We start from the raw sequence: 69,543 nt of genomic DNA, 5'->3' as shown, positions 1-69,543 counted from the left end.
TTAGTATGTATTAAGAATTTTGATGTCGAAAAATTTGGCAATATTTTTTCTAAATTCTTTTAAAATATTGTATTAGTATCTTTTTATGTTTCAAAATTAAATAGCATTTTTAATATTGGAATTTACAGTTGTAAGTTTAGCAGTAGTTGCATTGGTTTTCTTTTTCTTTTGTTTTATCGGCAGCTATAGTTACATTTACATAATATATTAATCGATGAAATAATTACAATTAGGTCTTTATAATAAACGTGAATAAAATAAGCTTGTCTTAGACACAAAACTTGAATTTACTTTTAAATTCCTTTATTTTATAACGAATAGACACATGTAATGTAGTAAATGATGTAGAAAGAAAAAAAAAATGTTGTATTCTCTAATATACTTTTGCCAATTTCTTCCTGCACCATATCAATTTTAACATGTACTCTATCATTTTTAAAAAATTTTAAAATTATTTTTATTTCAAATTTAAAAATCTAAAATAGTAAATATAATTAAAAAAAAATACATTCCAAACAAAAATATTCCGGACAAAAAAAATCTGTAATACAAAATTGAAAATACATTATTAATAAAAAATTTCAGAATTGAAAGAATATTTCTAGAGATAAAAGGTTTTGGAAATAATTTTTATTTAAACATTTTTTTATTTAAAGTTATTTTCATCAGAATATTTTTGTCATTTTTAATATCAGGTGATGATTTTTGAATTGATATGGTGTAGGAATAATTTGGCTCATACTTTTGGTGAGTCAGACATAGGTTTAGTTTAGGTGAATGGTGTATCACTTCACTACCAACGAAAACGATGCTCCCAAGTATAAAGAAGGCCTTCATTTACCATTTTACCCTTTACACACTCACATAGAATCGCGCAATATAAGGGCTCACGCGGTAATTGCCACCTCCCCTCACAAACCACACTCCCTTTGTTACCATCGCCCTTTCATTACCAACATTCACTCTCTGCGGAGCTCCCAAAGCAAGCACTAATCTAACAACCGCAACCGAATTCTGTTTTAAAAACTGCAACACACTTTCTTTCTCTCCTTCTCCACTATTCTCTCTCTGGCTTCTTCCATTTTTGCTTCTCGTTGCGTTTTCGGAACACTCATGGCTTCTATTGCCGGATCCAATTGCGTCGCTCTCCGAACCGCCAACTTCGCCGCCTCCGGTAACCGGAAAGTCTGTCAGATCAGGCAATGGTCTCCGGTTCTCACGAATCGCCGTTCCGTTTCCGGCCTTCGTCACCAATCGAGTGCTCCGTTTAGATCCTCTGGTACGGATTTGTTTTTTGCTTTTTGCGTTTTGCATTTCAATCGTTATTATGTCCGCGTGTTCAGTTTTGGTGATTATTTGATACGCGTAAGTGCAGGTGTGAGAGCGCAGGTTGCTACTCTGGAGGAAGCTGGAACCGGAGCAACTCAGAAAGTGGAAGCGCCGGTTGTAGTGGTTACCGGAGCTTCCAGAGGTATTGGCCGAGCGATTGCACTGACCTTAGGTAAAGCAGGTTGCAAGGTTCGTCTTCGCCAATGTTGAGCGTAATCTGATAATGAACGGTTCACTGTCGTAAAAAAATTAAAATTAGATTATCGATTTTTTGGTGAATTTCACATAGTGTATCTATGTATCTCGCTTTCAAATTGTTGTTTTAGAATTTGCGATTTAAGTTGCTTTAGTTTACCGGTGATTATGTGCAGTTTAAGTTAGTTGAACTTCTTTAGATTTTTAAATTAGGCACATAAAAAATATGCTTCTGGCGATAGTGACGCAATGTTGAAGATACATGTTTTGGATAAGCAGTTCTATTGTTAATACTTTTTGTTTTTGTTTTTCAATTTTTGTCACGATATAGAGTATTCCGTGGAACTTTCTTTACGAAATTAAAGTTGTCTACATTGCTGTAATACTGTCGTGATTTGCTTTGGGATCCTGTGTTTAGTAACTTGGCCTTGTGTTGCAGGTTCTGGTCAACTATGCAAGGTCATCCAAGGAAGCCGAGGAGGTTTCCAAAGAGGTAGAATTTTTCCTCCTGAAACTTGTGTGATTAGTTTTTTAGTGCGCATCTGTTGCTATTTATGTGATATAGTTTTCGTGAAATATCATATTCGGGCCATAATGTGGAGTTATTTACTAAGTCTGAACCAATGTGATTACTTTAATTGTTTTATTATACATTTTCTTCATTGGCAATATAATTGAGATTCGGATATCCTATAATATCAGCATATTTGTTATTTTAGCCGATAGCAATGTTGTTGTAAAAAATGCTTATTATGATTATAAGTTTCTTTTACCCAGGAGAAAATAGTGATTGTCTGAATTGCATTGATTTGTTTAGTTACACATTATTTATACGTTGTTTTAATATGTATTAATTTGTTTGAGGAATTTAGATTGAGGAATTTGGTGGGCAAGCTCTTACATTTGGTGGAGATGTTTCTAATGAGGCAGATGTGGAGGCTATGATTAAAACTGTGAGCAGATACTCTTGAATCCTTACATTTACCTTATTCTACCTTGGCTGCTTCATAACTTTTACATCTGCAGGCAGTTGATGCTTGGGGAACAGTTGATGTATTGATAAACAATGCAGGTAAGTTGGAAAGCTTCTGTGGTTGAGCTAGCCCCCTTCCTCCCCCTCTCTTTTTCTTCAGTCATTCTCAAATAAATATTGTTATGTCTTTCAGGAATAACTAAAGATGGTTTACTGATGAGAATGAAGAAATCTCAATGGCAGGATGTTATTGATCTAAATCTAACTGGTGTTTTTCTTTGCATACAGGTAAATATGTTTTCAATCAGAGTTTGTTTGAAATTCTTGTTTAGTTTGAGAAAACATTTTCTGTTTTATGATATAATTATAGAAATGTCACTTTTTGAAGGCCTTGTTTCTGCTTTTAAAGATTTGTGCATAAAGTTTTTTTTTAAAAACCCTGTTTAAATGTTGTGTATAAATCTTTGGAAACAATAATAAGCAAATTTAAAATAGGGTGGCATTCCTGTAATTATTTTTGAAATAAATAAATAAATCAAGAAAGCGTTCTCTCAAACCCAAAAAGCTTAGTTTTTCCTTTTTCATTTTCAATTGGATCTGAGCTAGTTTATTTCTGCAGGCTGCTGCTAAGGTTATGATGAAGAAAAAGAAGGTGAGATACCACTAAATTGTTCTTTTGTATTGAGAAATCCTTAATGAATTTTTTTTATGGACATCTCAAGTGGTTAATTAATTCAATGACTGGTTAGCCATTAGTCACAGTAATATCATTAATCTGTGAAGTGATTAATTATTCCTAAAGTGAAGATATTCTTACCAACGATTCCTTTTTGTAAATTTAGTGCTTTTAGCATCCATGCTTTGCTATCTCATTTTATGGTTTGCAAGCTGACAATGGTCACTAAGATCTATACTTTCATGTAAATTGTTTTTGCAGGGAAGGATAGTCAATATTGCATCAGTTGTCGGTTTAGTTGGTAATGTTGGACAAGCCAATTATAGTGCTGCAAAAGCAGGAGTAATTGGCCTGACAAAAACAGTTGCAAAGGAATATGCTAGCAGAAACATCACCGTAATTTACTAAGAATCTATGCATTTTCTTTCTGGCATCAAAGGTTTACAATATTAGCTGACGAATTAACTTAAACCTGGTTTCCTTTGCCAGGTTAATGCGGTTGCTCCGGGGTTTATTGCATCTGACATGACTGCAAAGTTAGGACAGGACATTGAGAAGAAGATATTAGAGACAATCCCACTAGGTGAACATTGGAAATACTATAATGGAGGTTTTAATTTGTTTAACTTTTTTATTAACTTGTCGTTTTTAACTTGGATTCAGGAAGATATGGCCAACCGGAGGAAGTTGCTGGACTGGTGGAATTCTTGGCTCTTAATCAAGCTTCTAGTTACATCACTGGACAGGTCATTTATTTATTCCCATGAATGAAAATAACCGACTTACCTAGTTAAACTACCTAACTACTTGTTGTAATCCATAAAATTATAGGTATTATGACTTAGTTTGAATAAATTTTTCCCCAAGGACTTGACAAATAGAGAAGTAAAATGAATCAAACTTCTTTTTACAAGTTAAAATCAAGTTATGCATTGGGGTTCTATAACTTATATTGTTTACATGTATTTCTTTCCCACTATCACCTAAAGCATTTATTTAGACTAGAATTGATTGGCGCAGGTTTTCACCATTGATGGAGGTATGGTGATGTAATCCAGCAATCTGTTTACTCTGGGAACCTGAGCTTTTGCACCTTTTCGACTCCTGCTGTACGGTGATAGTTTATTCTTTGCCTGAGTTTTATTTAAGCTTAGTTCTACCGTAGTAGAGTCTTAGTTGAACTTAATGGTGAAATTCAAGGTGTTCTGCATCTTTTGTACTGGTTTGGTATTTATCGTCATGTTAACGGAATAGGCATAATTCTTATAAGCAAATCTGTCGTTTTTGCCCTAGATTTTCTTGGGTGTTCATTGCGGGAATCCGCAATGTTTATTAACTTATTACCGGCCCATTGCTGAATTTCTATTTGCTATTTGTCGACGACTTATATATTAGGTTGCACAATTGTACCCTTCCTTGCATGCAACAAAATACTAATATTCCATCAATGTCCATATTCTCCTCTGTAATACAATCATTCCTAAATATATCTTTAGTTATTATAAAATACATGAAAACACAATCTTTTTGAATCGATATACGATAAATTTATGTATTGACATTAATTTTATTTTATTTTTTACTTAATTTTGGGGTATGTTTCGATTCGTTCATGAATACCAATATTTTATTTTAGAAAAATGTAATTTGAATGTAATTACGATGCGGCTTTATTTTTAATCATTAATTGTAAATATTTTATCACTTTAAATTTTTAAGTTTACTGATTTATTTTTTTAGTGTATATTTATAGAAGTAACTTTAATTTGGAGGAAAATAATTAGTTAGCTTTATTTTCTTTGATGGTATAAAATTAAGTTATTTTGGATTTCATTTAAGGTTAGAGAAATTTTCCCCCATACCAAATTTAAGAAAGTATTTGCTAATAACAATTATGACTTTCTCTTGTAACAAATTATTGTCTATTATGTTATTTCGACCAAATTATTAAAGTTAAATTAAGATCAGCATATAAAATGTTGCAATAGCTGATCATTTTAAAAGTAACCATCCTTGGAACTTAATAATCACTAACATTTATTTTCAAATTACAAAAAATGTGAACAAAAATGTCATTAAAATTTTCAAATATAACATACACGTTGATTTATTCATTGAATTTGATTTGGGTAAAACAGTTATAGACAATTTTATAACTTAGAAGTAGAAAAAGCATGTTCAAATCAAATTAAATTAGAATTTTTACTATTGGAATATATGGAATTTTATATGTCGAAAAAATTAACTTATGAAGTTATACACATTTGAACACTACCCATTCATTTATTCTCCAATTGAACTAAAAATGATTCACGTTCTAGGTTCTAGATTAACGCTGTTTTGTTTTAGAAGTTGCCAATCATTTTGTTGCTTGCATGGTGAATCATAAAAGTTTCCAAGCAAGAAAATTGAATCCTAAGACAGAATGAATAATTAATTCTATTAATCAAATGTATATTTTGAAATATTAAATTTCTGTAATTCTTCAGATATTAAATAATGAAAAATACTTAAATTACCCCAGAAAATATATATAACATTCATTTTTTATCATAACAATTTTCACATAAAATTATTTATAATATAACTTCTTTATCTTAAATATTTATTTTGTTCATCACATGAATCTAATTATGTAAAAATAAACATACCTAACATTTAAAATTTTATTGACAATTGAAATTTATGAATAGAGTCAATTATTGCTTAATTTTTATAATGAAAGTAAGTCAAATTATGTGTTCCTCGTTTTAAGATATTTATAATCTAAAAACAAACAGTTTTGAATCCCTACAGCAAAATTAATAATCTTACCATACATAAATGATGAAACTAGAAGTTAACAAAGTGCAAGTACATTCTCTAATTAAATTGTTAAAATTATAGTATAAAACCGAATATATCTTGCAAAGTGAGATGTGAAATATGATTAATGTGCATACAAAAAAATCAACATAATTTTCCCAAGTAATAAACTATGATTTATGTGTTCATTAATTAAACGGCTGGAGCTGCCGGTGTGGTTTCTAGAGGATACATTTGTACAGATTTGATTAAAAAAATAACAAACATGATGGAGGTTAAAGCTAAAACTAATTTAAGTGGTTACCTTAACAAAATGCATCTTCAACATCATATGCCAACAATTGAAGCGTTAATTTGGTCGGAACCCCCACCATAATGAAGCTCGACAAAAGTTCCCCCTCCTTCTCCCTTCGCTAGTCTACCCGGATTTACAGCTATGCATTTCGAGTTCGAGTTGTTTATGCCTTCACTTTCGCTGCTAAGCATCTGCAGGGAGAGTGTCTATTTCTAAACTTTCTATCATAAAATAGTATTCAAATACTACAAAAAAAATTATTAAATACTAATTAAATTTAAAGATAAAATAATTAATCGATATGTTAAGTAAATTATCCACTAATTCAAAAATTGTTTATATTTAAAATAGTTTCTATTATAAATAAAAATTTATAAATTTCTATTTAAATTAGTTATCTAAATTTTAACACTAATCTTTTAAATTTTAAATTAATTTCTAAAAGATTAATAAAGACTAATTTAAAATATAAAGTAGTAAGTAACTAAAACTTTGGTAATTAATAATTAAATATTAATTTAAAAATTATTATAAATTTTTAATAATAGAAAGTATTTTAAATATTAATAGTTTTTTTAATTTATAAAATGGTTTCTAATCTAATCAAATAGTAAATAATTATTTTGATCTTTAAAATTAATTTTTATTTAATGATTTTGTAAGTATTTGGAAGAAAATGAAGCATCTAAAAAGGTGAAGACTATTTTTTTACCTTGACAAAGTACTTGATGTCTGAAGGTAAGATAAGTATGTCGGGAACCAATGAAAGCTGAAGGGCTTCTGGAGCAAGCGAAAAGTCCAAGGGAACACTTTCTGCGGGTGGGTAAAGTGGATAGAAGCTGACTCAAAAATTGAACAACATTAGATGTTTCTGATACTTCCTGAACCCAACAATAAGCAAAATAAATCACATGATACAAGTATTACCTTTGTTGGTTGAGAATATGGTTTGCAAGTCTACTCATGCGATCAATGGGTTTTCCATCTGCTGCAGTTCGCGATATCTCCTCTCCACTGGTTTGCTTGATAACATCCACGGTGCAGCAACCAACCTTAACCTGAAAACCAATCCTTGATGAATTATTTGTTACTTGCTTCTCTCTACACAAAGCATCTGACTAAACCTTATGACTTAACTTTCTTCTTTAAGTTTAAAAGAAAATCAGCAAATGGCAAAAAAAAGCCTACAAGAACTTTCTTGAACATGGATGTAAAGGTTTCATTAAATAATATGCTTCTTGTGATTCAAATATTTTATTTATACAAAATCCAAGACGTATATTGCAGAACTTGAGAAAGTAACTAGGGTAAACCCCCAATACAATACCTCATTGGCCTCAAAGATTCCAGGATTAGCGAGACTGACTATCTGAAAAAAAAAAAATTATGTAAGCATCATAGCCAAACTGTGTCAATGCTGAATGAATTCTGCTAGTTTAAGGAAGAGTTCTGAAGATTAATTCTTAAATGCTTTAAAATCATTATACCAATTTTTTTTGTATCTAAAAAGATCATACCTGAGATTTGAAATCAGATAAATTGATTTCCAATGCAGGCTACAAAAACAAATTATTAAATCATATTTCGGATCTGGTTAAACAATACACTAACAGGAACAAAAATCTTGATATCCTAATTGATCCAATTAATCATTACCTGAGGAAACACAAAATCATGGTTAGCATCACGTATAGATGGAACAAGAAGAACACGTGTTCCAGAACCCACATGTTCTACATAATCTTCCAACTGGAAATGGCAAATAATCCCATGGGAGTAAGAAATATGAAAAAAAAATAGAATTTCCAAAAAGAATCCTTTCCTTTAAATACCTTCCTCAGGATTTCAAAATGAAATATTTCATCAAAAGTCCTGTCTACAGTTCCTTTCTTAAGATCTGGGTGCTCAGAGTCCACAAATGGTCCCAGCTGAGACAAAACCCAGTTGTCAACAACACCAAGTTTTCATGCTTAAAGGATCTAGCACATACTGTCAAAGGCATAATAAAAAAATTATGATAGAAATATGCAGATTGTAGTATATGAGGTATTTACCAATACAAGCAAATGTGGTGGTCTTCGTTTTGCATATTGCAGCAGTTCTGTAAGAGGCTCAAACAACAAATTGTCTGCTGTAGTAAAGGGACCAGCCGCAATAATCTGTTAAGCACGACAGGCAAGAGTAAAAGATAAAATACTGACAAAAATGCGAGATGTATAGAATTATACAAAAAGTATTTGAGAAAGAGACTGTAATTTCTTTGAAAATCTGAAATATCTCAACTTCCCTTATAGGAAATACAAGCTTACATGCACCACATGAATGTCTTATGAATTATGACATTCCTTTGCAATTTTTTCATTGTTAGAACTGTAAAAGCAAATTTTCCAAATGTTCTGACAATTTATCAAAATGAAATCTATAGCACAATATAGTTTCCATAACACATAAAGGAGATGCATTATACGAACCATTGATAACTCTCTCTGTTTACAAAGCGTATCAGTAGACTGATTCTCCTTATCAATAGCTTGCTTCTTCGGAGGATTCAAATTCTCATCAGCTACAGACGTAGGTATAGAATCCACCAATTTAGATGCAATGAAGCAATGCCCACTAGGATTATGTCCTCCAATACCAACTACCTATCAAGATAAAATCTTCATTTTATAACTCAGGTACTTACACATTTAAAACCAGTGTTTTAACTCATCATATTTACTTTACTAACCTGGCCAGGAAAAATTGAATAATGGTTTAAACGTTGCAAGTCAAGGCGAACACATTCCCCTCCAGAATGCTCAATACTGCCAAGTTAGAAGAAAACAGACCCATGTATGATAGATAAAATTGAGAAGACAAAAATATAGTGTAATATCACCCTTAAACACATTCAATGCCTTAAATGATTTAACCAACAATCTCCCATTAATTCCCTAAATAAATAATTGATCACAAATTATTAAGAATTGTATCACAGCATTCCACTCATTGGCAAAAGCTCCAGTCAAGTTGAATAGACTGACTTTGTTATTGTGAATGTTTGTTCCATGTTTATAAAAAAATCCAACACAGGCACACAGACACATCAGTCTGATACTCTGATGAGATAAAAGATACATGCATATTGATGGCACGTGGAGACTATTACCTGCTCTGCAGCATGACAGACTTCTCATTTAAACGGCCTTCTGCATCACAACAAATCATGCCAACAGCAAAAATGCTCCTCTGATAAATAATATAAATTCAAAATTATTAGACAATCTACACTCATCCAAAGATCATTCAATGCCGTCACAGATCAGATTAACAAATCTGATGCCCAAGTTAAAAATAAAACAGCGTAAGAATCTTGTTATCCAAGAGCCATAATTAAATTTTGGTGCTTCAGAATGTCCGTGTATATCTATGACAAAAAACATAATTTTGCCTTCAAATTTCAGTGTGTGCATGGGACAGAAAGGGAAGTAGTATATTTACCTGTGAAGCAGATGTGGGGTCTGTTGGTTCTTCATAGAGCCCAGAAGCTACAAATGCCCTTGTATGTTTCCTAATTCGGTTTTCTATTGCATTAAGCTAAATAAAAATAATCAGATTTCAACAAACAGATGTAAAAGGATAATGATTTACTTAGGAGTCATACTATACATCACATACCCTATCCTCTGTTCTATCATACATGAATCTACAACCTGGTTTGAGTCCTGATCCATGAATGACCAATGAACACCTTTCACGTTGTGGAACTCTTCTGACAACATCATCTTCATCATTCTCAGTATCCTCGTGATTAAGTTCTTGCTTCCCATTCTCTACACTAGGGAGAGTGTTGATACTAAATTTCACTGCAAATCTTTCTGTTCGCTTTGAAAAGGGTGTAATTAGTTTTGACTTTGATGCTTTCCCAGAAGATAAAACATTCTCATACATTAAAGATGTTGTGTCAGTTGGAGAAAAAGTATCATGATGATGATTTATTGGAGTTCCAGGAGTATTGTCCTTTGTATCATCATCATTATTTAAGAGCCTGCATGAAAGGATTTATGAACTAACATCAAACAGTTCTGCCTGCTTCGTCAACTATTACATAACCATACAGGATTCAGTGAAAAACAAACACCAATAACCAGAGTACATGGTATTATAACCCAATATGCATGTTCCTTTATATTAAAGAAAAATGGGTAGAGAAAAGATCAAACATAATTCCAAAAAAAAAAGGAAGCTGGTTGACAACAAATTGAAGTTTGAAAAGATGCAGTCAAGCGATCATTTGCTTTTGCAGTAAAATTATGATGTTATCAACAGGGAGGCATATTCAAACACCATTTATGGTATGCTTGCAAATAAGTTGGGAAGAACCAAAACCACATTCAAAGAGAATCAATCATAGATGTTTCACTTGTAAAAAGAAATCACAATTCGTGATTATGCCTTAAAAAGTAAATACAACAAAAGATAAGTGAATGTGACTTTTGTGTTTAGTTGAACATTTCACGCTGAATCTCACCACAGACTGCTTTTGAGACAATAGTTTCAAACATAAATCACTTATCTTGAAATTCAATAATAACCAAATTAAATTTAAAAAATTCAAAAGTCACCCAAAATCAAGCATGCAAGTGCCCTCCCAAATACATATTAATGGCGGTACATAATTATCTTTTTTATTTCTGTGCACTTTTTATTTTGCAGAAGGCTTCATTCACAGAGCGAGGAATTTCCTGTTAGGCAATAAAATTGCCCTTGATTCAATCGTCAAGACACTTAAGGCAGACTAATAGAAACAATTCAAGCACAAAGCATCAAAGAACCATGGACATAAATACAAGATCCTAGTAGAATATGCTCACATTTCTACATCTCCGATAGTGTACATATGCAAGCCAGATTCTTCCTTTTCCTTTATAATGTCCTCTTTCTTCTGATTTTGTAGATGCAACAGAAAGCCATCAATTTCGGCACTCTCTACTATTGGTTCATTCAGCTGTCTGTCAAAAACAACCAACTAAATTCAAACTACAAACTATCTACCAAACCACAACGCTTATCTTCCAGATCAAATCATTAAATCAACACATAATTATTAAAACATTGACAAACTCAAATTGAAAGAAAGAACAAAATCTGAGTTAGAGCACATGACGCAACACAGTTCTTTGAAATGTTTATCTCAAACTACAAAATATCTAACAAACCAGAACACCTATTTTCGAACCAAAACGTTAAATCAACCTTTCCTCTCATAAAAGGAAATGAACTAACTCCGATGTTTTTTTTTTTTTTGTTCTTTTCAATTATTACTTTTCTATTTTTCATTAAATGAACACAAGTGTTTCGTGCAATACACTTTTCTTTGAAGCGTTCATTTCATATCAAACAAACGACGGATTGTAAGTTTCCGGAGACTCGTTAGCAACGTAACGCGGATAACAGAGTACACATCCTTCTAGACTAAGGAATCCACAAACTACGAAGTAACAAATAACACTTAGTGAAAAATACTAAACGAAAACAGCAGAAGAAGACGCAAACCTATTGAGGTAATGAACTTCCCAGCTTGAGACGAGATCGGAAGGAGTGAGACTGTAATTGATGCAGAAAGTGACACCTACACATTCTCAGAAGTTTAACAGATAAACTATTGTGCATGAATAGAAGAAAAACCGAAGAATCGCTTACATTTGCTGAGAATTTCTTGTTCGTCTTCGATGTCGAAACCGCTTCTTTTGAATTCGGATTTGATTTCCTCGTCCATTGCTCTCTCTCGCTCTCTCTCTAGGGTTTCTCTCAGTGGAGATGCAGAAGAAAAATGGCGGGAATTTTGCCGGTTTAGTTTATATAGAGCATTGGCTTTATTTTATTCCGATTATGCCCTTTTACCGCGCGTATTAACAGACGCACGTAATAGCGATGCGTTGTCACCGTTTATAAAATGTCCATTCAGAAATAGCAAACTAATTTTCAGAATTAAAGTTTTTCATTAAAAAAGATAATAAATATTTTATAATTTTTCATTCTTACTAGAAATATTTTAGTTATTATACTTAAAATTAAGATTTGAATATCTCCTATGATACAGATAGTTTGAAAGAATACATTTTGTTGTGATTTCTTTAAATTAATATTTATCTCCAGTCAAACTCACTTAAGGAATTAGGATTTGTAATAAGGGTTTACATGTCGAGAGATTGGGAATAAACTAATTTAATTGAATTGAATGTCAATTGTGTGATTGGATAAAATTTTGGATAAAAAAATAAAAATTATATAGTTGATTGTGTATTGGTCGGATTCTTACTATTAATTAAGACTCAGCACCGATTAAGATTGATCGATATGATCAAAACTATTGTACTCAAAGTGAATTAACAAGACTAGTTATGATCAAATACTAGGTAGTACGTTCTTAATTACGATCCAAATCTTTAATCTGACTCAATAATAAATGGTTCATTATAATCATATAAATAAGCACAGATTGTAAGAATCAGGTGCGTCATCATTCATTACTAAGAGTACTGAGTACCGAACACCGAAATCTTACTTAAGCGTCATAGTGTGTTTTGCAAATATCATTTGAGTTCGAAGTTCATGAACGAGTAGCAGAGAAGCAAGAAAAATGCGAAGAGATCATTTGAATAAAAAGGAGGAAAGATAAATCGACTGAGAAGGAGGACAATCATTCTCTTAGTTCCAATCTTGTTTAAGAATAAATTAATTATCCAGAAGCCAAAAAATATTATTTATTATGATCACATTTAAACGTAAAAAAAATAATTATTTGTTACTTAATTAATCACTAATTTTAAATCACAACTCCTTTATTATATTTAGGAGTGATATGCAGGAGAAGTGTATCTCAGTCGTTGACTTAGGTTCTTTGTAGATAAATTTCACCACATTTGTTTTTAAGGAGAATAATAAAGTGGAATATAAATTAATTTTTTCCATTAAAATTAAAAATAATTTATACATATATACGAGGTTAGGGTACAGTAGATATAAATTCTATGTATAGTGCACGTGCGTAATGCTGTCTTCTCATTTAGTTTCATCCATAAGTGGTTGCATCAATAGTTTATGAGAAGAACTTGTAGTCTTTGGCTGACATGATGATATTTCTCATAGCAGCAATAGGAGATAGTATCATCAACAATACCCCAAGAAAAATGCAGATCTGAAATTCAATGGGTGGAGAAAAAATTTAGTTAAATCATGAGCAGTTATGAAAATAGAATAAGAAAAATGTTAATTTAACAATTACAAGTTGAAATGCAATTTGATTAATACAATTTTAAAATTATTACATTTTAAATTTTTTTTAATTATAATTTTATGATTATTAATATATCATTACTCATAGAATAAATGCAGTTAACATACCCAGTTGATTGTCCAAGACAAGCCATATCTCTTGGGCCTCATGAGCCTGAGCCATATGATACAGGGCAACTACAAGTAGGATAAAAATAGACACAATTAAACATGTATAATAATTGAATTTTAAAAAATAAATTTTAAGTTTAATTTAATCTAATAAAATTATATAAGATGAGGTCTTTATTAATATATATTATGAAAAGTTTTTATTTTATTAATATATTATAAAATACATTTATTTATAATTGATATAGGATTGTGAATAAACTCGTATATATAACTATATAATTTTAGGATAACTGGATATTTCAAACAAACTCATGATAATAAATTATAAATGATTTTTATAACATAAGATGTGAACTTTAAATCAAAGTCAATATATTATAAAATCGACGGGTTATAAAATAAGATTTATATTCATTTATATATTAATGAAAATTTATTATTTTTAGTTCACGTAATATTTTGTTGAAAAATAAAAAAAAAATTGTGATTTTTACTTACAAAATATGAAGTTGGGGCAGAGGCCAAGCCTCCAAGAAATCCAAGCAGAGAGCCAAAGAATGGTATACATATGGCAATTAGCATAGTGAGTGCTGAAAAAACAACATCAACAAGATAAATATCAAACAATTATCTAAGCAATGATCTAGCCACTACGAGTAATCACTCATCACATACCAACATATATGCTTCTAGTTGTCACTCGTAGAACAGTAGAAGGTGAAAAATTCAACTTGGTAACCATGTAGGTTTCGATCATATCAAACACTGGCATAGCAAACACCTGTTGCATGTTTGCGTAACAGTTACTTAGAAAATAATAATGCTCATAATGAGATCAACATTGGATAATAAAACATATTAAGAAGATATTATGGTTGGTGATTTATGTTTAACTTTTTTTTTAAGTTTGACTGTTGTTGTGTGTTTTGTGCAGGTTTTTTTTGTTTTTGTTTTTTCTGACAGGGTCGGTTTGAAGATATTGGTATTGAATTGGTAAAGGAAATATTAATTGATTTATCCTACTAGAATGTTTAGAACTTTTATGTTATATGAGATATTTGAAAGACTGATGTTTAATGATTATTGTTTAACGATTTGTCCAGATTTAGAAGACATGGTATGTTTTGTGCAAGTTTTTTGGCTTGTATATCCTCATCGCATGATGAGTTTGATGGGTTTGGCGTTTGTGTGTTTGGTTTACTTCTGTTTGGTGACAAAGAATGAGTTTAGTTGTTGGACTTTTGTGTCTTGTCCAGAGAATGTATTCCTTCGAAGGATTGATGTGTTCTTGTATCTTGCTATGATATGTTAAAGTGACTGATATGTTGTAATATCGATTGGATCTCCAGTTGGTTGGAGAATAAGAAGCTTATGTTAGGATTATTTGTATAAGAGGTTGGAATACCTGAAGTGTCTCATTTTATTTTACTTATTCTTTGTTAAAAAAAGAAAATGCAACAATGAATGAAATTGAAGCTCACTTGGTAGCCTCCAACAACATGGAGAAAGACAAAAAAAGTTAGCTGTGGCAATGAGCCAAGAGGGGCGTTGTAGTGTGATGAGAATGTTATCATCAACTGAGTTTCCAAAGATATAGTAGCCAATGAAAGCAACAGGTAAGTAGCAGAATGCAACTCCAATGTATGCCAAAATAACACCTCTCCACATGGGTTTCTTGGAAGGCATCTCTGGGGTTGAAGGCATGGTTGCTTGAATTTCCAAAACCACATTGTGGCCTGCATAGGCAAATGCTACATCTCCCAAGGCAGAGAGAAAGTTGAACACTGCATCAGTGGAATTGGTGGCTTTGAGCCCATAACTCACATCAGGTTCAGTGCCCTTGTTTATAGCAGCACACCAAGAGATGGTTGAGTACCTGTTTAAATTCAAGAACTCTGCATCAGCAGCATTATACTATGGACAAAATTTCAATACAATTTTAGTGTTATTCACCCATCATTCATAGCCTATGTCGATTTCAATGTAAATCTCCATTATGGTATCAAACATAAAAAATTATCATATCTAGTTCCTTTTCTGAATATGAATCCATAAATCCTTAGAGTTATATACCGTTCTTAATGTGGTGAATTTATAAATAAATATATAAATTCTTAGAGTTATATACTTTATAAATAAATATATATAATAAAATGTAAGTTTGAAATTAAATTATATGAAAAAATATTAAAATAATAGAATTAGAAGTTGTAATAGAATTGTATTAAAAATATAATTTGTTAATATATCATTATCCTTTATAAAAATAGACCTACCGGAGTTAGGGAACTGACTTGATATTGTATTAAAAGCTAAATTACCTAAAGGGATCATGTCAAAATCATTGTAAAGAAACTATACACTCGAATTCTGATTAAATAACATCTTAAAATACTAAAAAATTATTAAATAAAATTCAATTTTAGAGACAATAAAAAAATAATAGTTTTTATAGTGATTAAATTAGATAATCACTGATATTTAAATTAGTTTTTATTATTGATAAATAGTTTTTAAATTGGTATTTAATTAATTACTTAAGTTTTAGTTACTGACTATTTAGATTCTAAAGTTGTTATCTAAAACTTTTGTATCTAATTAGATACAAATTCATAAATTATTTATCAATAATATAAACTAATTTAGATACTAATAATTTTTTTAGTTCTAAAATAGTATCTAATTTTTTGTTAATATAACAACTAAGTAATTTTATCTTTAAAATTAGTTTCTATCTACTGATTTTCTTTTCTTCTCATATATGATAATTGGAGTATCTTGAATGTAAATCCTTATTATCATGCAGATGATTGAAGTGATACTCTAATCTTAACTAGAGAAAGGTAGAAAGTGATTAAAAAACTGAGTCTAGATTTAGTTGTAGGAGTAAATGGATGCAAAGAGAAAGGAAGAGTTGAATTACATGAGAGACATGGCAGCTGCACCAAAAGAGATAACAGAGATGGAGTTGAAGTTGGGGAATTGTGCAAGAACCAAGTTGACAGAAGCAAATATAACAATCCAATAAGAGGTTCTGATATCTTTGCAATCAGGGCAAATGGTATCATGAAATTTCTTCAATGACTTGCCCCCAGTCACTGTATACACGATGCATGTTCCAACTTCAACAATGACCTGTTGAGGAACCACAACCCACAGACCCAACTTCTCTCCAAAGGCATGCTGACCCAACTCATGGTACCTGTCGAATCTCTTCCCAGGCACCATTTCGTGCATCTCCACCATTTGCCACAGGGTGTAGAGGGTGATGATCCATGACAAGAACAGCACAGTAGCACCAGGACCCCTGTTGTTTCTCATACGACAGAAATTGTTATAAACACAAACATGTTCAGTTACAATCATAGAAGGTTAGGAGAAATTACTGCTACATCTGATCTCAATAAGTATTAAGCAATGCTGCATAATGACATTTTCTGGGGCTATTTATTTCTTGTGCTACAAACCCAAGTGTCTTATAAAAATTAAGAAATGTACTTTAAGGTTTACACCAGCGTTGTACAATATATTGATGGTTGATTCGATAACGGTCCCGATAGCGAGTAAACACTCATTAAGCTTTTAATGACTCTGATACTAAATTAAGAAGAGTGTTTCTTCCTGCACCCCATCATCTTCACAAAAGACCATTTTACCCCTTTTAAAAATGACTTATGGATTATATTTTTAGAATATTTCTGAAACATACTTTTCATAACACATTTTATGAAATCTAGATTTATCATTCAGAAAATTAAAAAAATGTATTCTAGAAAGAATATTTTGGAATGAGTTTTTACCTGGTAGGGGTGTAGGAAGAAATACCCTATTAAGAATTAAAAATTAAAAATTAAGAAATTAACTTCAAGTCTAACTTAATTTCATAAAATCAGTTTATGAGTTAAAGTTTGCATCCACTTATATACTATGAAATACTTTAATTTGTCGACATGTGCTCTTCACCATATCTTAAAAAATCCAAATATATATATATATATATATATATATATATTTAATGTAAAACTACCATTTTTTTTTTGTCTATTTGTTCTTTGCATGCTATTTATTATATGTCATGATTTGACATGGTTGGAGTATGGATGTATATTTACCAGCCCATATTTGACATGGCATAGGGAAGGGTGAGAACACCTGCACCAACCATGGCTGTGAGATTATGAAAAGTTGAATACCACCATTTCCCATTTCTTGAAGCAGTCACTGGAAGCCAATCATCAATTTTCTTCTGTCTAGCAGCAACAACATCAACATCAACACTGTTTTCTTCGGAATGGCTCATTTTTCCAACCTCTCTCACTTGGTTTTTTGATTTGTTTCTTTGCCAATCACATTGCATTAGGTTATATAGGCAATGGTACAGCGAAGACCGTTTTGTACAAACTGAAACAACACAACACAGCCATAGTTAGAAACAATGAGGTTGGAGTTTTACTAAACTCTTAGGTTATGTTACTTTGAAGTGCTGTTTCATTTTGCTGGTAATAAAGTTTGTTTAAGGCTACCAATGGTAAAAATAATCTCTCTATAACTTTTTTTAGAATAAAATAATAATGTATTTAAATATAAAGGAGTTTAATACGTGTATCATTGTTCAAGAACACAATAACTTCTAATTTTGGTGATTCCAAATAATACCAATAAAACTAATTCTCCAGATGGGTCGGTACATAATCCTATATTTACTTATGAATCATTAAATAATTGTTGTTATACAAAGTACTATGAAAAAAATATACAGCACACTGTTCACAAAATATAATTTTTTCATAAATTCCACAGTATCTTCCAATTTGAAACAACATTTTTCAGTAAATCAATAACAAATAAATGCATAATACATAATTTAAAACCTTGCTATTTTTTTATTTGTTAAATGATGTAAGGACTACCTGTGTTATCTATTCATTTGTATTTTATATTTCTTGTTAAATATTTTAAAATGATATTGAAATAAATCAAGATGGTATGTTTTACTATTGTAAAATATAAAATACTACTAAATTATAAAGCAACTTTTTCAAACATAATTTCCCTTGAACTATTCTGTTTGCTGCATGTGGAACTACTGTAAAAAAAAAACTATTGTTAAGTTTAAGTACCAGTAAGAAACTAAATACTCTGAAAAAACTATTATTATTTTCAAGTTTGAATTAACATAACTTACACTAAAAAAAGGACAAGTTAACATAATTTAATTAACACTGAGGCGTAAATCTAAGTTGTTAACTTTTGAATTTGTACATTCTCATTATTAGAGCATTATTGAATGAATCTTTGAGAATTAGCACTTTGGCAGATTAAGGAGGAAATTATAAGGATATTATTCATTTTTATACTTCTGTTTCATTGTCAATAGTGCAATCTGAACATGTTACACCTTGAAAAGAGTACAACGTAGATTGCGATAAATTTGCAGTAAAAATATATAACATGTGTCCAAAAAGAAGCAAAACAAGCTTCAAGCATTGCTGCTGGAATTTGAATGTGGTGGTTATTTTTCTACTGCAGGCTAAACACTGCAGATATCATCACCACCTGTGTGCATTTTGCAGTAATTTTTACAAACTTGTCATTAAAAAGATCAATAGTAACATTTTATTTTCATCTTCTGACCAAATTAATTGATCATAATGCTTAGGCAACTGTGGAACTCAAATGCTTGTAACTCCTGTTTGACTTTGCACAGCTATTGGAATTGTCAACAGCCAGGCCTTGTGCCCCAAAAGAAAAATACCTATTCATCAATTTTTTATTGAAGGAACAATGTTTGTAGTTCAACAGAAGTTCCTCATCATCTGATGGTGGATTAGAGCAAGAAGTACCCTTTTGTTTCTTGATGGAAGAAAGAGAAGCCACAGATAATTCTTGGAAAGGACTATGAGCAAAATGTGGCTTTACCTGCATTACACCTTGCATCAGGCCAGCACTGAATTTCACTTTGGAGAATGGATTTGGAAGAGAAGTCCTGATAGATTGTGTTCTTTTGTTGTTTGGAAGGGAGCATGGTTGTGATTGTGAGTATCTTTGCCGCAATGGAATTGAAAACTCTTCCAAGTTTCTACTTGAACTAAAAGGATCAAGAGAATCATCATTTTCTACTTCTGATGCAGCTGCTTTTGTCCCTTTTCTTTTAGGCCACCCCAGATGAAACTTTGAACGTTTTACAGCAGAATTGGCAGAATAATTAGACTTCTTGTTATCTGGGGAATCATCGGATTCAGAATTGCTTGGTTCGTTTGAGGAGGAATATGATTCCACACTTGCTTCATCATAATTGGCCTCTGATGAATTCTCATTGCCAGTGTACAAGAATATCTCTGCATCTGGTATTCTGAATGAAGTGCCAGGACTGCCTCCAATGACATGTGCTTTGTGATGAGTGCAAAGGGCATTTCCTGCTATAGCATTTCCACCATTAGATACCCCTCCAGAGGAAATCATCATCTTGATCAAAATATCAGAAGATGCTGATTGTGGTCTTTGTTTTAGAAGATCCAAAGGGGTCATCCCATCAGCATCACAAATGTTCAGATCAATTGATGGCACAGACATCAACATTTCCACTAGCTCGCACTGAACATTATCAATCACGGATACATGAAGAACCGTTCTTCCATCATTGTTCTTGACATTGATAATGTCCTGTAAGTTCACAATCTTTCCACAAACCAATTGCTTCATGAGCTCAGCATGTTTGTCCAGTCTTCGGAAACCGGGACTTCTGAAACCAGCCACTGCCATATGAAGAAAAGTATCTCCATAGTGGTTGGTTAACAATGCTAATGAAGGGGATGCAAGAATCAGAATCTCCACCACAGGTAAGTGACCCCCGTAAGATGCTACATGTAACGGTGTGTTCCCTTGATCATCTGTCAAGTTTACAACATCAAATGATGCAAGTAGATTTCTCACCACCTGCATCATTAAAATCATCAAAATAAGGATCATGGAAAAATGCAGGAAGTACACCAATTTCTCACCATCCATGAAGAGACCAATTTTCTATGTTAGGTTGATTGAAGAATGATGTTTTAATGTTTCTATATTATATGTCTTATATTGTATTTTTTTCAAGACTTCAATATTTCATGTGTTATATCAAATATGTGTTATATACGAATAGGGTAAGTGAATAAAAATAGCAGAACTTCACAAAGGATTGACACTACAATACAATACAACTGTTTTTGTGTCAGGTGTTAAACAGAGGTAAAATTAAGACACAGTTCCATAAACATTTTTAGTTAATTTATACCAACATTTGTTTAACAAATTACCAAAATAAATCTCTCACTCTCCTCTTTATCAAAAACATCTATAAATCTGCATCAAAGTTTTGTCCAGAGGAGTGCGAATCAGCTTAAAGCAAAAGAGCAAAATGCTTGATGAATTCACCTAAAAGAGCAAAAGTATCATTACCATTCTTCGATCAGATTTAAACTTTGAACTCAGGTTACATGTGACGACACTGATTAAGATGAAACATTAACTCTGATTAATGCCAAATAAGTTTATGGAACTCTATCCGTTAAAAATCACATAGACTAGAGATTAGAACATCGTATAAGTCAGTTTTATGAGTTTGAATTAGGCATAAAATTCACTTCTTAATAGTATCTAAGTTTTGTAGAGTAACCAAAATCCTCACCTGAACCTGTCCTCTGGCAGCTGCAGTATGCAAAACAGTGCACCCTTGAGCATCTCTAAACCCCAAAACGCCACAACCCTCTCCCACAAGCTGTTTCAGCATCTCCCAGTTCCCTCCTCTCGCAGCAGCATGAACCGCCCTATTCATCATATCCCTCTGGCAAATCTCCTCCATCTGCGCCGGCGAGAGAGCAGAACGAAGCACAACCTCAAACACCTCACAGTTATTGCTCCTCGCAGCAGCATACATTATATCAGTGACTCCATATTCTCCTTCTCCGAACACAAGCGCAGGGTTCCTCCCCAACAGTTCCCGGACGAAATCCGCGTCGCCGGCCGAGGCGGCGGTGTAGAGGAGCCACCCGCCGTAGCCGGCGCGAATGAGAGAGTTGGTTCCTCTTCCCGTCTCGCATTCCAGCATGAGGTTCCTGGCAACCTGCGAGCGGCATTTCGCGACGTCCTCGAAGTGCTCCTCGTCGTCCCACACTGTTTCGAGGCGCCGAATTCTGCGGAGGGAAGTGAGCTTAATGAGGAGGTTGCTGTCGAGGTGGAGAAGCTCCACCACCAGATCGTAGTGGCCGTTCGCGGCGGCGCAATCGATCGGAGAAGCGTACCACCACTGTTCCCCGGTGCTCTCCCAGCGAAGAGGCAAGTGTGAAGGAGACATTGCACATTTGCAATCTCACCCTCTTGGAAACAAACAAACTTGTGCAACACTTGAATCAAAGTAGATATACTTCACTGTAACAATGCAGCAAAATTGTGTTGGAAAAGTGGTAGTTTTTTCAGTTCTCATTCATTTTTTTTTCCTTATTTCAGCTTCTAAAGGTAGCTAGTTGTGTGAATGATTTTGGAAAAATTGTTGGTGTGAGATTCATAGTCAAAAGTTTGATGAGATTCACTTCTCTTAAATAAATGACTTGTACGTGTATCTCAGATAACGGTATTTATAAGATATAATATCAGTTAAGTGTCAAATTTAAAAAATATTTATATATTTTTTGTTAATTCAGTTCCATTTCAACATAATTTTAAAAAGAAAAATATATTAATTTTTTAAAAATTAAAATTTATTTAATAAATTTTTTATTATGATTATAATATTGGAGATCTGATATCGACTAGAGATTAGAGCATTTCATTGTATATGGATGCAAACCTCAACGCTATGAGCCGGTTTTATGGAATTGAGTTTGGCTTAAAGTCCACTTTGTAATATGGTATCAGAACCATTTCGAATTTATCCTAGTAAGTATTTATTGGACCTATGATGCCCGATATTGTTAGGTAAGTGAGGTGTGAGAAAGGGTCGGTGGGAACGGGGAAATTAATTGCGAACAATAACATAACTAACGTTCTCTGCGGAAGTTGAGGGCAAAATGTTAAAAGAAACAGTGAAAAGAGATGTCACAGAGTGCTATAAGCTATGTTATTAGATGAACAGGAGATGAAGTGTGTGTGTGAGTGAGACAGATGTGTGAATGGTGCAGAAGAAAAGTTGAAAAGAGAGCATAGAAACATTAAGATTCTGTGATCCGTGAGCATATGGCCAAAGGACATTTATTTAATCATCAATATCTGACCCCAGAAACCAACTCCTAACTTTTAACAATTCCTCACTTTCTCTCTAATTCTTCCCAAAATTACAAATCTTGCTTGCTTAAAAATAGGTATTTTCACTAAATGTATTAAGGTTTACATGTAATTAATAAACTCAACTCTAAAAAAATTAAATAATACGTCTTTAATCACGATGATAATAATACGATTCATTATAATTGTATAAATAATCACAATAATTAAGATAAAAATATGTTATTATTATATATTTATTATATTAAATATCAAATAATTATTTGAATGTTAACTTGATTGTTGATATTGAGTATGGATAAAGTGTTTTTAAGATGTCTTCCTAACATACAGTCGAAAATAAAGAGTAAAAACGAAAAAATAAGAAAGAAAAAAAAAGAAAAAAGTAAAATTGTCTCTTCCTTTTTTGTGTATGGCATCGCCACTACCTTTGGCAGCATCCACTAATTCGGAACTTAATTTGAAAGTCATATTTCGACCTGGACGTTTTCGGGATGCCCCCAATAACCAACGAATGATAAGTGTTTTTCTTTGTGCGGATCCTATTTTAACGTAAACTTAATGAGTTGATTCACCTACGCGTCTTGCTTTTACTGCTATATCGGGAGTTACTCCACGTATTACTTGACGTAAAACAGACAGTGGATTTGTTTCTGTAAAAAAAAAAGAGTTAATTGTTCAAACTTAAAAAAAAATTGATTCTCCCATTCCTCTTAATACAATAACACAAGTAAATGTAGGATGTATTAACATAAAAATGATGAAAATAATGCATTAACATAAAAATACAATAGTGTTATTTAATGCATCTTGAACTTTTGATTTGATGATAAAACTGTCTGTAACTTCTATTGAAATTTTTGACATGTCATTAACACCACCTTGAAATAGCATTGAAGGTGTCTATTTGTTCTGTCTTTTTGAATCATGAAAAAAGCTTTTAATCAGTTGCTGTTTTGTAGGTATTTGCTTAAGCAAGGTTGGAGTGAAAAGCTGTTTCATTCACTTTTAGAAATTTCAAGGATTGTGAAACTTGAAACATACCACATTTAATTGTGTGCAGAGACATAAAAACTGAGTGAGGGCACACACTGTTTTCACAAACCAAATTTTTCATTCACCATTTTTGTCTGCATTGTTCTTGCAGCAAATAATAAAGATCATTGCATTTTATTATATCAAATTGTATACAATTTTTAAAATGTCAAAACATAATTTTCTTTTGAAAAAACTGAAAAGACAGAACAAAGAAAGAGGTTTGGCATCATTGTTTGACTTTTATTGATTGAGAAAAATGCTAACTTCCATAAATTCATGTGTCTCTTTCTTTGGGATACTTAAACTTCTCCAAATTTCAACAACAACAAAAATGTTAATCTTTTACGAAAATTTTCACATATTATTGGTAATTGATACAAAAAAAAAAGTATGATTATTATTATATCTATTTTTATTTTAATATATTTTTAGAATTGAGTGATAAAAATAGACTTAATGATGAGAAAAAATTAATAGTGAAAAAATTATTTAGAACTTTGATTTTGTTGATTTATATTTTTTATTTAGATTTGTAAAATATAATTATTTTTAAAATATTAAATTTATACTTTGGTGTAAAAATAATTATTAAACTTTTTTAACAATATTAATATTTTATAATGCAATTATGTTTAAATTGTATTTTAGTATAAATTTTTATTTGAATTTATATTTAAAAGAATAATATTTAGATGATAGCATGTTTATACACTTATATTTTTATTTATATACATCTTCTACTCATTTTAAACGATTATTTTTTATTTATATACATTTCTACTCAGTTTAAACAGTGTTAAATTTCAATTCATCATTCATCACATTATAATAATATTCAACTGTAACATGTCGATTTTTAAAAAAAACATTAGCAACTAGAAAGAATTATAAACAACAAAATTTACTGTACAGAAAACATTCTCACTAATTTATCTTACCTTTACAATTTATTTAACCAAGATTCTCAGTTTCAGTATTATAGAAAGGCTAAATTTAAACATAAAATATTTTAATCAACAATAAAAATAAGTCATAATGTTTTTAAATTAACATAAATTTATCTTTATTCTAAAAACATAAAATACTTTAATCAACAATAAAAATATGTCATAATGTTTCTAAATTCACAGAAATTCATCTTTATTATAAAAACCCCACATGCTAACCATAATCATTCAACATTTCCCACCATAAAATCAACTTAAATAAATTACTAAAAAACTATCTTCAATCGGATAAAAGTATTATACTTTCCATAAAAAAAATATATAATGAACTCATGTTTATAAAAAAAATAACAATTATTTCAAAAATTTAGGGAAAATTAATGGAAAAAGCAACTAAAAAGTTAATGATTTTTTTCAAAATGAAATTTAAATAATTGATTTGTTTATTACTTATATTTGTTTTAACTTAAGTAACGAGTTATTTATATTCAAATTCATTTGAATACAATTAAGTCTATATTCTGAATATAATATTTATGATAGCATGATTAATCATTTGTTAGGACTGTCGATTTTATAGATCTTGAAGGATTATAAATGAATTGGTGAGAATTGGAGGTTCTAACAGTTAGTTACCTGAAAATTAAATGCAAGAAAAAGTAGCCACACACATGGTTGCAATAACTAACGTTAAGTGACAAAGGAAAAAAGGAAAAACAGTTATCTATGTACTGTATCAAATACCTATACAGCTCTGAAACATGTACTCAACACAAACATTTATTATTTCTGTGCTTAAAATAGGAATCAGCATATTGTATAGATCCAAGATCTCGTACAACAACTTTACTATTCTTATTTTTTTTTCGTGTTAAATATCTCACATCCAATAAAAATTATATTATAATAATATATAATGGAGGCAAACTCCATTTTATAATGATATTTTTTATATTTAAAGTTCACTTCTTAACATGATATCAAATATCATAGTGTGAGTTTGTTGAGCCTCTCATACAATTCATTATCGGACCACTCATAATATGTTGTTCGGTGTACTTAAAGTCTCCTTCTTAAGATATCACTTGGAGTTTGAAGAAGATAAGCAAAATGATATATTATATTATTTTATAATATTATTTTATAGTATATAGTGGATACAATCTTCATCTTATAAGTTAGTTTTATGCGATTGAGTTAGACTTAAAGTTCACTTCTTAACATAGTATCAAAGTCATTTAAAATCTATCACAATAAGAGTTTGTTGGACCTCTCGTACCACTTGTTATCGAATCACCATTAATATGTTATCCGATATACTTAAAGTTTTCTTCAAAGTTTTCTTCTTAACGTATCTTTGCAGTATGAAAATTGAGTATTTTAATTTGAGTATAATCTAGGGGCTATATATTCATATTTTATTTGTGCTGATTTACTTTGGTACAATATTTTAAAATTTTAATAAAGCAGTAACTTAATTTTGTGTTTTTTACTTGGTTAATAGAAAATGGATCTTGGGAATAATTTTTTAAAAACTTGTTGTTGCTGTCTTGAAAATGACCCATCTTTTGGCTCAATATTGTATGAACTGTGAAATGTAGGGAATAAAATGAAAAAAATAAAAATTGATGGGCCATTAGTAGTTATGAATAATGATATTACTTTAATAGTACTGGGGCAACTTCATTCAACTCTTCTCACGTGGAAGGTGACTATGGCGAAACAATCGAGGAGAGCAACACTGTGGGGCTTCTCCACTCATCCACCCATCTTACTGCTATCTGTTTATTCATTTTTCTGATAACTCTGCATCATCATATAATATATATATATATATATATATATATTTTTTTTTTTTTTTATTGTATACGAGGACTCCTGTAAGTTTTGGTACCGGTTTCTGATTGATCGATATGTTAAAAATATATTAAACTCTAAAAGATGATTAGTAAAACCAAGTCATATGTATGATTAGATAGTATATTTTTAATTATAATCTATGAGTTAATCTTAGCTCTAATAGTATGAGGACGAATTAGAAATATGTAAATACAACTTAAATTATTACGCATTTATTACACCGAATATTGATACTAAATTGAGCGTATGATTATTTTTTTTAGGTGTTCTCTCAACCGAGAACAAACTAAAGAATAAGACCTTAACTGAAGATGAAGAACAAGAGTTGAGGAAAGAAGAGTTTACCAAGAATGGAAGAAGGAGAATATATGGACCGACTAAAAAGACAAAATGAATTGTCTAACTGGTAGAAATGATCTTAATCGTATTTTTTTTTAAAGTCGTACCTATTTATATGTTTCTAAACTTATGATATTGTTTAACTATATTAACATTAATTATAATTAAAAATGTATTACCTAATTCTTTTTATGTTAATCATCTTCTAAACTTAATACATTTTCGTTCGGTTAGAATAGAATACCGAAAATTATAAAACTCTTCTAATTTTAACCTATATATAGACACACATGGAGAGTCTTGCAACATCATTATAAATATTACATGTCTGATTACTAAAAAAATATAAAACTTTGAATAAATATTTTCCGAACACACTAGTGAACTGATAATATTAAAAGAAAATATTAAATAAAAATAATCCCCATATTTTTCTTATGATTTTTTCCAAACATGTCTATCTGTCTTGGTTATCTTTAGTCAAATGAGACAATCAACATCCATGTGCCACAGCCAAATATGATACCAACAACTCTTAAAAACAAATTACATAAGACAAAAATCTGAAAATTGGATCAAATTAACATTAAATATTAAATATAAGGATGAGAGATGAATTAGCCTTACTAATTTCCTTTGATTCAAACCTTCCCACCTTTTAATCTGACAAAAAGAAACTACTTGTTTTTCTGTATTTTGGGTTCAGAATCTTACTTGCAGTAAATAAACCAATTTATTTTTAAATACAATTAAATTCAAATTGATTTTTATTGCTTATTATTCTTTTCGATGTGCTAATAATTAAAAATTTAAAAGTTATATTCACCAGATAAAAATAACTAATTTATTCATTAATAGTGTTTAAAGGGACAAAGTTATCTTGCAGAAAATCAACACAATTAATATTAATTAAATGTGAAAATGATGACTGAAACAGGTAAAGCAACAACAAGGGTCAGAAGACATGTGTGAATTGAACTTTTCTACCTAATGATGGCTAATGTGGTCAATGGAGTTATTTATAAATAAAAACGTTCTTTTAAGATAAATCATTCACATAAATTACTTAAATTTAAAGAGGCATTTATGAGATAGAAAAATTAGTTGCATGAACAGTTCTTCTTAATTTTAATTAACTTTATGTGAAATTTATGTTTCAATAATAATATTTTGTAATAATTTTTATACGGAAATACCCTAAAGGAGAGAAAAATAAAGTTAATAAAGTCGTCTTTCTAAAGCTATAAGTACCATTTATATAAAAATAAATAAATTACAAGATCATTGTTTAATATCTTAATTTTTGTGCAGTGTTTAGTGTTTTATTCGTATAAAAAAATTAAAACTATTTTTTTTAAATAAATAAAAAATCTTGTTAGGAATGCATTTTAAAATTTAAATTTTACCAACAAGAATGATTAGGAAATAAGGAAGTTGAAAAAAAAAATCATAACATGAGGTTTGCGTTTCTTTTTTTTGCTGAGTGTTAACTATGGGCCTTCCGAACCACTGTTTTATTGTTGGGTGTTTCCCCCTGCACCCCAACAAATAGCTTCATGCACCCATCATTTTCGGAAAAGACCATTTTACCCTTTTTAAAAATGCCTAAAACATTACACTTTTCAGAATATTTTCGGAATATAGTAGAACATATTGTGAATTTTGAATTTATCATTCTAAAAATTAAAAAATATGTGTTTCGGAAAGAATTTTCCATAGTTTTTTTTATCAAATTATCAAGGATAATTCTGGTATTTAAAAAATGTAGGAGTGCAGGAAGAAATAAGTAAACCCTAAACCCTGCATTGTTTCAATCTAGGTTTCATGATGTTGGGCTTGACCCTTCTCAATGATCCCAAACAGAGGGCTAAATTGCAATTTTTAACAAGTTAAACAAAATTTATAAATCAGTAATCTGCACAAAAATGATTATGATAATAACGTTAACGATATTAATAAGTAATGAAAACAAAAGAGAAATGGAAAACAAAATGGTGGTTGTGTTATAGATGATTATGATGACAGAAACAGAAGAGTGAACCGTTCATCACAATGGGAGAAAAAACCTAAGGCCGTCTAATAACTAAAAAAATGTAAATACAAATTGTGGTCACTGTATTACAATGATATCACTCACAGCAACACAAGTAACACAAGTGTTCTTATTCCAAATTCACACTAAAACTCGATTAAAATTTAGAACGGCGATGAAATCCATGCTCAGCTTCAATTCTTATGCCACAGATGCAATGTGGACAATCAAGTCAATCACACGGGTACTGCAAAAAAAAAACATTTGTCCTTGTCATGTTACAAATTAAACAAAGGATTTATAAACAAAAAACATGTTTCCTCGTACATGGTGTAGGACCATTACCTGTAACCCCATTCGTTGTCATACCACGAAACAAGTTTAACAAAGTTTTCATTCAAAGAAATTCCTGCCTTGGCGTCAAATATGCTAGACCTGTAGAAATTAACAGCAACAGAAAGTAATCATGGTAAGTAATTAGATAGAGACAACAGAAACTGATGATGATGGTTTATCATCTTTCACCAACTACGATTTTCAGAGAATAAGCATTGCTTCAGAACACAGCTTCACCTGCTATCACCAACAAAATCAGTAGACACAACATCTTCTTCAGTGTATCCCAAAATACCCTTCAATTTGCCCTCTGATTCCTCCCTGGAATTTCAACACAGATAATTGATGTCAGTAGAAAAACAAACACATATTCAAATCAAATGAAAAGTTTTTCAAAACCTTAAAAAAAACTCTTACTTGATTGCAGCCTTGATTTGCTCATAGGTTGCTGGCTTCTCTATTCTGACAGTGAGGTCAACAACTGAAACATCAACAGTGGGGACTCGGAAGGACATTCCTGTCAATTTTCCATTCAGTGCTGGAAGAACTTTTCCTACAGCCTGTTTATACCAAATTCATCATTCAACAAAGAATAAGGTTATGAATTATAAAATTAGCATCATTCAACAAAGAAGAGTGATATAAATTGTTTTAGGCACAATGAAAATTGATACCTTGGCAGCTCCAGTGCTGCTGGGAATGATATTGAAGGAAGCAGCTCTTCCACCCCTCCAATCCTTGCTTGATGGACCATCAACAGTCTTCTGAGTAGCTGATTCGTCACAAAAAGTACATAGTAATGAACATCATCGTCATCTTACATTGAAAAAGAACATGGAATGGTTCAAAAAGATGAACAACAGAGGCTATGGACGAACCTGTGATGGCGTGAACAGTGGTCATGAGACCCTCAACAATTCCAAATCGGTCATTGATGACCTATGCAAGATCAAAATTAGTAATTAGCAGACACGCAGGCAAGTTTGAAATACAGAAAGAAGCACCAGGAACTTGGTATCAAACAAAAAACCTTGGCGAGGGGAGCAAGGCAATTGGTAGTGCAGCTAGCATTGGAAACAATGTCAAGTTCTGGTTTGTATTCTTTCTCGTTAACACCTACAACAAACATGGGTGCATCTTTGCTGGGGGCAGAAATCACAACCTTCTTGGCACCACCCTGATAACATCCAAATCCCACGTTAAACTCATTTCAAACTACTCAATAATCTTCCTAGATTAGAAATCTATAGTATTCAGGAGAAAATCAAAAGATCTAAAATTCAAAATGACAACAGAATAATTTTGGGAATCAGAAATCAGAGTGAACCTTCAAGTGAATCCCACATTACACTCATTTCAAACTACTCAATAATCTTCCTAGATTAGAAATCTATAGTACTCAGGATAAAATCAAAAGATCTAAATTCAAATGACAACAGAAAAATTTTGGGGATCAGAAATCAGAGTGAACCTTCAAGTGAGCAGCAGCCTTGTCCTTGTCAGTGAATACACCAGTTGACTCAACAACATAATCAGCACCAACCTCACCCCATGGAATATCCTCGGGGTTCCTGAGGTAACAACATAAAATAATCAGATAAAAAAAACAAAACCTTGAGTCCTACTAATTACAATAACAAATCACTGAAGGCACGAGTTACCTGGTACCAAAAACTGCCACAGCCTTCTCACCAAAGAGAAGGGTCTTGGAGTCCTTCACCTTGACATCAAAATGCTTCCATTGGCCATGAACAGTGTCATACTTGAACATATACGTCTGCCAAATAATCAAAGTTTAGAACTCTAAACAACACAGATTGTTAACAGAAACTAGCTACTGATCTCATGTGCCAAACTGTGATTTTCTCTCCAAAAAAAAAAAACAGAATAAAAAACACAGATTCACCATGTAGTCAGTGGTGATGAAAGGATCGTTGATAGCAACGAGTTCAACATCGTTCCTTTGAAGAGCAACCCTGGCCACCAAACGGCCAATCCTTCCGAATCCTGCATGCAAAGAATTAATCATATGCTTAAGTTCATATATATATATATATATAAAAAACAAAAAAAAAAACATCCTAGTACAAAACAAACAAGCACCGGAGCAGTAAAAGCCAATTAAAAAAAAAAAAAAAAAACAATTACCGTTGATGCCGATCCTAATCTTCTTGTCTGATGCTGCTAAGAAGACAAAAAAAGCATTAAAAACAATGATTATTGAGAGTGTTAAAGCAACATATATGAAGCTGAGAAAGAAGAAAGAAGAAACAAGAAAGTAGAATAGAACAGTGATTACCCATGAGAGTGTTTTTGAGTTGGAATGAGATTTGAAATGAGATAGAAAACTATTAGAGAGTGATTTGGTGAAGAAAAACAAGGGTTAAGGAGGAGTATTTAAAGAAGGGTTATGTGTCCGAAGAAGACAGTGTGTGGTGATCACGTGAGGGGTCACGTGAGGGACGTGACCGGTTTTGCTTGGGGAAGAAGAAAAAAAGGTAGGTTGGAGCCGCTGGTTTAGTTGCATTGGAAAATGAAAACCAAGGGTTGCCCATGGTTAAGCCTCTGCTGCCACTGCCACATTTCACTGCACCATTTTGGTTTTCGACCTTCCTAATAATGTTTTCTTTAATCACTTCAATTTTAAAAATAATATAATTTTTTTTTCTATAAAAAACTTACAATATTAAGTATTATTATGCAATATTTTTGGCCTAATTCTTTTTCTGATAATTAATTCAACCATCTAGAAATGCCTTCTACCACATTTGACTACATCATTTTAGTTTTCTACCTTCCTCTAATAATGGTTTTTTAATCACTTAAATTTTAAAAATTATATAATTATTTTTATAAAAAAAAATTATATTATATATTATACAACTTGACAATCTTAGATAGGTTGACACGTTAATAACAACAACCATCTATTACTATATGACAAAAATATTATTAAAAGAAAAAAAATATATGAAAAACTAGAAGAAAACGTTAAAAAAAATATGAATATAGTATCCATATTCACAAGTAATTCTAAAAGCATATAAGTTTATTATATTTTTTTTCAATTTGAGTAATTTATTAAAAGTATAATACGATAATAATCACATATTTTATGGGTTTAAAGTATAATAAATAACATGTATTTTCTTTGGAAGAGTTGAAAACAAAAGTAAATACAGAGAAACATTTGTTAGCAAAATTTGTTAAAATGTTCATTATCTTCTTTGATACTTCTGTTGTATTTGATTTCTTAACTGCAAAATAGTTTTTGTTTTATTTTTTACAATTATTGAATAGTAAAATTATTTTAAAAGGATTAAGTAGGGGAAAAGTAAATTAAATATTTAGAATGCTTTAAAGATCTAGTTGACGTTAAAAAAATTATTTTTTATGAGTCACTAGAAGCACTTTTCATGATTTTTGTAATTTTATAGATTATTTACAGTAATTTTATTTTTGCAAAATAATTAATTAATCATTATTAAATTCTATTTTTGTAAAATAAATATAATACTTAAAAAAATATATAACATGTATTATATTTAAAATAACTAAATATAAATTCTCAAACTATTTTTATTTTAACTATGTGCAACAGTTTAAAGTATATCAGTTATGTCACAAACTGTTTTTATTTTTTAAATTTTCATTCTTTTTTATTCAATGATAATTTTCATTTTCTCTGTATATTTTTATTTTTTATTTTATATAACATTATTTTGAATGTATTAATAACTTTATAATTATTGGAATGTCAATTTAAATAAAAATATAAAGTAGGTAAAAATTATACATGAATATATATATATATATAGTTTAATACAAATAGGAATAAGTTCACATCAAATTGACAAATATGTGAACTTTGTGTGGTATAAACTTTAAAAATTTAAATTTTTGATAGTAAAATTTAAGATATTGATCATTTAATGATAAAGGTTAAGAAATGGAGTTTAATAGTAAAACTTGGTTGGAAAGAAATGTAGTTTTTTTATTAATCATCATATTGTTAATTATTTGATAATCAATCATCAGAAACATAAAAGGTGAATAGTTTTAAAGTTCATATGACAAATTTTATTAAATTCATAAAATATGTCAAAATATATATATATATATATAGTTAAGTCGAAATTAGAAAATTATTTAATGTTTAAAATAGTAGTGTTTTAGATGTTCAACATTGTTTAGTGTTTTTTAATGATATTTGGTCAAGCATTTCTAGCTGTTGCCGAAATTGTAAAGTGCAATTAAAGAATATTCGAGTTTTGAGCTGTTTTTATGCCAATTCTTGTCAAGCTTATATTTATTCATTAACTCTGAACATAGTTAAATTAATTTTATTCTTTAAATTATTATTTTAATATTTTTTATATTATTTAATTTTTATTATATATTTATTTTTAAATTCATCATATCAATAATTATATACAATTCCAAAAATTACCAAACTATCATTTATCTTTTTTTTAATTTTATTATTCAAACCTTCATCAGCATTATGAATCATATTCATTTAACACTGCAGTTAATTTTGGTATAGAAAATAAAAGGTAAGAAAGTGGTATTTAACTATTTAATATTCATAATTAGCGATAACTTTAACAGAGAAATATTCCATAATAAATATAGGGTAATGGAGAACATAATAAAGAAATGTTTTAAAAATAGCACTGCAGTGTTCTAGAATGTTCCATGACATTATCAGTGACATGTATAAAGAACAAAGAATATTTTATTTCACAAAAATACAAGACATTTACATAATCAATGTGACATGAACATTTTTACTACATTCAATTTCAACAGTTGTAAAACTATAGTATTAGATTTTATATTTTTTAAAGGAAGATTTATAAAATATAAAAACAATGTTTTGTAATTCAACATTAACATTATGAATACAAAAAACTTAAATTGAAGGTTTAACTGTAAATATATATTTTACTAAAATGGCTTAGATTTTCTGACAAAAATTATCATTTATTTTTGTCTATATATATATTTTTTACATCACATATTCTTATGCTTAGTCTAAATTTATTCTTTCAATGGATATTTTTGTATTAAATGCAAATTAAAAATAATAGCACAGATAAACGATATCTTTTTTCTGCCATGGTATTTCTTTTTGTCACTATATTTAGAATATGTTTTGATATGACAAAAAGTTCACAGATATATTTTCTATATGTTTATGTTGAATTGTGTTAATCAATTTTGAGAATATTTATTATAACAAATAATAGTTTTAATGAAGTTTGAGCTTGTGTTAAATGTTTTAAGGAGGTTGATTATGGGATTGTGTGGAACAGTGAACCAGACAAGAAAAGAAAAACAAAATATTCCAGATTATTTTTAATTAGTTGACAATATATACATATTCCTGATTATTTTTAATTAGTTGACAAAATATATACATTAATTATATAATTATATTTAAAGAGTTAATGGTACTTTGTTGAATCAGTCCAATAATTTGATTTTTTTTTTCTATTATTTTTTTTATGAGAAAAGTTTCCTCACAATATACAGGGAATTGAAAAATAGTTTTCAAAAGTCTCGAATTAGTTGGTTCTTTCATAAATTTTTTATCGAGAATCTTGGTCAAATATTTCAAAATGCATGGTCAATCTCCTCAAAGTTAACGAGTAAATATCACTCTACGAAAGATAAGGGATTTGAGAGGTTATCTTCTCAAAACTGATTATTATAAATCATCACACGAGCGACAAAAAACTTGAAAGACTAACCTCCAAAAATCGATGAGTCAATTTTATCCTTAAAACAATAAGAGATTTAAGATGCCGATCTCCTCAAAATCGATGATTAGAAATCATCCTATAAACAATACTCATTCCTGATAGACTATTTATGTCTAACTCTATTATAACGGTACAAAAATAAAAATGAAAAAAAAACAATAAAAAAATGGAAATATTATAACAATACCTCTTCATGTTTAGTTTGAATATTGAAATTTTAATTACCTTCTTAAAACTTAGTAAACATAAATTTCTCTTCCTTTCATGTCTAATATACTATTTCCATACCTAAGTCTTCGAGTAATAAATTTGTTGATAGAATAATTGGGTACAAAAATCCTAGTGTAGTTTTATTTATTCCGATAATGTATATTATAAACTCTCATTTTGTTATGTAAAGCTAACAACTATATACTCAAATTAAAAATAACTAATTATCAAATAGCTTAATTATCATTTATTTTTTCTTTGAATCAGCATTCACTTGTGTGGTTGACTAGTTTCCATTCTATTATATTTATCCATTTGATGTCACTCTTCACGTTCTGTGTATCATCAATGGCCATATGATGCAATTATGAATGTCTCATTAATTTTTTTTATCTTCAAACTCATTATTATATGCTAAGAGAGGCATGGAACATGAACTCACTGCTAAATCCCCAATTAAACACTAAACATAAATAAATAAATAAAGGAAATTTGGTCAACAAATACAATTTTCTAGATCCATCATGAAGCAGGAAGCAAAGTCAAACAAGGGTTTCCTTTATAACAATTTTCAATTTCAAATTTCTCAATATTTGACAAGTGTGTTGGGACTAAAACTATGAATTGTGTGATGGCTTATTTTTGTATTCACACGACCCTGCAATGCAAAGGGTTAGTATTCAAAACGTCTAGAAACTTCCAGAAGGTCTCATTTAAACACATTACGAACACATTTTGAACTGCTCTAAAATTCGTATTAGTGAAATGTTAAATTTAAAAAAAAAATATAATTATAACATGATTTTAATATAAAATTAAAAAATATTTCTTTTTAAACTAATAAAAAAATTGTATAATTTTTGGCAATGGCGTCGCCCGGACTCGAACCGGAGACCTTCAGTGTGTTAGACTGACGTGATAACCAACTACACCACGACACCATGTTCAATTTCCTGATTGATTTAACAAATTTATTTATTTATACTTAAACGAGTAGTTATTTTTGCTTTCCCCAAACTCAGGATTTATTTAACTTTTTTCATAAAAAGATATATTGTACTATACTTATTCAATTTTAGTCTAAAAAATTACATTAAAGATGTGAGTTTAAGTTATACTATGAATTAATTCAAAATTATGATAAGTTTGATTTTAGAGTACCAATTGTAAAAATAAATATTTATTATAATGATTATAATTTTTTTCTGGCGTGATAATATAAAATATATCTTATATTTTATTTGTAATGAATACTTAAATATAATTTTGATTTTCTATTGTTTTCAATATACGATTTTGGTTCCCTTATTTTCAAATAAAAATAACTTATCCCGCACTTTTTTTTTTAAATTGTAATCTTGATCAAATCTTTGGTCTGTTATCCGAATCTCTCATTATATTACCTGTAAATTAAAACAAACTGTATTTATTTTGGTAACAAACTCAGATTTTCAGGTTATTTTATTATTCCAATAACAACAAGAATATCTCAAAATAAAATATAAGATAAATATATTGAGCTATTTAACAGGAACATTAGGTACATTTTAAACGTAATTCATTTTAACTTTCTCAAAGAGAAGGCAAAGTTTTTTTCTTTTTGCACCCATCTTATTGCTAGCTTTGAGAATGAGAAGAAGAAGAAGAAGGAAGAGTCTAACTCAATCCAGGTACTTTCTTTCTGCACTCCTATAGTTTCCTTTCTGCACCCCTCCATTCTTTAAAATATCAAAATTATTCTTTTATAGTTTTGGGTGATTCTTGAATTTCGGAATAGAAAATCTGAAAGACAAAAAATCATTCTGAAATATCGTTTTTTAAAATATTCTCCAAAGAACAATCCGAATGTCAATTTTAAAAGGAGTAAAACAGTCTTTTTCTTGAAAATGATGGGTGCAAGAAGACATTTCTTAGGGTGCAAGAAGAAAGAATCTCAATTCAACACAACGTTGTTAGGGTGCAGGAAGAAATTTGTTTGGGTGCAAAAAGAAAGAACCATCAATTCAACACAAAGTTATTAGGGTGCAGGAAGAAATTTGTTAGGTGCAAGAAGAAAGAACCCTCAATTCAACACAACGTTGCAAATCCAGGTAAGAACACGGTTCTTGAATTTATAAATCAAAATAAATTATTCTAAATTTTTTTCTTTATAAATACCAAAACCTTGTCATTCCATTCATTTCTATTTATTGCATAATAGATATTTTAGGGTTTAATGAAAATCTAAACCTGAATCATAATTGTCCATATACATATATTACATATATATTTTTATTTTGTAATTTATTGATAATTAATATTTTTGAGTAGAAAATTGATTTTTAAAATAATGGAATACTAAGATGATTAATCGCGATAAAACCAAACTTTCAAATTTGAGAAAAAAAAATTATATAAATGCACTTTTTAAATTATTTTAATTATTAAAATTTATATATAATAATGCATTTATTCTAATTCATTGCTTTCAAAATAACATTTTTTTTCAAAACAAAAATATCTTATTATTAATGTATTATTATTAGTATTATTATCAATATTAATATTAATATTTAATAATAATGATAATGATAAATTATTTATAATAGATAATACCAACAATACCATTATTATTAATATTAATAATGATAAAGTATTAGTAGACATTACTTACAAATTTGTTTTTGTATGTAATACGTAAAACATTACATACAAAAATATGTATGTAAAGTGCATAAGCATTACATGTGAATTTATCTTTGTATGTAATGTGTCTAGGTTTCAAATGTCTTCTAGATTCCCCTCGGACTTCACATGAAATCTCATAAACCGTTCATAAGAATTTTTGCACTTAGCTTGGTCACATAGGTAGAAGAAATCAGAAAATTCTGATTTTTTCTGTCTATATGACCAAGCTAAGTGCAGAAATTCTTATTAGCGATTTAAGAGATTTCATTTGGAGTTGGAGTGGCATCTAGAAGACCTTTGAAGCTTGAGCACACTACATACACAAATAGGATTGTATGCAATGCCAGAAGACATTAAATATTGATATTAATATTTAATAATAATAATAGTGATAAATTATTTATAATAAATAATACTAACAATAACATTATTATTAATATTATTAATAATAAAAGTATTAGTAGTCATTAGTTACAAAATTGTTTTTGTATGTAATATCTCCAAACATTACATATAATAAATTTGTATGTAAAGTGTCTAAGCATTACATACGAATTTATCTTTCTATGTAATGTGTATAGGTTTCAAAGCTCATATAGATTCCCCTCATACTCCACATGAAATCCCATAAAACGTTCATAAGAATTTCTGGAGTTAAGCTTGGTCACATAGGTAGAAGAAATCAGAAATTTTTGATTTTTTTCTGTCTACGTAACCAAGCTAAAGTCTAGAAATTCTTATTAGCGATTTATGGGATTTCAGGTGGAGTTTGGGTGACATATATAAAACCTTTGAAGCTTGAGCACACTGCATACAAAAATAGAATTGTATGTAATGCCAAGAGACATTAAATATTGATATTAATATTTAATAATAATAATAGTGATAAATTATTTATAATAAATAATACTAACTATAACGTTATTATTAATATTAATAATAATAAAAGTATTAGTAGTCATTAGTTACAAAATTGTTTTTGTATGTAATATCTCCAAACATTACATATAATAAATTTGTATGTAAAGTGTCTAAGCATTACATACGAATTTATCTTTCTATGTAATGTGTCTAGGTTTCAAAGCTCATATAGATTCCCCTCATACTCCACATGAAATCCCATAAAACGTTCATAAGAATTTATGGAGTTAAGCTTGGTCACATAGGTAGAAGAAATCAGAAATTTCTGATTTGTTCTGTCTACGTGACCAAGCTAAAGTCTAGAAATTCTTATTAGCGATTTATGGGATTTCAGGTGGAGTTTGGGTGGCATCTATAAGACCTTTGAAGCTTGAGCACATTACATACAAAAATAGAATTGTATGTAATGCCAAGAGACATTAAATATTGATATTAATATTTAATAATAATAATAGTGATAAATTATTTATAATAAATAATACTAACAATAACATTATTATTAATATTAACAATAATAAAAGTATTAGTAGACATTACTTACAATTTTTTTTTTATGTAATATGTCCAAACATTACATAAAAAAATTTACATAATTTTTTATGATGAGTATGATGCAAAGAAGTCGGATTTTGAAAGGTGGAACTAGGCTGCAAGTCTACTTCCAATTGTTGTAAATGTGCATTATTATTTAATGAATATTTACAACAATTAGAGGTAGACTTTTAGCCTAATTCAATCTTTCAAAATCGAACTACCTACATCATACCCATTATAGTAAATTTTGTGTATATCATCCTCTTCCTTTGAATTGGAAGATTATCCCAACTTTCAAAATTTAAGTTTGGATTTCGTTTACCTGTCTGAGGTCCCATAATTTTTATTACCGATTTTTGGAACTTTAGGTGGAGTTTGAGGGGCATCTAGGTGATCTTTGAAACTTAGACACATTACATATGAAAACAAAATTGTATGTGATGTTTGAGAAAATTACATACGAAAATAAAACCCTAAATAAGTTCGTAACCAATGTTTATTAATACTATTAATCTTATTAATATCATTATTATTAATATTATCAATGTTATTATTATTATTTATTAGAAAAACATAATTATGTTTGTATATTCGTATTTTTTAATTTTATCATAAACGTATATATGTATTTGTATTTTTTAATATTTGACAACATCATTGTATCTGCATTCTTTAATATTTAACAATATCTTTGTATCAACATTCGATAATCTCTATATGTCTGCATTTTTTAATATTTAAAAATATGTATGTGTATCCAGTTTTTTAATATTTAACAGTGTTTGTGTATTCCTATTTTTGTTTATTTTATCATAAAATAATGTGCATTTGCTATTTAATATATATTTAAAATATAAATACATAAAGTTGTTAGATATTAAAAAATACGGATACACAAATAAGGTAAAATATTAAAAAATAAAATACATGCATTCTCTAATAAAATAAATATTAAAAACACTTCGATCACGCCAGTTATAAAAATATTTAAAATACATGGCATGATATTTTTCACATCTTGTTCATGGTCATACAAAGAGAGCGTATTCAAGTACGATTCTTCCACCTTGCTACTCACGCATGCATATTTAGAATGTTCTACTTTTATGCTTTCAGAAAATAAAATAAAAATGAAAGAAAATGTATTGTTCAAAAAAAGTTATACTTTGACTCTTTACACGTCTTTTTAATTCAATACACGGATTGAATATATGTATCGGATATTGATACTTGTAAGACACTTGTATGATATGTATCAATAAAATGTCTAATTCAAAATATATTTGTTGAATTTTTGATAATTTTAGTATAATTTTAACATAATTTTAAAAATAAAAAATACATAATTTAAAATAAAATAAAATTTTATTATATAAATTTTTATTATGATTATAAAAATAAATAAAAAATCATTTTGAACTAGTCATGACAAATATTTTTCTATTAAAACAATTGAAACATACTTATACATATAAATCTTTATTGCAAATTTGTATAATTTATAATTATATAATATATAGACTTGTGTCCATATATCTTACATTTTAGATATTATACATATTTTCATGTCCGTATCAATATTTATGTCATATCAGTGTTCATGGCATATTTGTGTTTGTGTCAATGTCCATGCGACATAATACAAATTTAGGAATTCGGTTCTAAAAGAAAACTAGATTTGAAAAATGGAAAAGAAATAATAATATTCTTAAAAGGAAGGTCCAAAATTGAAGCATGAAAGTAGGAAGCCAACCATTGGTTCACTTCAAAATCAAGAAAAACAAGTAATTTTAATTAGTCGGTGTTGACCAATTCTCTGAATTTGGTAGCCACAAAGGTTACAAATTTGTAGGGTTATTGCATTAACCATAAAAAAGGCACGATTTTGGCATCGCATTCACACATATAAACGAGTTCAACATTCCTCATTCCTCATTCAGTTTAATAAGTTTCCTTGGAAGCAGAGCCTCTTTTCTGTTTTTCTCTTTGTTTTAGTTTCTCTTTTCTGCACCTTCTCTTCTCAACATGGCAGCCAACAGATGGTTGAAACCTGAGGTTCTTTTCTCTTCCTTCTATTTCTTTATCTTCCTATTTATCGTTATGATCAATTATCATTGAAATTTTGTATTTAAGGTGTTCTTTGTTTTAGAGATTGTATCTCCATCACGATTTTAAGAAAGAAATGTATATATAAACTGACGTTTACAATTTTTAAGAACAAAATCATAATAGAGGTCTGACCTCTAAAACGACAATATCTTGAGTGGAGTGATTAATTCTAACCATGTTATGTAAACAGACTTATACTCATAATTGAGTGTGTTTTTATGCATTATTCTTAAATCACTTTTAAAGTTTTGGTTGGTTCACTTAATTAAGGGAATGATTATCTCTGATGGAAGAACAGCACTAGTAATGTAATGATTTATTAAACTGGTGCACCTTTTGAACATATCAGTGGCATGAGACTGATTTATCCTATGATTAGATAGATTAATCTGCTAATTTTTTTTACAGTAATTAAGGTTTTGATTAAGAGGGTGATGATGATATAGTAAAGGGGTTTTTGTTTTGATTTTGAATGTTGTTATATGGAATAGGTATACCCACTCTTCGCTGCTGTTGGTGTGGCTGTTGGTATCTGCGGTATGCAACTTGTCAGGAATATAACCACCAATCCCGAAGTTAGGTATGCATCTCTCATATATCTGCACTATTCCATTTTATTTCTTCTCTCTTCGTTTTTTTTATGAAAAATTTTAATTTTTAATTGATATGAGATTTTCAATAAATTTGTTTTGACTTTTCATCTTCAAATTCAATGTTTCATTAAAGATTTCCAGGAAAATTAGGACAAGTTTTGTGAAAAACGTGATGCAATTTTAATGTAACAAAATGGTGACATAATTGTAGTTTAGAGTAATTACACAAAAAAAAAACCACAAAATTCGTGACACATTCTTATGACTTACACAACTTTGTTTTGGTAATAAAATTTGTCTCAATTTCATCAAAATCTTTCAATTAATGTTCTTCTATTATCGACTAGAGATTATGATATTTCATTTTTTTTAAGTGCTGCAAAACTAACCTTTTAGGTTGATTTTATAAACTTGTTAAGTTTAAAGTATACTTTTTATTTTACCATAGTATCCGACTCATTTAAAAGTCTATAACAAAAAAAAGTTTGTTTGACCTATCGTGTTATCCGCTATCAGACCATTATCGAATCATGCATAACATATATTGTCACGTCAAGACGTCAAAGGATGTGTTGGAGATCACACATTGATTAAGATATTTAATTTTTTATAAGTAGATTAAATCTCACCTTATAAATCGACTAATTAAGTTTAAAATTCACTTCTTAACCGAGATACGAGTATATATTTCTTGAGCTGTATCTTATTGAATTTGATCATGGTTTCAGGGTGACCAAGCAGAACAGAGCTGCTGGAATTCTTGAGAACTTTGAGGAGGGAGAGAAATATTCAGAACATAGCTTGAGGAAGTATGTTCGTGGCAAGAACCCTCAGATTATGCCATCAGTCAACAACTTCTTCTCTGAGCCATCCAACTAGATCAAATCCCAACTTTTCTGTTCCATCTTTCGAATTCATTTCAGAGATATAAAATTTTTGGGAATTGAGGAGTAGTAAGACAATGATATTTCCATTTTCTTGCCAACATGTTCTTCTATGATGGTGTAATTTCTTGATGGATTCAATTTACCTAATAATATAAACCTATATACTTTACATTTCCACAATCATCTTCATCACTTCCCTTCAATTTTCATGCTCATGCTGCTATTGTTTTTTAATGTTTCAGTCAATAATAAAAATAAAAAAATAATAGTTTAACAACCTTAAAGTTATATACCATTATTGATGCGATGGATTTAGAAATAAATATATATAATAAAATGTAAATTTAAAATTAAATAATATAAAAAGAATATTAAAATAATTGTATTGGAAGTTGTGACATGATTGTATGAAAAATAACGATTGTCAATGTATATACTTATAAATAAGAAGGAAGATGATAGTTTGACAACTCTTAAAATTGTATACAATTTTTTGATGGGATGAATTTAGAAATAAATTTATATAATAAAAAATAAATTTAGAATTAAATAATATAAAAAAATATTAAAATAATAGTATTAAGAGTTATAATATGATTGTATACAAAATATGGTAATAACTAACAAATGATACACTGGCTTATAAATTTATCATGAGTATAATTTATAAATGATTATTCCAAGAATTCAAAAAACTTGTTATATAAATAGATTTTTGTGTGATTGAAAACCGGTCTATATAAAGAATTATAAATGTTAATAAATTTTAATCATAATAAATTATTAATATTTATTCAGTGACATCTTATAATTAAAACTATTTTAGTTTCTCAGTATAAAATAAAAATAAATATTAATCAGTTGCTATTTAAAAATAAAACTAATTTTATTGAAATACATAAAAAAAAATACACTTTCTTATAATTTTGTGATCTATTTTTATATTATTTCTGTATTTGTAATGTAAATACACGTGGAGTTGCACTCAAAATGAATGGGATCGGGAATCTCAAAAGGCAAATTCCTTTCACATGACCGTTAAATTGAATTTTTTTAAACAATAACGGCGTTGCCACCATGGATCAATAAAGGCCCAATAACAAGCCACTCCCAAAAAAAAAATAAAAAAATTGAAACTAGCCGTTATGGTGCTTCCCCATCAAGTTTCTTTTCCACTTCCAATCCCTAATTTATTGCCATCTTTTTCCCCTTTTTCAAACCAGTTCACTCCGCTCACCAGATAAAAAAATCGTTCTCATTTTGCTTCACCGCGCAATCACCGATCTCAAAGTCTAAAACTTTTTAACGTTTTCTCTTTGTTGGAAATTACGCACCGAAGAAAGGGAATGGCTGCAAGAACAGTTGCGAAAGACATAATCACTCTTCGTGGTTCCGCAGCAATCGTTAGCGAGTTCTTCGGTATTAATCCCTTCTCTCTGTTTTGCATATTTAGTGTATTTTGCAATCGATGAACTCGTGTCTGAGTTTTTTGTTGGTGATTTTTCAAATCAGGATATGCTGCCAACAGGTTTGAACCCCGTGTTCTGCAATTTTTTCAGCTTTGTTTTTCACATTTCAATTCATGTATTTGGCTGGAAATTTTTGTGACAATTTTAAGTTCGTTCACATGGGAATTTGATCAGCATTCTCTACAACCGTGGAGTTTATCCAGAAGAAAGTTTTGTGAAGGTGAAGAAATACGGGCTTCCCATGTTGCTCACTGAAGATGAGGGTGTCAAATCCTTTATGACCAATCTAACTGCTCAGCTTTCTGGTAACTACTGATTTGTTCTTTCTGTTGTGGTTCTCTCCATCTCTTAGGTGCTGTGGAGGAATTGAATCAATTCATTGGTTTATTGGGGATTATTGTTTTTGGATTAAATTGTTCATAGTATTAACTGTAACTGGGAATATCTAAAATTTTATTTTAAGAAAGGGTTTACATTTTTGAGTCACTGCTAAGATTTACTTATTTTTTTTCTTATTGGTTTAGTGGTAGTTCAGTTGTGGTATTGTTGTTGACCATTGCTTTTGAATGTTGAAAAGAATGGCTTGAGGCTGGCAAGTTGCAGAGGGTGGTCCTTGTTATAATGAGCAAGGCCACCAGTGAAGTGCTTGAAAGATGGAACTTCAGCATTGAGACTGACGGTGAAGTTGTTGAGAAGGGGTGGGTAACAACATAACTAATGTCTTGTTTAGTGTAAATAAACTTCACATTGCTCAAAACACTCCTGAATAAACTGGGTTTCTCTTGTAAGTTAAAACTAACTTATGTATTTGAGCTTTAAATTAACTCTCTCATCGTACTTCTCCAAAAACTAATGTGCCCAATTTGGTCTTAACTTCTTAATCGTTAAGTGTTTACTGCACAATGTTCATTAAGTGTTTACTGCACAATGTTCATTAAGTGTTTACTGCACAATGTTCATGTACGCAGGGCCTACTCATGCTAAATAAAATTCCACCCTTGGTTTATGCTTTTCTTTGTGTTTCAATTTTCAGTATCTCGAGAGAAAAGAGTGACAAAGAAATCATGAGAGAGATACAAGCTATTATGAGGCAGATTGCTTCAAGTATCACCTATTTGCCTTGCCTGGACGAACCTTGTAAGAATCACGCAATGTTTATGTGAATGAGTTGCATCTCTTTCTGCTTTTCATCTTCTTATTATTCATTCAAAGTTTCTTTTATCTCCTAGCTGAGCATGGCTATCTTCTTTCAGGTGTTTTTGATGTGTTAGCGTACACTGACACAGATGTGGCAGTTCCATTCACTTGGATTGAGAGTGATCCAAAACTTATTGCAAATCCACAAATGGTGAAATTGCATTCCTTCGATACTAAGGTGAATTTGGATCCACAGAACTTGACTCACATACTTGGTTTAGTTTGCTTAATTTATTTGACTCATTTTTTGTTTTGGCTATACAGATTCACAAGGTTGACACACTGGTATCATACAAGAATGACGAATGGGATGAAGAGTAGATGAGTCCCTATCTCTGTTCAGCTTCAGCTTTTGGTCGTTCTCAGGTCTTGCAGTGAATTTTCTATTCACATTGTTGTTTGTCCGTAGTGCTGTGTGTGTCAAACTAGTAGGTAGTATTAATCCTCCCCTCTGTGTTTCACTTGTTGTGGCTGCAAGAATTCTCCCTGTTCTTCAGAAGGCTGGATTGGATTCATCAATCATTTCAGTCTTATAAAATAATTAATCATTCTGGTTGTTGAAACTATGCATCTAAGTGGCATGTCATAGCAAATGAGGTTGCAGCCAAATACTTCATGTAAATATGTTGAGATGTTGAATTGTTTTTTTAATCATTCCATGAAGTATTTTGAGTTAAATTTATTGATAAATACTTCCAAAGCTAACTCTAATCCCATCAGAGACAGAAGTTTGGGAAATTTAGAAAGTATGGATAAAAAGTTTCTTATAAGCGTTCAAAATGCAGAAAGAAACGAAATGAATTTGAAAATAATTACAAGTTAATTTATAAAGAAATAAATAATCTTTTTAAAATTTTACATTTACCTAACTTGTTTAAAAACGTACTTTTAATTGTATTTATTTAGAATAGAAGAAAAGCAGAGTAAGTAAAGTAAAGTGGGTTAGTGATGCGAAGGTACTTTTAAAAACGTACTTTTAATGGCATTTTAAAATAAAGTTAGAGGGAAAAAATAAACTATGTAAAGTGACAACTAATTTTTTTAAAATAAGGAAAGGGAAAACAGATTTGACAAGGAGAAAAAAGTAGGCTGTTGCTTCCTGCAACTCATATTTTCTTGGAGCACCTTATAACTTTTATAATTCCATAAATACCTTTATAATAAGTTAAACCAATATACTATTTCCTGATAAGATAATAAATAAACGAATTTATATATTTTAACAATTAACTATCATGAATTATTATTTTTTATTCATTTTAATATACATTTTTAATATCTGATAGATTACCTATCATTATTTGATATTTTATGAAAAATATGATAATAACTTAATATTCAAATTTATAACTTTATTAATTGCCCAGTTTATGATTATAAAAATATTAATTAAATTATTTTTAAAAAATTCTACATTTGTCAAGTCCTCTGTAGTTTTGTCACCTATGGAATAAAAAAAATCAAGTTTAACTAACCAAAGAATATCAAATCCAATGTTTTGAAATTTCAAAAATTTGTTTAAAACATTAAACTAAAACTGATATTTTATCTAAAGAATTGCCTAATTTTGTTCTCTGTTACCTATGAAGATATGTAAGACTAAGAACTCATTCTTATCAAGCTAAAATAAGAAATAATAATAATATTTCATTTTTCTTTAAATTATGAAAAATAATTTTATTCATATAAGGACTAAAATATTTTAAAATTATATTAACTTTACATTTTTTATTAAAGTTACTACTGTTAAGATGAATATATGCACTAACATAGTTATGAAACAATCCATACGAACCTCGTTATTATCCGGACTGAGTCAATAAAAAAACAGTAATTCGTTCGAGTTAATATTTTATCACACACTATACTATAATATTGTATTGTTTACTTTTTTATTTATAGATTTTTATTAGAGAAGAAAATTAGATATTAGTTATTTTACTATGGCATTTTGAATATTTATAAGAATACACTTTATTTTTTCTTTATACGTTAGTTATTATGATAATTTTAAATTTAGATATTACAAAAAATATTATTTCTTAAAAGAAGATGACCAAAGTGTGACCATTAACTGAATTAACCGGTCTTTACAATTCATGTGGGCCAAATTCTCCCTTACCAAATCAATTCTAATACCGCAACCTGCTATTAACCTGCTATTGGAAATGACAAAAATATCCTTAAAAATGACGAAAATAGTCTAATCTAAGAAAAGGTGTGGATAAAAAATACTTCTAGAAATATTCGGAATTTGAATTTTTGAATTCCAGAAATTCTTTTCGCATTCCAGTTTTGTGTTCTGGATTTTTTTTTAGAATGTATTTTTTAGTTTTGAATTATATTTATTATTCCGAGAATAAGGATGATTTTGGAATTTTTAAAAAAATGATATGGTGCAGGAAGAAATTGCCTTCATGTGGTGACAAATTTTCATAACACTGGTGGTAACACTTTTTTGCGTCCCTTCAGATGCAATATCAATCAAGATTTTGGCATGTAGAAACTTTGATACACCTGGCAAGTAATAATTTCCAAACAAAAAATAATCTGATTTAAGTTGAAGTTAATAGTTATTGCAAGTGTCAAAGATATAGGTACAGAGAAGTAGAAGAAGTATATAGCAAAATATGAGATGAAAATGATCCATTAAAAAATCTAGACAACAATATGTCCTCACTGCAAATGCATATTTACAGACATGTGAAGGGCACTTTGTGCAGAGGGGCTAGTTAATTTTCCTATCAAAAAACTATAAACAGCATTATCGAAAGTAAAACTAATACAATTCCAGGTTAGTATCGCACATATATAAAAAAAACCTGAACAGTGGCCACCATAGTTCTCCACAGAATTTGATCATACCATCATCTACTTTCTGTCAAGTTTCAACTCACACCACGATATATGGCACCAGGTCGAAGATCATCCAAGTTGTCAATATTTCTATATCCGTCAAATTCTCTTAAACATACCCAACCCCGGCGGGTCAGAAAATCACGGTAATCATTTTCAGTGTAAAATACCTTGTCTTCAGTATGCACAGGAAGATGCTCGGACTCATCATACAGACATAATTTAATGGCCATTCCTGCAATTATAATTAGATATATATATATAACATCATGACTTGATAGATAATACTAAAAACTAAAAAATATTACAAGATTTTAAAATTCAAAATACACATAAAAATCAAATATATCATAATATCTAAGGTTCAACCCTGCATGATAATATTCCTTAAAAATAACAAAAGAAAATGAAAAAATACTTTATATTTTTTATTTTTAAGGGAAAAATAAAAATAGCATTCAGAAAATATTTTTTTTCTTTTTAAAAAAATTGTTGTCCAGCTATGAAGCGATATTTTACTGGTTCAATTGAAAACCCGTTTTATGGTTTTAGTGTACCAGATATTAAACCAGTTTACCAGTTGGACCAGTCCGGTTTTAACAACATAGCAAAACCAACATATGAACTTCAAAAACTGCACTGCATCAAATGAGTAAAGCTCCTAGACATTAAAATTAAATAAAAACATTAAATGTGTACATATCACGACAATAATTAGAGGAATAAAGTGAATCTAACCTTCATCCAGGTGAAGAGTGTAACTTCCTATAGGCATTTCACGGTCAATACTTCGGATGATCTGGTCTTCATCCTCCAACCAAAATGTGCGCTTAGTTCTCAACCTAAAAGCAGCCCTGATTGCCTCTTTGATGGCTTCTGGAGTGCCGTCAATACCTATTCGTCTTGTATAATCACCCCATTTAACTGATATAACCCTTCCACAACATGACTGACTTTCTCCACCTGCCAAAGTAGGAAGAATTGATTGCATAAATAAGATAGCAATTAAGCTAAAGATGAGGGGACTGAATCTAATTGATTCCATATCTTGAGGCCTGAAATAACTACATTTATTTTACCATGTTTTTTAGGTTCTACAACATTTTCCAAAAATTAGCCAAAGCTGCTGTCACAAACAGTGTACATTTACAAAGACACATTAACTTCTATTTCGCAGACATTTTCTCTTTCATTGGTGAGTGAGCAAGTATGCATCAAACTATGAAGCTTTACATAACTTACCATTTCCAGAAGTCTCTCTCCAATTCCAAGGAGGGACTCCACTAGCTGCAACAGCATCAGCTGTGGTAATGGCAAGAGGATGTCCATCATGATCCAAACTTCTCTCAAGATTGAGTGTTGGTCTTCCAGTAGCTATATGCCAAGTATTTGAGAATTATGGTAAATGAAGTAGCAAAAATTATGGTAAAGGAGATAAAATGCATATTTAAATTCTTTATTAGAGACTCCCTCTCCTGAAAAGTTAAGTGCTTGTTTACTTTTGTTTTCATTTCCCATTCTCATTTTTAATAACAAAATTGTTTTCACTCAACGTGACAAAAAAAAAAACATTTTGCTCAAAGTAAACAGACCCTAAATCATCACTCTAAAATGTTGAAAATACTAATTTTGGCCATTGAAATGCAGCAAAATGTAGACAACAGACTATAGAAAAAAATGATAATGCTAAGCAATAAGCTATGAATACTTCCTCCCAACATACAATTACATGCTTATCTGGTCATGCGTAGTAAGAAGGAGTATGAGTACTTCATCGCATTATTTGAGTACTGTACTAGAGATTATAATTAAGTGAAACTGATAAATGATAAGCATTAAGCAACAAGAATAATTTTTACCACCATGTGGAGAAAAAATTATCTGGCCACACATTAACAGAAAGAGTTCCTAGTAAATTATATCTATACTGAAGAGTACAACATTTGAATTATCATTTCAACAAACTCTTCCAAGGTAAAATTTCATCATTTATGTTGGATATTGTGTATATACTAAACCAAAACGGCACAAGGAATTAAACACCCCCCGGTCATGAGTTATGAAATTCGAAATGATAGAGTAAAAAACAATACAGAGTGAGTAGGCAGCTGAAAGCTGGATTATAATGACATACCTTCTACAGGTCCAAAAGAGATGCTAGTATCATCAATACCTGTAGAGCAAGATAACCATTAAACTATTGTTCCTAAAGATGAAATGGGTGAAATTATAAACTCAACAGATATCCAAAGTGGTAGTTTAGTACTGGATAGGAATTAAACCCCACTTTCAAATTGTTGAGATTTATACTGCCATATGTAAAAAATAGACAGCTATCAAGCTATCCATGGATATAAGCTGATGCTCACAACTTAAGGATAAGGCTTTCAACCAACAAATAAACGTGATTTCCAATCACATTTCCTAAACTTATACAGGACAATTGAAAGCTTCTTCTTTACTGCTTCAAAATTTGTGTTTCATAAAGAAACATAGATAGCTGAAGGCTAAATGCATAAAAATCAATCACCACGTGCCAGCAATTTTAAACCAAAGTGCCATTATTTTGGTCTAAATTTGTCGGATTTTGGAAAATGCAATCCATTTAGCAGTTACATTACAAGTACGGAATTTAGGTTTCCCCAGTTACGTTTTTCCCCACATTATCTCTTTTAAGCATTCTTGCTTGGGAATTTTAGGTTGTGTTTTTTGTTTATCTCGGTTTCATTACAAAATTTGTCAAATTTGAGAAATTCCAGAATGTCCAGTTTTGACCAAAGTCACTTACACAATCTCTTTTAAACAAAACAAACCATAAAAAAGTATCCAAAACAGATATCAAACATCCCCACTCCCTGCTAAACTTAGAGATGCAGCTTCACAAGCAATTTGCTTACAAAGGTTGTGTGACTAATATTCCGGAAGAATTTTCAGACTAACTTATTTCCGGCCACGTTTTAGCCTCAAAACCAAGTCTTTACACCTAGAAACTATTCATTTTAGCTGTTTTAGTCCTCACACCTAGAAACTACTCCTTTTAGTCCCTACAATTTTAGACAACAGGACCATCACTAAATCAACATTGTAAAAACAAGTTTGACTCCCACACTAATTCACCTCAAAAGTCAGATTCCTAACCTAAACAGAACCTCATGCAACAAAAACAAACATAACACAATTCAATTAAAGGAATCCCTAACCTAACCTAACGGTTCACAGAAGTGATGAATTACACTACAACGAGTTAACTACTACCTTTATCAGCAAACTGCATGAAAGAATCAACCTTCGGCGGAGGAGTGGGGCTCTTGTACTGCACATTCTTGCTCCTCTCTCTGAGGATCTCATCAATCTCCTTGTAATACGACATCTTGGCAGAGCCGCTCCCTCCACGGTCCTGGTGCTTGGCCTTCTTGAACTCCTTGAGTAGGTTGCGCCACTTATCGGTGCACATGGTGGGAGACCGATCGAAACCCTTCTCCCTCATCTTGGCGGATATCTGCTCCCAGAGGTGCTTGTTGGACTTGGAAGTGTTGAAGAGCGCGTCCATCTCGCGGCGGAGGCCAATGAGCGAGCGCGTCTCGTCCTGCACCCACGTCTCCGCCCGCTTCTTGGGGGCTTTGATCTCCACCTCGGGGTCCTCTCCGCTGCTCTCGCCGAGGATCATCGGCGGAGGGTGGTGCGGCGGCGGCGGCGCGAGGTCGCCGTTGGAGACGACCTCGATCATCATGTCGCGCGCGCCTTCCTCCTTGTAGAAGTCGATTGGGCGCGGCTTCTCCGACAGGTACATGGTTGGGTGAGTTCGTTGCTGTGAGTGTGAATTGTTGTTGAGTTGAGGGATTCTGTTGCAGAAGAAGGATTGAGAAAGAGAGAGTGATGGTTATGGTAATGGTAATTGTAATTGTAAAAGTTAGGGATTGGGTTTTGGGGTGAAATTTTGAAGTGGTGAAGTAGTGAAGAAGAAGAAGAAGAAGGTTAGGGGTTTTGTGTTGTGTGTGTGTTTGTGTATGTCAGCGTGAAGTAAAAGCCTTTTGGATGCGGTGGAAAGAAAGGGGATGAGGAAGAGGGAACGTGTCTGTCTCTTCTTAACACTATTAATTATTATTATATTATTATTTAATTAATTAATTAATTAACAATATACTACTATTATTTCTATTTTTTCTCTTAAAACAAGATATTTTCACAAGAAAATGAATAGACTTTGCTTCCACAAACTATACTAAATCATAAATCCTAAAATTCTATAAATATATTTAAATTAATTAATTATTTTTACACATTATAAAAAAATTATTAAATAACAACTAAAATTATAGATAAAAAATAATTCATCATTATATTAACTAAATTATATATTATTTTAAAAATTATAAAAAAAATTATTATTAAACAAAATTTATAAAATAATTTTTAAATTGGTATTTATCAGAGTTTAGCTATTAATATTTTAGATTTTAAATTGATCTTAATTAATTTTTTTGAAACTAATTTAAAATCTGAAATATTATTAAATAAAGTCTTATAAAAAATGTTAGATAACAATTTTAAAATTATTTTATAGATTTTTATTAATAATAAAAATGATTTTAAATATCAATAATTTTTTTAATCATTAAAATTGTTTTTAATTTAGTTAATAGTAACTAATTATGTTGGTGTCTAAAATTAATTACAATTTAATGATTTACTGTAGTGATATAAGAAAAACTTAAATAAATTTTAAATTTGTAATATATAATTCATATTTATTACTAAATTTTATTTAATTTTTTAAAATTACTCATTTTTACTTAATTTATATCATTTATTATTTTTTTAAACTGAAAGACTTTAATATCTTTTTTTAACCATCACTTGCTTATGTATACATTAAATATATGACTTATTACATATTAAATACTAAAAAAAGAATTTATTAGATACTCGAATTTTTTTATTTATTTAATTCTAAAAATAAAATAAATTTATGCATTAAACACATAAATCCAACTTCCATCAATTTACCTAACGTAACGCTATTTATCTTAAAAGAAGTCCTTTATCTGCTGCTAACTTTGTTGGACTTTCTTGGTCTTTATATTTAAACTTAATGGTTGTTTTAAACAACCTTTTTTGAAGTACATTTTAAATTGTATGCAGTATTAAATTGTGTTTTGTTTTATCTTTATAAATTTATACGAAATATTTTTTTTCCTTTACATGTTAAACAAATTTATTTGAATTTTTTTGTGGAGGGATGTTTTAAAATGTGATCACTTGCTCTTGGGTATTTTTCATTATCTTTTTTTAATCAAGTTTTTTTTGTTTATATTTTTATTTAAGTATTTGTGTAATAAAAAATAATAAATTAAATATAAAATTTTCACTTTTAAAATATTAAATTCAAAAATTTATTATGTGTAAACAAAAATCACATTTAGATTTTGTGTAAGACGATATTCTTTACCAAATATTTCAAGTTCACCCTTTAGTGTGAAATAAACACTCTTTTCTTTCACATACATTTATTGTCGTGAGAAAATTCATAAATACAATAGGTGGATATGGTACAAAGTACTATTTATAAGTTAAGTACTTAAAACTTCATCTTCTCTACATGAAAATTATGTTGTTATTTTTTTCATCACTTTCATGATTTTGTTGTTATTTTAGTGTTTTCCATACACATTATGAAAATATGCTTCACTTTCCTCTTTATGTTTAACAATGCAAATGTTGTTGTGATTGATGTCTTGTTTTGTGAACCGAGGTTGTTGTTTGTGGATATTGGTTTGAGTGTATTAAAAGGAAATATAATTTTGTGAATGATTGGGTTAGGGTGTGTAAGAAGATAATGTTGCTTTGTAAGTAAATATTCAATTTAGTCTACTAAGTTATTAAGGTGATGAATAACATATACTTTAATACATTTTTAATATAAATGTGTCCTTAAGTATTATCTTTTATGTCAAATTATAAGTTTTTACTGTCAATTAAATTGTGTTTTCTTTAGGATTGAAATGGTAAACCATATTTTTGTCTGAGATCGTGAAAAACAACTTTAATAGGAGGTGATGAACTAGTTTATGATGTGCTCACCCAAAATTGTGTAAATAATGATTTTTTGGAAAGGAAAAAGAGTGTTGAGAGGAAGTTATATCTATAATGAATATCACTCTTCAATACTCTTAAGAGGACCCTTCTTATAATGACGAAAAAAACATGTGAATCTCACTGGATGGAACAATGTTGAGCATGACAAAAAGGGGTTGTCCCATGTGATTAAGGCGTTGACTTTGTATGAGTGGTTACTTGACAAGATTTTAAACGAAACAAATGAACTTGAATGCGAGACGATGAATTATTTAATGATATTTTAATGAAAAAAATACTCAATAAATATTGGTAACAAATTTATCGTAAATATTTTTAGTAGTTTATCAAAGAATAAATCTAAAGTTCAATCATAGAATCACCTTTTGATTTTATTTTTACATGGGGCAAACACACGTTATTTGTGTTTCTTGTTTTATGTAGGATAGTAAAATAATAACTTTTGATTAGGTTACGTCTCACCCTCAACACAACATTGATATAAAGACAATAGATACAACATGATGTAAAGACAGTATATACAACTTGGATGAAAAAACGATAAATATTTTAACAACTTAGTTTAAATTTAGACACATTGTGCTCCATATAAAACCACTCACCTTAATTATCTTTTTACCAAAAATACACATTGATTCATTGGAAATGAGAGGATTCACGTCCTTCGAGATTTATAAGCCAATGACAAGTATAAAATGTCCCTTATTGCATGTGAAATTTTTTTCCTTATCAAGATATCATAACGAAAAACATGGATTCTGGCATGTCGTGGGCTGATCAATGGGACAACAACCCAGATCCGTCTCCGACATCAAATAAAGACAAGAAAAAGAACAAGGATGAAGCTGGTAAGAATAAATTTGGAAAAACTGTGATGAATTTCAAATGGGTGAAAGAACTTCGCAAAAAAACTAGCAAGTCATCAAGATATTGTTATCATGATCATGGGTGCATTTGTTATTTGAAAACTTTGGTGACTAAATCAAATTAAAATATGTAAATTATTATTGATTCATATTTGATGGAACTAACTTGTTCCATCAAATAAATTTCATTCACCTTTTTGTTTTGATGTTGAAGTATCGTATAATAATATGTTGTTTTAATTAATTTGATTGTTATTTCTTTTATGTTTCTTCGTATTACTTTCAAGTTATATTTGATGATCATGACTTTAATTATATTAAACTAAAATTATACACAAAAATTCTGACTTCAATTATATCAAATTTTACTAAAATCATACTTAACAGGTATGATTTACTCAATTTCAAAATATTTTTTTTATCTATTTCAAAAAAATCAAAATATAACTACACCATTTGTAAAAAAAATATCCAAAAAATAACGATGAATGATGGCCTCAAGGCAAAAAAAACATGTTTTGCCAAAGATTTCATAGCCAATGGCAGCAAAAATGAATAAAATAAAATAATTTGTCTTGTATTGGCCATTCACAAAATATAATAAAAATGTTAATATGTCAATTGCTTGATTTCATTAATAGAAAACAAAAATGTGAGGCATCCCTTTAATAGAAAAATATTATGCAACTAGTATTGCATCAAATAAAAATATCATAGCATTTTAAAAAATAAAATATTAGACTAAGATGAATCATCAAGACAACCAAGAAGTGTGCATTTTATAATATTAAACTAAACACTAATACATAAACAAATACGATTTTTTTTGCATATATAAGTCATTTTAAGTTTTACAAAACTAAAATTACTTTTAAGCTGTTAATATTTCATTTTCAGATAAAAAATAATATATATTTTACTAATTTTAAATTTTTGTATGGTTGCATGTTAAAATTACACAAAACACTATTAAATATCATGATTATTTTATATTTTTGTTCAATTAATTTGTATTTAACAAGTGTCATTTTCATATTTAAAGAGGTGAAATAGATTTTTCTTAGAGAAGCCAAATTCTGAACTCAATCATTTCATATGAATTAAAGTAATAGATAGACTTTTGATTCAAATCTACAATTATTTTTAATTAATTTCCTTTCATTTTTTCTTTAAAAGTAAAATAAAAATACATTTATAGATAATCTCACTTATCTATGAATAAGACTACATGGGGTTTTTAAATGCAATTTATCTATTAAATATATCAAAATTTCAGGATTATTTGCAAAAATATATTATTCATTATATGTTTATATTTAATTAATCTTTCAAGTTTAAATAACACTTTCCTTGTTTGATTTTATTAAAATTAATTGCTGGTGCTTGCAGAATTATAAACGAAGTATCGTTGATTTGGTTGAAAGATAATCTTTTAAATGCCTCAAATACGAAAAAAAAAACACAAAAAAAAAACAAAGGAACCGACAGTCAGTAACTTTTTTTTAAGCTTTTCGGATAATTCTGTTGAAAAATATTTATAGAAAAAGGAAAAATAAAATCACTATTTTATAAACTATAATTGATTTTGGTGCAAGAAAAGCTATAATTAATTTTATAAAAGGTTTTTACTTATTATTCTAAAAGTTAATTTGAACTTATAACTATAAACGTTTTTAATATTTATTTGAACTTTTAACTATTTTTTCATTAAAATATTATTATTTTTATTCTATAGTTATAGTTTATCCGTTAATTTAATATTAAAAAAATATTGAAACGACACTTTGTGCTACATTATAACACAATATGTGTGTAATAAAAAAATGGTATGTGAATTTTTATTAAATATTAAATTAAGAGATAAATAAAGTAAAATTACACAGTTAAATCGCGCGTAAAAAGAATGTGAAAATAATAACAAGAATACAGAACAACCAAAAGTTTATTTGTGATTTTTTTTTTTTCATATTTGAGTTTCGAAATTCACGTCAAATTTCAATTGCGTCATTTCATTTTCCGCCTAAAAACAAATCCTCTCTTGGCGCTCGTCAAGGGAGAAAGAGAAAAGACAAGAAGAGCAGAGAAAATGACGGAAAGTGAAGGAAAGCGTGAGAAAATGCTCAAAGAGAAGAACGGTGGAAGCCTCCTCGTATTCACCGGAGGTGCGGCGGTGCTCGCGATTGCGGCGAATCTCGCCATCGCCGCATTAAGGCACCGCAGGGAAAAAAATGCAAAGAAGAAAGGTACTTCTTCTTCCTGAACACTTCAATTTTCTGTTACTCTACGCTTTTTCAGCGACCTGAAACGCGCGCTCAGTGAATAGCTTGGTAAATTTTAGGATCGTTTAACTGAAGCCACTAGTGGAAACTCGTAGATCTTGCAGGTTCTAAGGTGCGTGTTAACCTATCTGCGCCTGAGATTCTTAAATTAGCTGAACAAATCATTGCCAACTCGAAGAAGGTCCATAATTCTGTTGCGACGGTGCCTCTCGACAAGGTACGTCGATTCGATCTGTATACTGCGCTGAATACTGATCTCATTGTTCTTTATCTAATTATGTCGAATCTAATTTATTTACTGAATTATTAGTTGAAGACATTGTCGCATTCGTTAGGAAACGTTTGTATTCTTTCTTTCTTTCACACGAGACATAGTCTTTGAGATGCAGTAGCATTTTGTTCTTTATCTAATTTTGCAATCGGATCACTGTTAAGCTGCATCTTTATTTTGTAGACTACGCTTTTAGTGCCTGAACTGAAAGTAGGAAATTCTACAGCAGTGCCGCACAACAAGTCTTGAAACTAGTGAAATTCCAAATAATCCCCTGGAAGTGCAATCATTTAGTCCCAAGTTTTAAATAAATGTGACTTGGGTAATAACATTACTGGGTAAATAGTCAATTTGGTTATCCAAAGTATGAGATATTGTCACTTCAGTCCTTGAAAATAATAGAATTAAGAAAAGGGTTTTTAAAGGTTTAAATTAAATGTCACTTAGTTTGGTTTAACTTTTAAAAATTCATGTGATTTAAATGGTAATGTTAATATACTTTTAAGGACTATAGTGACAATAAGTTGCTAACTTCAGAGACTAAAGTGATAACAAAGACATTTATTTTGAATTTTTTTAATGGACTAAAGTAACCACGTTTACATTTTCACTAATATTAACCTATTCTTAAGGATCAAATAATAATAAATGGCTAAATCTAGAGAATTAGACAAAACAACTATAAATTTTAGACATTTATTTGAAGTTTTTTTAGTTGCAAAGCCTAATGTGATACTGCTTTACACTTTTAGGGAAAAATGACGGTTTACTCTTTTTTTTTTTTGTCAATTTATATGATATGATATGTATTTACTCATTTTCAGTTATTGTTTTGTGTTGACAATTACTGCAGGTTACATATGCAAATGTTATAGCACCTCTGGCAGAACTGCAAGCGCAGCAATTTCCACTGGTTCAGTCTTGTGTGTTTCCGAAGATGGTATCTACTCGGGAGGATGTACGCAAAGCAAGTGCAGAAGCAGAACGAAGAATAGATGATCATTTTGATGCGTGCAGGTTTGCTATCATTAGTTTATAGTTTCTTACACATTTTATGATTCCTACGAAGTGCTGGACATGAGTTTTTGATGGGGGCAGAAATGCCCTACAAATCGGGGGGTACAGGATGGATTTGACATTGATGAAGTCCTGTCTATTCTAAGTGATTTCAGAGTTTACTGAAAGCTAATTATGAGGGTAGTGAGGATAAGTTCACACTATACTATTATTAAGCTGCATGCATGGCTTGGTCTTACGAATTTGTTTGCACCACCTGCCAAAAATTGTTTCATTGATATTGTTAGGTTGACTTTTCCAGATCACGTGTCTTTTCATCTCATAAATTATGAAACTGAATATTGTGTTGTTCATGCAAGTGGATCAGCAAACGTGAAGATGTGTATCTTGTCATTAAAGCATTTGCAGTAAGGGGCGAGAGGGTAAATGCTGAAGCCAAACGCTTTGTTCAAACTCTGGTAAGAGCCAAGGAGTTGTCTGAAATGTAATCTAGCTTTAATTTTTTTCTGGATCCAAGATTTGCCTAGAAAAGTAATGGCATGAACAAAGCGAATGTAGGGTTGCACTATATGCTAATATCCTTTTCCATGAAAAGTATGAAATCCATATTTGATTTTTTCCCAATCAGTGACAGGTGAGAGACTTTGAGCGAAATGGATTGAACCTCACTGCAAGTAAAAGAGAAGAATTGCAGCGTATAAAAGCTCAGATTGATGAATTAAGCATAAAATATATCCAAAATCTCAATGACGAGACCAAGTTCTTTCTCTTCGATGAGTCAGAGTTAGCTGGATTACCTTCGGAGTTTCTCAAGGTTTAATGTGATTATTCTTCCTTCAATTAATAAGGATTTAGAGGTTAATAAGGAAATATTTCAGAAACATATATACTTTTTAAGTGGATTGATGAAAGAATACAATGACAACAACCAAGTCTTTCATCAATCCACTTAAATAGTGTAGGCATGTTTCTGAAATATTTCCTTTCCCTTTTTGCATCTTCCCCCAAGTCAACTATTAAATACTCGCTCATGAGTTATGTACTTTCAAATCTTTGACTTGTATTAAATTATTCTTAATCCTCTGTCTTCTATTATTTCTTCATACATAAATTTCATATTAATTGTCTTTCTGAGTCGGACACTATTTGGGATTGGATTTGGAATGGTTGCCTCTTCATTGAACTATTAAATCCTAAAACACTACATGACTTTCCACTGTCTGTAATTGGGACAAAATAGGACAAGTTAAGGGAAGGGACAATCATATCACTCACATGTAGGTTTGGGAGTCCTATTTAAAAATGGAGGGGTCATGGAGTAACCTGTTGCCTTTAGTTTTCCTCTTACAGGGATGCATTTGCTTATCTCCAAATCAGCCCCTTTCCTTCCCTTCCCACAGCGAAAATAGGTAAATAATAATTTGATCTCCATTTACTTCCACTTTACTTTTACTCCTAAGTAAACAATGATACTTTTACTTTTTACTTATTATACATCCACACAATATGAATACCCTCCATCTCCTTTTGAAAACGATTCCCTCCACAGTCAATTTAAAATCCCAAAGACAGCCCTGAAGTATCGATTTTTTGGGAAGTTGAAAAAAGAAAGTACAAAAGGAATATCAGCATCATAAATTTTAAGATAAGATGATATTTAACTGACTGGACCATTTGAGGTCATAATTAATGCAATACACCAGTTCACTCTCCATGACTTACTCAGATTGACTACATATCTCTTCCAGACGAGCATGGTACAAATATCTAATTTAACTCTAATCAAGCATCCATGCATTATGGAGGCTCGTTTCTGCTTTTGCATTGCCTTCAATTGCTAACCATTTTTTAGCTGGTTGGAATATTATTGAATTAAATGTACTTCTCCACAGGATTTAGACAAATCGGAAAATGGAAAATTTAAAATCTCCCTGAGAAGTCATCATGTTGCAGCTGTACTTCAATTTTGCAAGGTATGGGGAATGGATGTAAACTAATAGCTGTAAATTATTTTGCTAAATATGTGTTATATTATGGAGTAAGATTAAATTGGCTCTTGCACCACATTTAAACTATTAGTGAGAAGAAGCGGATTTATTTTTTGTATATTGGTTAAAATTAGTGAAATGACCATGTGACTAATGCTTTCCATGCTCTAGACCAAGAAGCTAGGATGTATCCTTCCCTTTTTGTTAAACATTTTTTTACAAAGGGCTACGGTGTTTTTTTTTTCCCACAATGAGTTGTTTTTTATTTTTATTGATAGTTCAGAATGAGTTATCATTTTTTAATTCATTATTTGGTTGGCAAATTAATTAATTGATATTATTGTTGAATGTGACACAAAAAGACAGTAGCTAAGCAGCATATGGATTTAGTACATGAAATATATTGTTAGTTAGATCACTTGAATAAACACAAACATCAATTTTTCTCATAACGCTCAAATATCACAACCATTGCAACATTAGACAATGTCGTTTTTTCTCCTTTGGTCTTGGTAGATCTGTGTTTATTTTCATTTATTTAGGGAAACTATACTAACAAGGTCTATAATTCTGTATTGAGCACATGAAGGTTGGAACTACAAGGCAGATGGTATCAGGGGCATATGGGAATCGGTGTGGGGAAACCAACATTTCTATCTTAGAAAGCCTGGTAATTTTAATTGATGGTATTTACTCATTTATTTATTATCAAATACTTCTATCCTGATTCACAGCTATAAAATGAGAAATTATCTTGTGACTGGACTGTGTTACAGGTCACTGATAATTTGACATGCATTAAACCTCTGGTTATTTTGTTTCAATTAATAAGATTTTGCTAGAAAGAGTATGTTTCCAATGTAATGTTGTAGTTTTATATTTTGGTAATATGAACAAGTTTACCAATAAATAGTAGTGAATATTAAGACAGTGGTATTGGATTTGAATGTATATAGGTCAGTTTTAAATTTGTACGAGACCATCAAATTATGACAAATATAAATTGTAGGTTTGTTTGACATCTTTCACATTGTTTTCTATGGTTCTTAAATTTTTTACTTCTAGATTTGCTTATTAGTATAATCATATTAAAGTTTGTTCTTGTTGGTATTTCATTGGGATGATTCAGGTGCAACAACGTCATAAATATGCTCGTTTACTTGGTTTTTCGTGCTATGCAGAGTATGCCATTGATGTTAGAATGGCGAAGACTCCAAAAAAGGTTGGTAATCTCATCACAGGAATGCAATAATCTATTTTCCATCGGAAACACTAGAAGGCTAGTTAGATTATTCCATGAATTGCTTTTTGTTGGTCTGCATAAAATCAGTGGAAGAGCATTCCATTCAAACTATTTTTTTATAAGTATTTCTCAGTAGATAATTTTTTTCTTAAAGAAGCAAAGTAAAACTGGGCTATGTATCATGCAAGCAAGCTTCTCTGATTACTCACTTGTTTATACTTCCTATTCTATACTCACATTTTGTCTTCTATCAGGTATTTCCTTATGTGAATAGGTTTTAACGCAAGCAATTATGCTGAAAAGCAAAATCATAAGAATGTTAGAGATAACTGTTGTCAGATGTTATTTGGCACTAAGAGCAATTTTAGCTCATGTTGTGTGCATAATGTTGGAGGCAGCAAGGATCAGTTGTCAGTGATTATTATAAAAAATACAATAAAAATGAGTTGTTTTCTTAAAATATTTAAAAATGAATATCTCAAAATTCTAACGGAGTTCTGATAGTTTACACAAAAGATGTCTCAGAATACACACACGACATTAATTAGAAATGCATTGTAAATATACTACATTTCGGCTTCTCTATGATGACAGCTGGTGCAGAACAAGACAACCCTAATTCAAAATTAAAATAAATTTTTGGCAAACTTTCTTAGCTCAGTTTAGTCTAATAAGTAATAACTGCTGCCTGCTGGGCGATATTGGGAAAATAAAAAATGAAATTATAATCAGAGATGCATTTGTTTCTTTGTCATAATCTTAGTGTAATTTGTAATTTGAGAGATTACTATATTTAATCTTGTACTGTTTTTTTAAACTCTTTCCCTGATGCTGATATGATATCTAATTCTGGAATTTTCTTCTGAATTTCATCCAGGTGTTTGAGTTCCTGAAAGACATATCGGCAAGTTTAACTGATTTGGCCACGAAAGAACTTAATATCTTGAAAGATTTGAAGGTTTGCTCTTTTTTGGTGTATACTTTTTGCATTAATTTTAATTTCTCTCATTAATAATTTTATTATGACATCAGAAGAAAGAGGAAGGGGAGTTTCCATTTGGAATTGAGGACCTACTATATTATGTAAAACGGGTTGAAGAACAGAGCTACGATTTGGATTTTGGAGAAATCAAACAATACTTTCCAATTACTGTGGTTCTATCGGGGATCTTCAAAATTGTCCAAGATCTATTTGGTAATTATGTCTGATATTTTATTTAACCTTATGTTTTACTGCCTCGGTCATCAGATATTCCGTTATTGTGCAAAGTAACTAAAGGCTTTCTTGGTAATATATCGGCAGTTTAGGAATAATATACTGTTCAACTGTTGAATAACGTTCATAAAGAGTGGTTCACGAGCAACCATTTGCTGACTCAGTTAGCCACTTGAGTGCTTAACTTTTCCTGGGCTGAAAATATTTTATCATTATTTTTTTACTTTTCCAAATATTGATTTCTTTGTCACAGAATGTATATTGATACTTTTTCTTGCATTTTTCATACAGGCTTAAAATTTGAGGAAATTTCAGGAGCAGATGTTTGGCATTGTGATGTTCGTGTTTTTACCGTGCTGGACTTGGGTTCTAGTGAACTCTTAGGTTATTGCTACCTTGATTTGTTCTCAAGGTCTGACTTTTTAGCTATTTGTGCTTCACCAGTTGTTTGCTAGTGAAAGGTGAAAACAGTTTCATTTTGTTTGTTGTTACAGGGAAGGAAAATATGGTCATTCTTGTGTGTTGGCTCTCCAGAACAGTGCATTAACAATCAGTGGGGCAAACCAGGTTTTTTTTGTTTGTGAATTTAAGTTGAAATTTTTAAATATTCTGATTGTAGGTATCATTTCCTATGTAGTTGGGTTGGCTTTGAAAGTTTCTCTGCTTATTCATGTAAATGACAATTTTGAACTTTGTGCTGGTGCATGTGTCAGTTTTTATATTCAGTTTAATATGGCTTTCTTAAGATGTCAAATCTTCGTATACATCACATAGAGAGGCTTCCTTAAAAATAAAAAAGACCAGCAATGAACATCAAAGAGGTGCTGTAAACACAACCCTATCTCATAACATGTTAGGGGTTCATAAATCTCCTTGACATTTCATGCTTTCTGTCCATCTTTACCAACATACTCCATTGGAACAGTTTAAATCACATTACCTTGCAATTGTAGCCTTTATCTTTCTTCATTTCAAACCTTTGAAGTGTGTCATTGCTTTAAGAAACTTTACCAACTGGAAGGACACCAATCAGGATTCAATAATAACACTATCAAGAACTGTTGTCAAGAGAAAAAAGGAGTCCCTTGTATTTGTAGTCTTGACCCCTTCTCATCTGTCATAGTTTAAGACAAAATTAAGAAAGCATTTTGGAGTTAAAAGATGTAATGTTTGCTTATATCACTAAGAGCTGGCAGACCTTTTATGCATGGCTCGTCGTGATATATCTATTTTTTATTTTGTTTTAAATTGTATGATGACCAAGACACCAACATGCTCTTCATGCATGGTTGTTTATTAATAAAATTAGGACCTTGGTATGAGCTTCTTTCTCTTTTAATCTGTGCCCCTTTTTTATGCTTATGTAGATACCGGTTGCATTGCTAATATCTCAGTGTCAAAAGGAAGCTGATGGTAGTTCTGGATTATTGCGGTTTTCTGAAGTGGTCAGTCTTTTCCATGAGTTTGGCCACATGGTATGTTTGCTTTTGTTTCCATTAAACACTATTTCCTAATCAGAACTATATTTTTATCTATCATGATATGCATTTGTAATTCTTTTATCTGCTAGTTTGGGTTTGGCGGAAAGGTAAATAAAGTGGAAGTTGTGTATAATTGACACATCCTTTTTGTAGTAGTCTTTTATTTATACTTTTTGTTGTTGAAATAAGACACAATAAATTGAAAGAAGACGTAAAATATTTGGAGATAATTATTTATGTTTTTTTTTTTGTTTTGCTCCTTTATTAGAGCTGGAAAGTCACTGCAAATCATAATTTCTAGGCATAAATATTGGTAAATTATGATCAGATTTTCAACAACTGTAAAATCCCACCCAACTAAATTTGTTTGCATGACTTTATTTTCCTTTCATCTTTATTCTGATGTTATTTTTAAAACGACTGTTAGGTTCAACAAATTTGCAACCGTGCATCGTATACCAGAATTTCTGGATTATGTGTTGATCCAGACTTTGTGGAAATTCCTTCTCAACTATTAGAAAACTGGTAACAAAATTAATACATATTCATCCTTGTTGTAATTCTAATTTAGGATAAACATTTATCAAAAGATTAATCAAACATAGATTCAAACTTCCTACTTGTAGGTGTTATGAAAGCTATTCTCTCAAGTTGATTTCGGGATTTCATCAGGTGAGTTACACTAAATGTTCCCTCCATAATCTTCTAAAACTAGGTTTGTTTTTTCTTTATATATTGTCAGTTTTTTAGGTAACCTCAATCTGACACGTCACTTGCAGGATATTACAAAGCCGTTGAAGGATGACATATGCAATTCAATTAAAAGATGGAGGACTTCTTTTTCTGCACTTAAATTGAAGCAAGATATTCTATGCTGTATGCTTTACATTTTCATTGTTACAGTTTACCTAATATTTTCTAAATTTCTTATACTTTTACTTATATTACTTGATGCTTATTTAGATTATACTAGTCTTGCATGGAGAGTCATTTACGTTGTAAACTGTAGTTCCTCTTAAGTGGTAGTTATATTACATTGTCATATACAATGGTTTGACCTCTACAAAGTAGAGAATAATTCGTACTGCCTTGGATTTGATTTAGAGTCTGTTTATTTGATAAAAAAACTATATTTTTGGAGTGAAAAATGATTTTATTTTTGGTTAATGTTCTTCTACATGATTTAATGTTTGGTTAATTGATTTTTATAGGAGTGACAATTTGTAGCTTTCTAGTAAATGGATTTGTTTCTGGTTGTTAAAAATTATTTAATGTTTGATTAATATTACGTCTATATTTATCATTCAGAAGTAACCAAACCATCCATATAGAATCTATTATTCTAAACTCATTTTTAAAACAGCATTCCTAAACATAAATTGATTTTTGAGCATAATTTCTTTCAAAATCAACTCTACTAAAATCTAAACCAAACATACCTCAGTCAATAGCTGTATATTGTGTGTATGTATAAACATGAATGTATGCGCAATGTGCTTTTGCAAGTGTAGAAGTGAACTTAGATAAGTATCTAAAATGTTTTTCTATTTGAAGAAAGATCATAAGCACTACTTTCTATTAGTGTGTGGACTATTTAGTTGCTTTTCAGTTATTATTTAAGAATCAGTTGGTTAATATTTCTTGAGTGGGGAACGGGACATAATGTTGAGAGAGATTGAAACATCCTAATTTCTTCTCATCATTTAACTTAAGATCTGCTTGTTATCAGGTCTTTTTGACCAAATCATACATTCCGCGGATAACATAGACGTTCAGGAATTATTCAAGCATCTTCATCCCATGGTAAATGATTTAACATCACTTCTAATTTTAAGTTCAATGTTTGTGATAGAAGAGTGAAAATAAGTTCTATGTAAATTTCATATCGCAGGAGATGTTAGGCTTGCCTATACCGGAAGGAACCAATCCAGCGTCATATTTTCCTTCGGCTGTCATAGGTTATGAGGCAGCTTGCTATAGTCGTATATGGAGTGAGGTTTGAATAACTCGTTACTTCTTTGTGTACCCTTATCAAAATTAATGATAATCAGTTTTCATTGCAAGCATCTTTTAATTTCAATCATCCATGGATAGAATTATCACTTTCATGTTTCTGGAAAAAGTCTTCCCCGAGCATTGAATTTGAAAAAATAATTCTGAAATTTAAAATGTTTCAGGTTTTTGCTGCTGATATATTCACCTCAAAGTTCTGCAACGATGTTTCAAACCAGCATGCCGGCATGCAATTCAGGAACAAGGTAAGTGGTAGCATTGACATTCTGAATTGGGAGCCGAAAATTCAGCATTATATTTATATGGAAGTCTATAAAATTTTCATTTCCAATAGATGTTCTAATTTTTTGTTCTTGTTGTGATAACCATGGCATGCAACAATTTATTGGTTTGTAAAGGAATTTGGGAGATTGCAATTGCAAATTAAGTAGTATTTATTTTCATACAGATTTAAAAACATTTGCAGGTTTTGGCCACTGCCGGAATGAAAGATCCTAATGATGTGTTATCAGACTTTCTAGGAAGAGAACCATCAATCCAAGCTTACATTGAGAACAAAGTCAAGTATGTTTTGTAAGGCTTTTGGCTGAACATGTACATTGACAATTTTTTTTGGAGCATCGCTTTTCATTGATAATTAATAGGTTAGTGTAAAAATTAGTATATTTTATTTATTATATATCTAAATTAATGTAAAATGATTTGTTTAAATTTTTTCTCTAAATTAAATAAACATAACTTAGTCAGTTCCCTAAACATCTGCTAATACCTTTTTTTCCTTTGAGATCATATTCAGTAACATTTTTACTTTTAGAAATAAATATTTTCAAAATAGATGGGAGAATTATATATATATGTATAGCGGTATATTTAGCAAGATTTATTCCCTCAAAAAGGAAAACAAGATGTGAAATTACCATTTTTTTTATCCTGAACACTGATTGCTCTGATGAATTATGCTACTTAAACTTAAACCAGTTGAACCGGCAAGTTTAAGATTAAAGATTTAAAGCTAAATAACTAAAGGCTAAAAATCTAAAGTGATTTTTGAACATATTATAGAAGAAAGATGAAGTATGATTAAAAAAATTCAAATGGAGCTGAAAGTAGACTGCTTCTTCCTGCACCTCCATACCTTTTTTTGTCACACCCATATTTGGTATGAAAATACATTTTTATTCTTTTTGTGTTATTCCCATACATAATTCGGAAGATGTTTTTGGATCTGGAAGTGTTCTTTAGATTTATGAAATTTGGAAGTCTTTTAGATTTGAGATAAGCTTATGGATTATGTAATCTTAAAGCTAATCATGTATTTGAAAAAAAAATTGGATTATATAATTTGGAAGCTAATCTCAATTATCAAAGCATCCGGATTACAAAATCTGAAAGCTAATCTCATTTCTGGAAGTTAATCACAAAAGGCTTATAGATAGATTATATAATTCAGAAGCTAATTACAAAAGATTTTTAGATTACATAATTTAAAATATTAAAGAAGTATATTATTGTTCTTAAAAATATTATTTTATACTTAATATTCTAGTATGTCTTCGGTACAACTACCTGTGGATGGGTTTCAATGAGTAGTGAGGGTTTTGGGTTCTTCATATGGAATGGGCCCAACACTGTTTAATGGACCAGGTCAAGAAAGAGAGACTGCTTCTTCTGCACCTTCATATCTTCTAGTCACTCCCATAAGTTTTTGTGTTTTAAAAATATCATTCTTTAATATTTTGGATTATATAATTTTTTGTAAGTTTTTTCTAAATATGAGATTAGTTTTTAATTATGTAATTCATAATATATCCAAATTACATAACTCAAATTCAAAAAAGACTTCTAGATTTTATAAATTCAAAAACACTTTTGAATTCAAAAACATCTTTCAGATGATGTATGAGGCGTAAGTAAATATGGAGGTGTAGGAAGAAACAGTCAGAAAGAGAAGGTGCTACTTTTGTGGGCTACCTGGAGAAAGGTAATGTAAGGGGAGTTGCATTTTGCACCAACATAAAAATTGAATTTTCAATTTTATCTTTCAGAAATATGTATTATAGATTATGCATTTCGAGATTTATTAATATACATTTTGAAATATAAATTCTGAAATATATTAATATAATTATGGATTAAAATATATTTCTGGAATGTATATGTATTCTTTTATTTGGAAATACATAAAAAAAATTCTTGCATGTCATGTTTACAAACATTAGGCTGTAGAATGAAATTCCCAAGGTCAGAAATTATGATTTGGACTCCTCTTGTTTACTTTCGGGTGTTTTTCCCTGCACCCATCATTCTGGAAGAAAAAGACCATTTTATCCCTTTTTAAAAATGACATCTTCCGAACTACTCTTTCTGAAATATTTTATAAA

At 30.1% G+C, this 69,543-nt stretch overlaps 10 protein-coding genes and 1 non-coding gene across 17 annotated transcripts; 5 read left to right on the top strand and 6 right to left on the bottom strand.

Moving 5' to 3' along the window:
* Nucleotides 1–716: 716 nt before the first annotated feature.
* Nucleotides 717–4,621, top strand: LOC137815227 (3-oxoacyl-[acyl-carrier-protein] reductase 4). Its single transcript, XM_068618322.1, has 11 exons — nt 717–1,279; nt 1,376–1,518; nt 1,964–2,017; nt 2,397–2,477; nt 2,551–2,596; nt 2,691–2,785; nt 3,117–3,149; nt 3,435–3,569; nt 3,663–3,756; nt 3,837–3,919; nt 4,194–4,621. The coding sequence occupies exons 1-11, from the start codon at nt 1,114–1,116 to the stop codon at nt 4,224–4,226; spliced, it is 963 nt and encodes a 320-aa protein (XP_068474423.1). The 5' UTR covers nt 717–1,113; the 3' UTR covers nt 4,227–4,621.
* A 1,410-nt stretch (nt 4,622–6,031) lies between these two features.
* LOC137815226 (uncharacterized) lies at nt 6,032–12,092 on the bottom strand. 2 transcript variants are annotated; one of them, XM_068618320.1, is made up of 16 exons: nt 11,959–12,092; nt 11,812–11,887; nt 11,130–11,267; nt 9,934–10,303; nt 9,757–9,852; nt 9,425–9,504; nt 9,005–9,080; nt 8,745–8,918; nt 8,328–8,432; nt 8,106–8,201; nt 7,930–8,022; nt 7,791–7,829; nt 7,601–7,642; nt 7,201–7,331; nt 6,986–7,112; nt 6,032–6,464 (listed from the first exon to the last, which is right to left on the bottom strand). In XM_068618320.1, the coding sequence occupies exons 1-16, from the start codon at nt 12,032–12,034 to the stop codon at nt 6,306–6,308; spliced, it is 1,878 nt and encodes a 625-aa protein (XP_068474421.1). In that variant the 5' UTR covers nt 12,035–12,092; the 3' UTR covers nt 6,032–6,305. The 2 variants fall into 2 exon arrangements, with proteins under 2 accessions (XP_068474421.1, XP_068474422.1); XM_068618321.1 differs by having other exon boundaries at nt 6,986–7,086.
* A 1,265-nt stretch (nt 12,093–13,357) lies between these two features.
* LOC137816269 (lysine histidine transporter 2) lies at nt 13,358–17,968 on the bottom strand. The gene is given in 8 exon segments (XM_068619347.1): nt 13,358–13,456; nt 13,663–13,731; nt 14,167–14,258; nt 14,344–14,449; nt 15,150–15,185; nt 15,187–15,544; nt 16,592–16,975; nt 17,781–17,968. Coding segments are annotated over 8 exon segments (1,332 nt in total).
* A 1,099-nt stretch (nt 17,969–19,067) lies between these two features.
* Nucleotides 19,068–22,249, bottom strand: LOC137815225 (uncharacterized). The gene is made up of 2 exons (XM_068618319.1): nt 21,338–22,249; nt 19,068–20,604 (listed from the first exon to the last, which is right to left on the bottom strand). The coding sequence occupies exons 1-2, from the start codon at nt 22,001–22,003 to the stop codon at nt 19,324–19,326; spliced, it is 1,947 nt and encodes a 648-aa protein (XP_068474420.1). The 5' UTR covers nt 22,004–22,249; the 3' UTR covers nt 19,068–19,323.
* Nucleotides 22,250–29,093: 6,844 nt separating this feature from the next.
* LOC137815224 (glyceraldehyde-3-phosphate dehydrogenase, cytosolic-like) lies at nt 29,094–32,061 on the bottom strand. 2 transcript variants are annotated; one of them, XM_068618317.1, is made up of 12 exons: nt 31,781–32,061; nt 31,630–31,665; nt 31,388–31,488; nt 31,143–31,258; nt 30,953–31,052; nt 30,512–30,658; nt 30,360–30,420; nt 30,156–30,253; nt 29,899–30,041; nt 29,719–29,802; nt 29,491–29,580; nt 29,094–29,392 (listed from the first exon to the last, which is right to left on the bottom strand). In XM_068618317.1, the coding sequence occupies exons 1-12, from the start codon at nt 31,782–31,784 to the stop codon at nt 29,347–29,349; spliced, it is 1,026 nt and encodes a 341-aa protein (XP_068474418.1). In that variant the 5' UTR covers nt 31,785–32,061; the 3' UTR covers nt 29,094–29,346. The 2 variants fall into 2 exon arrangements, with proteins under 2 accessions (XP_068474418.1, XP_068474419.1); XM_068618318.1 differs by having other exon boundaries at nt 31,630–31,662.
* A 4,265-nt stretch (nt 32,062–36,326) lies between these two features.
* TRNAV-AAC (transfer RNA valine (anticodon AAC)) lies at nt 36,327–36,400 on the bottom strand. The gene has a single exon. It is a non-coding gene; the product is annotated as a tRNA-Val (tRNA).
* Nucleotides 36,401–41,403: 5,003 nt separating this feature from the next.
* Nucleotides 41,404–43,344, top strand: LOC137815223 (uncharacterized). The gene is made up of 3 exons (XM_068618316.1): nt 41,404–41,636; nt 42,182–42,270; nt 43,012–43,344. Exons 1-3 carry the CDS (start codon nt 41,607–41,609, stop codon nt 43,160–43,162), a joined length of 270 nt encoding a protein of 89 aa, XP_068474417.1. The 5' UTR covers nt 41,404–41,606; the 3' UTR covers nt 43,163–43,344.
* Nucleotides 43,345–44,334: 990 nt separating this feature from the next.
* LOC137815222 (mitotic spindle checkpoint protein MAD2) lies at nt 44,335–46,499 on the top strand. The gene is made up of 7 exons (XM_068618315.1): nt 44,335–44,589; nt 44,683–44,698; nt 44,814–44,944; nt 45,217–45,337; nt 45,673–45,776; nt 45,893–46,014; nt 46,101–46,499. The coding sequence occupies exons 1-7, from the start codon at nt 44,517–44,519 to the stop codon at nt 46,155–46,157; spliced, it is 624 nt and encodes a 207-aa protein (XP_068474416.1). The 5' UTR covers nt 44,335–44,516; the 3' UTR covers nt 46,158–46,499.
* A 1,958-nt stretch (nt 46,500–48,457) lies between these two features.
* LOC137815221 (trihelix transcription factor GT-1-like) lies at nt 48,458–52,750 on the bottom strand. Its single transcript, XM_068618313.1, has 5 exons — nt 51,948–52,750; nt 50,827–50,865; nt 49,935–50,066; nt 49,431–49,655; nt 48,458–48,927 (listed from the first exon to the last, which is right to left on the bottom strand). Exons 1-5 carry the CDS (start codon nt 52,480–52,482, stop codon nt 48,725–48,727), a joined length of 1,134 nt encoding a protein of 377 aa, XP_068474414.1. The 5' UTR covers nt 52,483–52,750; the 3' UTR covers nt 48,458–48,724.
* Nucleotides 52,751–55,539: 2,789 nt separating this feature from the next.
* On the top strand, nt 55,540–55,835 carry LOC137816268 (uncharacterized). The gene has a single exon (XM_068619346.1). The coding sequence runs from the start codon at nt 55,540–55,542 to the stop codon at nt 55,777–55,779; it is 240 nt and encodes a 79-aa protein (XP_068475447.1). The 3' UTR covers nt 55,780–55,835.
* A 1,799-nt stretch (nt 55,836–57,634) lies between these two features.
* Nucleotides 57,635–67,918, top strand: LOC137815220 (probable thimet oligopeptidase). 5 transcript variants are annotated; one of them, XM_068618308.1, is made up of 20 exons: nt 57,635–57,897; nt 58,029–58,150; nt 59,058–59,221; nt 59,589–59,679; nt 59,856–60,035; nt 61,114–61,194; nt 61,799–61,879; nt 62,339–62,431; nt 63,330–63,410; nt 63,485–63,647; nt 63,960–64,080; nt 64,163–64,235; nt 65,036–65,143; nt 65,577–65,674; nt 65,776–65,821; nt 65,929–66,025; nt 66,879–66,952; nt 67,041–67,145; nt 67,327–67,407; nt 67,629–67,918. In XM_068618308.1, the coding sequence occupies exons 1-20, from the start codon at nt 57,741–57,743 to the stop codon at nt 67,737–67,739; spliced, it is 2,127 nt and encodes a 708-aa protein (XP_068474409.1). In that variant the 5' UTR covers nt 57,635–57,740; the 3' UTR covers nt 67,740–67,918. The 5 variants fall into 5 exon arrangements, with proteins under 5 accessions (XP_068474409.1, XP_068474412.1, XP_068474411.1 ...); XM_068618311.1 differs by having other exon boundaries at nt 67,611–67,918; XM_068618310.1 differs by having other exon boundaries at nt 57,650–57,897; nt 58,038–58,150.
* The last annotated feature ends 1,625 nt before the right edge of the window (nt 67,919–69,543 follow it).

The sequence above is a fragment of the Phaseolus vulgaris genome, chromosome 1 (genome assembly GCF_000499845.2).
Source record: "Phaseolus vulgaris cultivar G19833 chromosome 1, P. vulgaris v2.0, whole genome shotgun sequence".
Classification (NCBI taxonomy): domain Eukaryota; kingdom Viridiplantae; phylum Streptophyta; class Magnoliopsida; order Fabales; family Fabaceae; genus Phaseolus; species Phaseolus vulgaris.
The sequence above is the reverse complement of the archived record's forward strand: the minus strand, read 5'-3'. Positions and strand labels throughout refer to the sequence as shown.

What these genes read in the sequence shown, in the direction of transcription:
- LOC137815227 (XM_068618322.1), top strand. Translation starts at nt 1,114, where the DNA reads ATGGCTTCTATTGCCGGATCCAATTGCGTCGCTCTCCGAACCGCCAAC. An exon ending in TGGAGGCTATGATTAAAACT is followed by an intron (nt 2,478 to 2,550) that starts GTGAGCAGATAC and finishes TTACATCTGCAG; the next exon opens with GCAGTTGATGCTTGGGGAAC. An exon ending in ATGCTAGCAGAAACATCACC is followed by an intron (nt 3,570 to 3,662) that starts GTAATTTACTAA and finishes TTCCTTTGCCAG; the next exon opens with GTTAATGCGGTTGCTCCGGG.
- LOC137815226 (XM_068618320.1), bottom strand. Translation starts at nt 12,034, where the DNA reads ATGGACGAGGAAATCAAATCCGAATTCAAAAGAAGCGGTTTCGACATC. An exon ending in GAAGTTCATTACCTCAATAG is followed by an intron (nt 11,268 to 11,811) that starts GTTTGCGTCTTC and finishes TGTTTTTGACAG; the next exon opens with ACAGCTGAATGAACCAATAG. An exon ending in ACTATCGGAGATGTAGAAAT is followed by an intron (nt 10,304 to 11,129) that starts GTGAGCATATTC and finishes CCTTTCATGCAG; the next exon opens with GCTCTTAAATAATGATGATG.
- LOC137815225 (XM_068618319.1), bottom strand. Translation starts at nt 22,003, where the DNA reads ATGTCTCCTTCACACTTGCCTCTTCGCTGGGAGAGCACCGGGGAACAG. An exon ending in CTGCCAGAGGACAGGTTCAG is followed by an intron (nt 20,605 to 21,337) that starts GTGAGGATTTTG and finishes TTAATGATGCAG; the next exon opens with GTGGTGAGAAATCTACTTGC.
- LOC137815224 (XM_068618317.1), bottom strand. An exon ending in GCCTTGCTCCCCTCGCCAAG is followed by an intron (nt 30,421 to 30,511) that starts GTTTTTTGTTTG and finishes GATCTTGCATAG; the next exon opens with GTCATCAATGACCGATTTGG. An exon ending in GATTTTGTTGGTGATAGCAG is followed by an intron (nt 29,581 to 29,718) that starts GTGAAGCTGTGT and finishes TAATTTCTACAG; the next exon opens with GTCTAGCATATTTGACGCCA.
- LOC137815223 (XM_068618316.1), top strand. Translation starts at nt 41,607, where the DNA reads ATGGCAGCCAACAGATGGTTGAAACCTGAG. An exon ending in ACAGATGGTTGAAACCTGAG is followed by an intron (nt 41,637 to 42,181) that starts GTTCTTTTCTCT and finishes TATATGGAATAG; the next exon opens with GTATACCCACTCTTCGCTGC. An exon ending in ACCACCAATCCCGAAGTTAG is followed by an intron (nt 42,271 to 43,011) that starts GTATGCATCTCT and finishes TCATGGTTTCAG; the next exon opens with GGTGACCAAGCAGAACAGAG.
- LOC137815222 (XM_068618315.1), top strand. Translation starts at nt 44,517, where the DNA reads ATGGCTGCAAGAACAGTTGCGAAAGACATAATCACTCTTCGTGGTTCC. An exon ending in TCTAACTGCTCAGCTTTCTG is followed by an intron (nt 44,945 to 45,216) that starts GTAACTACTGAT and finishes AATGTTGAAAAG; the next exon opens with AATGGCTTGAGGCTGGCAAG. An exon ending in TGCATTCCTTCGATACTAAG is followed by an intron (nt 46,015 to 46,100) that starts GTGAATTTGGAT and finishes TTGGCTATACAG; the next exon opens with ATTCACAAGGTTGACACACT.
- LOC137815221 (XM_068618313.1), bottom strand. Translation starts at nt 52,482, where the DNA reads ATGTACCTGTCGGAGAAGCCGCGCCCAATCGACTTCTACAAGGAGGAA. An exon ending in GAGAGAGACTTCTGGAAATG is followed by an intron (nt 49,656 to 49,934) that starts GTAAGTTATGTA and finishes CTACTTTGGCAG; the next exon opens with GTGGAGAAAGTCAGTCATGT. An exon ending in CACTCTTCACCTGGATGAAG is followed by an intron (nt 48,928 to 49,430) that starts GTTAGATTCACT and finishes TTATAATTGCAG; the next exon opens with GAATGGCCATTAAATTATGT.
- LOC137816268 (XM_068619346.1), top strand. Translation starts at nt 55,540, where the DNA reads ATGGATTCTGGCATGTCGTGGGCTGATCAATGGGACAACAACCCAGAT.
- LOC137815220 (XM_068618308.1), top strand. Translation starts at nt 57,741, where the DNA reads ATGACGGAAAGTGAAGGAAAGCGTGAGAAAATGCTCAAAGAGAAGAAC. An exon ending in TACCTTCGGAGTTTCTCAAG is followed by an intron (nt 60,036 to 61,113) that starts GTTTAATGTGAT and finishes ACTTCTCCACAG; the next exon opens with GATTTAGACAAATCGGAAAA. An exon ending in TCAAGCATCTTCATCCCATG is followed by an intron (nt 66,953 to 67,040) that starts GTAAATGATTTA and finishes TTCATATCGCAG; the next exon opens with GAGATGTTAGGCTTGCCTAT.